Consider the following 72,089-nt stretch of genomic DNA (forward strand, 5'->3'; position numbering starts at 1 on the left):
CAGTGGGTGACTTCTCTTTCTCTCTCATGTTTCCCAGCTTTAATTCGATCATAATTTAGACTTACCTAATATCTTGTTAGAGTCTTCTCTTAAATGCTCCCATAGCACCCCATTCCAGCCCCTATCATAGCATCTACCACATTGTCCTATTAATTTATCTATCTTTCTTGATAGACTTAAAACTACCTCAAGGACTTGTTTTATTTACCATCATATTCTCAACTCCTAGCACAATAATGTTTGTTGAATGAATTAATGTTGTAGTCATCTGTGTGCTAGTTTTCTTTATCATCAATCCTCCAATTATACTTGCCCTAACTTGCAGGCAGGGAATGTGCTTTTATCATTATTAACAATAATAACCACCACTGTAACAAATGCATTGTATTTATCATCTCATTTAATCATTATAAAATTATATAAAAATAAGTACTATTATTATCCCCATTTTGTAGATGAGAAAATGGAGACCTAAAAAGGCTAAGTTGTCCAATATCAATATGACCCAGAATCCACTATGTATGCTTTTGATTACTATATTCTTTTGCATTCTTTTATTTATACCCACACCTCCCTCTTTATTGTGTTCTCTGCAATTTTTGAGACTGTAACTTAGGCCGAGTGGGAAAATGCTTGCTGCATTGAATTAGATGGTAAGATGGGCACCTGTTTTGTGGGAACTCTAAGTCATTGAGATACAGTTAATGATATGGACATTTGCTGGATCAAAAAGTCTGCAGTACATTTTGTTCTCATTTCTTCTTAAAAAAATCTTTCTCTTTCCTATATTGTGTGTTATTTACCCTTCCATCTTGGTCTTGATGTCGTCCAGCTCAAACAAGCGTTTTCCTTAAAGAGTCTTCGATAAAGCATTTGCCTACACTTCTTTTCTCCTGTAAATGTACATGTTGATGTCACAATTTGTTGCAATGTGCTTGGGATTACTCTGTGGGATTGTTACTAAACTGGATAATAATCTTGTAATACTTAGCATTTATTGAACATTTACTCTGAGCCAGGAGCTGGGCTAAGATCTGTCATGGATTGTCTCATTTCTTTTTTAAAACAATCCTATGAACTAAATACTGCGACAGTCAACCTTCCTTAGATGAGTAACCTGAGACATGCAGTGAATAGATCATTTAACCAATAATACAGAGCCAGTAAGTCACAGAGTCTGAATTAAACTGACAAAATCTGAGTTCTTCAGCACATTCTACTACCTCCCTTGTTATAACCAGTCCCTATTATCATTGGAAAAATTTGTGTTCTAGACGCAGTTATGGAAAATTTGGGATTCACACATTTTTGATGTGTTTCTCATATTATTTTATCCCTCTAAAATTTTGTACACCTATTCATAATAGCCTGAGGTGGCCAATATTGATAACTCCAGGGTTCATGCTTTCCAGCAGTGACAACACCTGTTTATTTCTTTCAAACCCTGCTGGCATGCAGCTTTCGTCTTTTAGATACTATTAAGTCAGCACTCTGTACCACACAAATTTCTTAAATTGACCTGGCCCTTCTGATAACCTGGCAGCTTGTTTGACATATATACTTGGAGTCAGAAAAAAATATTTCCCAACTTCATCTGGCAGAGAGTGAAAAGCTGCTTATCTTCTGTTTTCTCAATGGCACTCACCATCAACAATAAGCCCAGTAAGGCAGAAGAAACACAGGTCTGGTAAATGTTTCATGACATCTGAATACAGAGGGAGGAAATTACTTCATAGAGAGGAAAGCATTTGCCTTTAACTGTCAACAGAATCTCAGACTGGACAAAATTTCAGTGCTCTCCTGAGATATTTTGGCTTCTGTTCGGTATCTTTTAAGTGGTTTTCCAGTGGTGATTGTCCTCTCCACCATAGATGAATGATTTAATATTTTTCCATCTATGGAAATTTGGTCAACTTTCTTAGCCTTTCCAGGTATTGTACTGAATTTTTTTCTCTCCAGCCCTGAAGAAATTTGTGTGCTCCAATAATCAAGGATCTTATTTCCAAAGATGTTGGCCAACTAGGGTTTGTCATGGAATAAGTGAGCCAGTCAGTAAGTGTGCCAATGCCCTCCTGTTCTCCTCTTCTTGGAATGCTTTCTTCACCACCTGAGCCCCAAGTGATCATATCCTTTTATGGGCACTGTCATATTTATTTCCTCTCAGTGGTTCCCATATGTCCTTTTATGGACAGACTCTCTCAGAATCACCTTGGTCACTTATGAAAACTGTAGGTTGTCAAGTCAACATCCCAGATCTACAGAATCAGATTCTCTACGTTTGGCCCAAGAAGTTATATTTTTAATAGACTCTCCAGGTGAGTTATTTTGATATAAAGCATCCTGCTCTCTGACTGCTACCACTTAACCACTCTGCCCAGATGCTCTAGAATCCCGTCCCCAGACATCTCTCAAGCACCGGGACCTCCAGTCCATTGACACCACCACTTTTCCCCATATCTCTCTCCTCATGTCCTCACTTCATATCATGCCCTGTAAGACAACACAGCTTAGCAACATCAATTCCTGACATCTTTTGTCTCTCCCCTGTCTCTTTCTCCCTCCAAGTAGAAAATGGGAATATTTTTCTTGGAAAAATTCCAGTTCTGATTTTGAATAACTATCTTCCTACCCTGTACGTGCACCTGAGCAGCTAAATATTTCAGAAGAAAACCACAAAACCAGGCTGATTGGCCAAGCTTTAATTTATTATCATAAATTTCATAAATATATTCAATGCTGCCAGAAAATCCTAGCATCCCTTCCCCATCCAACTATTTCATACGTTTTTTTTTCTCTCTCTAAGTCTCTAAGCCTCTCTCAATTCTCAAAATAGAAGCACTCAAATGAGAATTCTGCATCTTGCCACCAAATAGTCCAGCAACCCACCAGCATCTGTGCCCTCATGCTTTGCTTTCATACCCACTGCACTGGAAGATGCATCCTGCTTCTATCTAAAGCCGACTCCTCCATTTGTACTTTGGATCCCATTTACCCTTCCATTCTCAAGAATTTTATGCTACAATTTATCCCACAGTCCGTCTTCTGCATTATTATGTCTTTCCTTTCTTCTTGATCATTTCTATTGGTAGATAAACATGCCTTCATATCTTCTATTTAAAAAAAAAAAGACTTCTTTGAATCCATGTGTTTCTCTACCTACTATCCATTTTTTCTGCTCATTTTACAGTAAAAGCTTCTGTGAGATTTGACTGTCAGCTATCTTATCTTTTCATAGCCCTGTCTCATTTCATTCCAATAGAGCTGTTGATCCCAATGACCACTTCATTGAAATTTCATTTAATGAGGTATCTAATAAGTTCCACCTTAACAGACTCCACTGTCAAATCTCTGTTCTTCCCTTTACTCTGTATCTAATTTGACTTGGCTAATATAGTCGATTACACTCGTCTTCTTTAAAATACCCTCTTCTTTAGGCTCCACAGTTTTCTGGTTTTCCTTCTGTCAGTTTTTTCACAGGAGGTTCTCTTTCTCCCTATTAGTCTCCTTCATCAAAAATCTAGGAGTTGGGGCTTCCCTGGTGGCGCAGTGGTTGAGAGTCCGCCTGCCGATGCAGGGGACACGGGTTCGTTCCCCAGTCCGGGAAGATCCCACATGCCGCGGAGCGGCTGGTGAGCCATGACCGCTGAGTCTGCCTGTCCGGAACCTGTGCCCCGCAGCGGGAGAGACCACAACAGTGAGTGGCCGCGTACCAAAAAAAAAAAAAAAAAAAAAAAAAAAAAAAAAATCTAGGAGTCATCTTTGATTCCATTCTTTTCTTCATGCCCAATGTCTGACCTATCAGCTAGTCTGGTGAGCATTACTTCAACAAGTAGCCTGAATCCAATAACTTCTCACCATTCATATTGCTACAATTCTAGGTCAAGTCACTATTCTCTCTCACCTGGCCTGCTGAAATAAGCCTGTTTCCTGCACTTCCTTCTAGTCTTCACCCCTTCAAATCAATCTCCACAAAGCAACAATTGTGACCTTGTTAAAACATAAATCTAATACTATCATTTCCTTATCTCATTAAAATCCTTCTTTGGCTTCCCATTTCAATTAGTTAAGAATATAAACACCTCCTCATGTTCTATAGGGTTCTATGTTTACTCATCATTCAACAAAATGCATCTATGAGCCAGATACTGTTTTAGGTATTGGAAGAACATTACTGAACAAAATTAAGGTCCTTCCCTTATGAGGCTTACATTCTAATGGGGAAGGCAGGTGATAAACAAATTGATAAATAAACTATATAGGCTATCAGATGGTGATAAATGCTCTGCAAATAAATAAAGCAGGGAGGTGGGAAGAGACTTCAGGCAGATATTGGTGGTGCAATTTAAAATACGGTAATAGACAAAGACCTCACTGAGAAGGTGGGATAATAACCTCTGCAGCATATCCAGAAGAGGAGAGGGGAGAGCCATGGACTGTCTGAGAGGAAGAGAACTCCAGACAGAGGAATATTCAATGCAAGAATCCTGCTGTGGAAGTAGGTGGGGTCAAGAAATGACCAGAAGGCCAGTGTCCTCTAGTAAGGAGAGTGAGCAAGGAGGCATTTGTAGGACAGCCAGAGCTGTAAACCAGAAGTGAGAGATAGAAAATGTGGGGCATTGTCAGTCATGCTGAGAACACTGGCTTTTAACCTGAGTGAGATGGAAAGATATTAGAAGATTCTGAGCAGAAATGACTAACATTTTAACAGGATCACTGTGGGGCCTCTATGTAAAGAACAGACTGAAGGATAGATTCTAGGAGATCAATTAGAAGATTGCTGCAATAATCCCCCTGAGAGATGCTGGTGTCTCAGATAAGGGTAGAAGCAGTGGAGGTGGTGAGAAGTGATCAGATACTGGGTACATTTTGAAGGTGGAGTCATCGGGATTTGGTTACAGATTGAATGAGGGGTATAAGAGAAAGCGAGGAGTCAAAGATAACTCCAACATTTGTGGTCTAATTGTAATCAACTGTAATGAGGAAGATGCAGAAAGAGCAGTTGATAAGGGAAGAGCAGTAGTTGAATTTCAGTTGTGTTATTTCAAGGATATATAACTGTCTAACTCTTTTATTAAACCATGGTCCCAGTGACACCTTAGTTGCAGCCTTTGTGGGACCCTGCAGCAGGAGACTCAACTAAGCTGTGCCTAGACCCATGACTCACAGGAATTGTGAAATTATAAATGATGTTGTTTTAAGCCACCAAATTTTGGTAATATTGTTACACAGCAGTAGATAACTAATACGGTGAGAGTGTGCTGTGATTGGTTAGGATGCCAAAGTATTCCATTGTTTTAAAGGGTGATATTTCTAGTACATTCAAAATATGATTTTATTTATCAAAATTAAATTTAAAATTTATTCAATAACATATACAGTATAAGGTGAGGTTACTTGTCTTAAGAGCTAAACCTTAGGATTTTAAGAGCTTTTTAAAATATTTTTCTTTGGAAATTTCTATTTTATCTGTGTTTCCAAAGTGCTTTTTGTAAGCACTGGTTCTTTAATCTGGCATATCTCATACTGATTCAGTCGAGGGTAGCTAAAAACAGAAGGATGAAAGTGGTATACAGTCCTGGAGAATTAATTTTATCTGACAATTTGGGGAAATGAAGATTTGAATTCTTATGACATTGAAATATTTTGTAAAATGAATGTGCAGGTAAATTCAGCATACTGCAAATTATATATGTTGGACAATTCAAGGGGAGCAAGTGAGTGGAAAATTTGGTTGTTTTGAAATCTCAGGAAATCTAGTGCTCTTAGCCCTGCTAGTAACAAAAGAGCTATGAGGACAAATGAAGTTTGGTTCATGCAGCATGCTGTGTATTGTCAGAGAGGAGGTGCTACAGTATCAGCATTCCCAGAGATACTGGAGGCTGGCAAGGTAGGTTTGAATTTTGCTTATTTGTTTGTCTTAATGCACTTTTCACCATACCAACAAATGACTTTTAAGCATACAGTTAGACCAAAAAGCCATTAGCTACCATAAATCAGTATGTTTTGCCTTGATTTCAATTAACTATTTAGTTAACAATTCACTGATTTTGCCAATACCATAAGGTCTCCATCCCCCAATATTTTATTTTTTCACAAATTTGTGGCAATATTTATCTTCTAAAAGAGAAATAACTTTCAAAATTATATTTTTTAATGGGAACATACAATTATGGCTAAAAGCAGGAAGTTAGAGGCCTTAGTTTGAATACAGAGGGAATGACCAAGATCATACTGGGTCAGGTATCATCAGAGGAGCTCCCCATTGCTCATCTGACAGTGCAAATGAGAAGCACCCCGAACCACTCCTGGAGAATCAATGGTCATGGTGGCAGTTGATACAAAGGTTTTTCATTTTTGTAAGGATGCAAAGAAGACTAAGCCATGTAAGAATCTATTGCATTGATGGCATCAAACCAATAATATTGGGTGAGCCAAAACGTGCTTTCTTTTTTTAAGTAAAAATAAAAAACACATTTTTCATTTTCACCAAGAACTTTATTGAACAATATATTCACCCTTTTGTTCCACTACCTTCTGCCATTTTTCTGGCAACTTCATAATTCCATCTTCCCAAAACTTTTTATCTTTTTTGAGCAAGGAACTGTTCCAGGTGCCTTTTACAGTCTTCCAGGGAATTGAAATTTTTTCCATTAAGAGAAATTTGTAAAGACCAAAACAAATGGAAATCCGAAGGTGCAATGTCTGATGAATATGGCAGGTGAATCAGAACTTCCCAGCCAAGCTGTAACAGTGTTTGGCTGGTTATCAAAGAAACATGCAGTCTTGCGTTATCCTGATGGAAGATAATGCATTTTCTGTCGACTAATTCTGGATGCTTTTTGTCGAGTGCTGCATTCAGTTGGTCTAATTGGGAGCAGTACTTGTTGGAATTAATTGTTTGGTTTTCCAGGGGAGTTCATAATAGAGGACTCCCTTCTGATCTCACCATACACACAACATCACCTTCTTTGAATGTAAACCAGCCTTTGGTGTGGTTGGTGGGGGCTCATTTCACTTGCCTCGCGATCTCTTCTGTTCCACATTATTGCACAGTATCCAATTTTCATTGCCCATCACAATTTGTCTTAAAAATGAAACGTTTTCATTACGTTTAAACAGAGAATCGCATGTGGAAATACGGTCAAGAAGGTTTTTCTCGCTTAACTTACGTGGAACCCAAACATCAAAGCGATTAACATAACCAAGCTGATGCAAATGATTTTCAACGTTTGATTGGGATATTTTGAGTATGTCAACTATCTCCCACGTGGTATAACATTGATTGTTCTCAGTTAATGTCTCAATTTGATCGCTATCAACTTCAACTGGTCTACTGGACTGTGGAGCATAGTCCAGCAAGAAATCTCCAGCACAAAACTTCGCCAACCACTTTTGACATGTTCAGTAAGTCATAGCACCTTCTCCATACACTGAACAAATCGTTTTTTGCGTTTGGTTGCGTTTTTACCTTTCTTGAAATAATAGAGCATGATATGCTGAAAATGTTGCTTTTTTTCTTCCATCTTCAATATTAAAATGGCTAAAGAAAAATTCACCAATTTTGATTAGTCTTTTTAAAAATGCATGCTGATATGACAGCTGTCACATACAATCTAACAAAATTATTCTGAATGAAGTTAAAGACAACTAAATGATACTAGACCATCTTATGGGAAAATCCGAACGAACCACTTGGACAACACAATATAAAAATTTATAATGTTAATTTAGAATAAAATACCTGCAACTGAATATGACAGATGTTGGTTAGACCATCCAATGAGAAGTAGCATTAAATAAACATTTTTTAGTGTTTTGAAGCTTCCAATAAAGTCAGTTGCAGCACTTATGTCTAGGTTCCACTTACCTAAAAGGAGACCATTGGATGAAACCTCGAATCTGTTTTGGGTCTAAAGTAGCTACCTAGCTTAAAGGAGACAATTATTAAGTGACACTTTCTATGATACACTTTAATGTGCTCAACAGACATACCGAAACAGCTGGCTGGAGATTGGAGTTGACCTTGTTCCTTCCATTATAGATAGCTGAAGGTGTGGGCATGAATAATATGCTTGTTCTATTGGTCATAGATACCATATTTATAGTTATGTTGTCCTTGAAGGTGTTAATTTGAAAAGAACTTTTGGCAAAATAACTGGTGAAGACATTCTCAACAAGATGTATGAGGTATTTAGCAGGCACTGTATCAATTACACCAAAAAATGCTTGGCCATGTGCACAGATGGAGTAAATCTGGAAAGGCAAAGCTGAGAAGAGGAATGCCTCACACCAAGACTGTTAGTACACCCAGGAAAAGACCAGCATCCACTGGATCTTTTACAAAGATACCTCACCTCAGAAGCTGCCACTTTCTCAGAGTGTTCAATGGGGGTGGAGGACATAAAATTGTGACTTTTCTAAAAAGTCATAAATTGCTTAAAATTCTCATCTTTTAAAAACAAATTTGTCAGAAAACCAGAAATGTCTCTGAAAGCTGGCTGTACTGCAAAGACGTAAGCTGGCTTAGCCAAGAGAAAGTGTTCGTCAGAATTTATTTTTCCCAAATGGACCTCAGGGCTGCAATATTGGTGAGTCATCAGCCTGTTTCACGTTAGATGGCTATCTTTAATTTACCCATAAACCACTTTTATGTTATTTATTTTAAAATACTTTAAATAATGTTATGGACACCTATGAACTCACCACCAGTTAAAAACTAGAACCTTATTAATGGCCTACATCTACCAATGAGCTTTTCTCTGTGCTATTGCCCTGCCTCCTTCCCAACATCCTGAATTTGGGGGTTATTGATTGCCTGCTTTAAAAAATACGTACACATGCATTGTTTCAGGTAGCTATAGTTCATTTTCACTATAATATTTCATTGTGTGAACATACCAGATAAGATAAACCCAATTTTTCGGGATGTAATATCTCCTTTTACACTACTGGATTAAGTTTGTTAATACATAGTCATGTGTTCAATGTGCCAGTGATTTTCTTTTTTAGGCTGTTCCTGTCCAATTTTGGTATCAAAGTTATATTGGCCTAATGGAAGCAGTTAGAAGTTTTTAATTAAACTTTTTGTTTTGAGAACATTGTAAATTCACATGTAGTTATTAGAAACAGAGAGCTCTCATATACTCTTTGTGCTTTCCCTAAATTGTAACATTTTGCAAAACTAAAGCACATTATCACACCAAGATATTCATATTGACACAGTAAAATACAGGATAGTTTCATCACCAAAGGGATTCCTTATTTTGTCCTTTTATAGCCACAGCTTTCCTACTACACCCTTCCCCCAACCTAAACCTCTGGCTATCACTAATCTCTTTTTCATTTTTATGATTTTATCATTTCAAGAGTGTAATATATGGAATTACATGGTATGTAGCCTTTTTTTTTTTTTTTTTTGTGGTGCTTGGGCCTCTCACTGTTGTGACCTCTCCTGTTGCGGAGCACAGGCTCTGGACGCGCAGGCTCAGCGGCCATGGCTCACGGGCCCAGTGCTCCGCGGCATGTGGGACCTTCCCAGACTGGGGTACGAACCCGTGCCCCCTGCATCGGCAGGCGGACTCTCAACCACTGCACCACCAGGGAAGCTCGGTATGTAGTCTTTTGAAATTGGATATTTTTTACTCATAATTCTCTGGAGATTCATCCAAGTTGCTGTGTATGTCAATGGTTCACTTCTTTTTACTGGTGAGTAATATTCCACAGTATGGATGTATCACAGTTTGTTTAACCATCACCCATTGAAAGACATCTGGGTTGTTTCCAGTTTTTCACTATTATGAATAAAGCCGCTATAAACTTGTGTGTACAGGTTTTTGTGTGAACATAGTTTTCCTTTCTCTGGGTTAAATACCCAGGAGCGCAATTGCTGGGTCATGTGGTAGTTGCATATTAAGTTTTTTAAAAACTGCTAAAATGTTTTCTGGAGTGGCTGTAACATTTTGCATTCTCATGAGCAGTAAGTGAATAATACAGCTTCTCTACATCCTTGATGGCATTTTGTGTTGTTATTATTCTGAATTTTAGTTGCTGTGATAGGTGTGTAGTGATATTTCATGGTGGTTTTAGTTTGCATTTTGCTAATGGTTACTAATATTGAATATCTTTTTATGTGATTATTTGCCATCTGTATATCCTCTTGAGTGAAATGTCTGTTCATGTCTTTTGCCCATTTCCTAATTGGATTGTTTCTATTTTTACTATTGCTTTGAGAGTTCTTTATATATTGTAAATATTAATCATTTGTTGGGTATGTGGTCTGGAAATATTTTCTCCCAGTGTGTAGTTGTTTTTTCATCATTTTAACAGGAACTTTTGCAGAACAAAGTTTTGCTAAAGTTTAGTTTTGATGAAGTGTAGTTAATCAATTTTTCCTTTCATGGATCATGCTTTTGGTATCAAGTTCAATACCTCTTTGCCTAGCCCTACGTCCTGAAGATTTCTCATGTTTTTTTTTCTAAAATTTTCACATTTTTAAAATTTACATTTAAGTCCATAATCCATTTTCAGTTACTTTTGTGGTAGTTGTGAGGTTTAAAGTTCTTTTTTTTTTTTTTTCTTATGGCTATCCAATTGCTCCAGCACTGTTTGTTGAAAAGGTTATCTTTCTTTCCATTGAATGACTTAATTTCTGGCCTCTGTTTTCAGTTTCATTGATATATGTGTGTATCCCTCTGCCAATATACAAAGTCTTAATTAATGTAGCTATATAACAAGTCTGGAAATGGGTTACATGCTTTTTCCCACTTATTTTTCAAAAGAAAAAGAACTAGCTATTCTAGTTCCTTTACTTTTCAATATAAATTTTAGAATAATCTTTTTATAACTACAGAACATCTTGCTCAGATTTTGATGGGTACTTATTTATCTATTTATTTATGCTACATTTGGGAAGTATACAGTCATTATTTCTTTGAGTACTTTTTCAGTGCTGCCCCATTTCTTCTCTCTTTCCTAGGTACTACTGATAAAATAGTTAGATATTTTTTTTATATTTCTGCAGATCTCTCATGCTCTGTTCATTTTTTCAGTTTATTTTCCCTCTTTCATTCAGATTAGGTAATATCTATCTTTCTGTCTTCAAGTTCACAGATTCTTTCTCTCTCCTCTCCATTCTGCTGCTGAAATCAACTGTTTGGGTTTTTTATATCAGTTATTGTATTCTTTAGTTTAAAATATTTATTTGATTCTTCTTTATATTCTATATTTCTTTGCTGACACTTTCTATTTTTTCATTTGTTTCAAGAATTTTGTATTTGCTTGCTAAAGCATTTTCATGATGGCTGCTTTAAAATCTTGTCAGATAATTCTAACATTTCTCCACTGACATCATGGTGGGGCGATTTTGTTACTGCCTTGAGATGATAAAAGTGTAACTCCATACTTGACCTTCTCTGACACTACCCTGAAGGCAGTTACAGCCTCATGAAAGTAGAAGTCTAGGCTCCTCCCTTGGCCTTTGATGATGTGGGTGAGGATGGGGCCACAGTTTTTTCTGTGGCTTTGGCTGGAATAGAACAGTTATTGTCTAAAGTTTTTGTTTTCATAGACCTCACCTTTCCTGATCTTTTAGCTAGAGAGGGCAAGCCTTTGTTTGGGTTATTTTGTCTGAGTCCATTGGCATTTCCAGGTTTTCAGCCCCAAATATGAGATGTTTGAGGCAAACAAACAAAAAATAAAAAACAACCCCAGGGAACTCATCACTATGTTATTCCTTGGATACTGAGATCCCTAGCAAGTCTGTCTTAGAATATTCTTATGTTTATTTTAAATATGCTGTCCAGGGCTTCTAGTTGTACTTAGCAGAAGGAATACAAAAAGGTACATCAATTCCATCTTCTTTTAAAAATTGATCTCTATTCTTCAAAAAAACTGGAAGAGAATACATCTCATTTCATTCTATGAGTATTATTTATTCATTATTATACATTCATTACTTAGAATGAATATTACTCATTGTAGTATTTTCCTGATACTGAAACCATACAAAGACATCACAAAGAAAACTAGAGAACTATATTCATCTCTCATGAATATAGATGCAGAAATCCTCAATAAAATACTATCAAACCAAATCCAGCAATATATAAAAATGATTATACACCATGACCAAGTGGATTTATCCTGGCAATACAAGGTTGTTTCAACATATGAAAATCAATCACTGTAATAGACCATATAAACCGAAAAAAAAGGTAAAGCCACATAATCATCTTAATAGACACAGAAAAAGCATTTGACAAAAGCAAACACCTTTTTATGAGAATACCCCTCAAAATATGAGAAATAGAAGGGGACTTTTCTCACCTGATATAGAACCTCTATGAAAATTCAGAGCTAGCATCTTACTTAATGGTAAAAGACTAAAAGCTTTCCATCTAACATCAGGAACAAGACAATTATTGCCACTTAAATCCATTATTGCCATTTCTAGTCAAAATTTTACTGGAGCCAGTAAATTTTGGCTATAAAATGAAATAAAAGACCTCCAGATTGGAAAGGAGAAAGTAAAACTCTCTTTATTTGTGGAAAACATGATCATATATGTAAAAAATCCTAATGAATCCCTAAAAGCAATTAGAGCAAATAAACAAGTTCATCAGGGTTGTGGGTATAAAATCAATATACAAAAGACAATTGTGTTTCTATAAACTAGAAAGGAACAATCCAAAAGTTAAATAAGAAAACAGTTCCACACACAATAATATCAAACTAATAAAATACATAGGAATAAATTCAAGAAAAGAAGTGAAATAGTTGAACACTGAAAAATGTAAAACATCATTGAAAGAAAATACCTAAATAAATGGAAGGACATTTATTTATTTATTGTGTTTATGTATTGGAAGATTTAATATTGTTAGGATGGCAATATTCCCCAAATTTTGACTATCAAAATCCTGTTTCTCTTTCTTTGCAGAAATCGACAAGCTCATCCTAAAAGTCATATGAAATGCAAGGGATCCAAAATAACCAAAGCAATCTTGGAAAACAAGAACAAAGCTGGAGGACTCACACTTCCTGATACCATAATTTATTACAAAACTACAGTTATCAAGGCTGTTGCTACTGGTATAAGGACAGACATGTAGCTCAGTGGAACCGAATTGAGAGTTCAGAAATAAACCCATATATCCATGGTTAATTGGTCTTCAGCAATGTACCAAGACAATTGGGGAAACAATAGTTTTTTCAACAAATGGTACTGGAACTATTGCATCTCCAAATATAAAAGAATGAATTTGGACTTCTTCACACTATATAAAAAGACTAACTCAAAATGAATCAAAAATCTAAATGTAAAAACTAAAACTGTATAAATCTTAGAAGAAAAGACGTGTGTAAATCTTTGATCCCTTGGATTGGGTGATTATTTCTTAGGCATGACAGCAAAGGCATAAGCAACCAAAGGAAAAAATAGATAAATTGGACTTCATCAAAATTTAAAACTTTTGTACTACAAAGGACACCACTGATAATGTGAAAAGACAATGGACAGAATGGGAGAAAATATTTGAAACTCAAACCTGATAAGGATTTAGTATCCAGAGTATATAAAGAGCACTTACAACTCAGTGGTAAAAAGACAAATAATCAAATTTTAAAAAGGACAAAGGGTTTGAATAGACATTTCTCCAAGGAAGATATATAAATAACCAGTAAGCACATAAAAAGTTTCAGCATTATTAATCTTTAGGGAAACACAAATAAAAACCACAATGAAGTACACCTCACAACCACTTTTATGGTATGTGAATTATAGTTCCTAATAATTGGATGAGGAAAAAAAATTGGTGTCTATATCTTCCACCTGTTAAATATTGGCATATTGTCACGTCCTTTGATTTCCATTCTTCTCCTTTGTTTAAATAGATTGTCTAGACTTTTAATTTGGAATTTTCTATGGACACAACTTTTTATTTTCTCAAGTCTTAGTCCAATCCCCCATATGTGTATTTCTTTAAGGGTAATGCATACTGGGGAAGGACACAAAGTCAAGCCTAATTTGTGAGTGTGTGTCATCTCTGGTTAGTTCAAGCAGAAGGCTCCCTAGGAGAACTATTAACACCAGAAGAACCCACAATTATCACCACCTTCCTCTCACACCACCATGCAACTCCTAAAGTCAGGGCTTCACCTTTAAAGTCCCAGAGAGATATGCACTGGAAGGAATAATCTCCTTAGCTTGAATCCATGAACTGTGGGGCTTTCAAGTAGAGTAGGTGAAAGAGTGGCTCGCGGCCAATTGGACCCAAACTGTTGTCATTACCTCTTCATTCCAGAGGGATTTTTAAAGGAGAAAATGAACTATTTGACCTTGATATTTATGTGATTGTGAATTCTCAAAATCTGTGATACTAAGTCAGAGATGTTTTAACCATTAGGCAGATTTAGGGCTCTTGAATGCAGCCCAATTTTGATAGATCCACTACCACAATATCTTTCATTATTTAACCAAGGAGCCTTGAAGAAATTTGTTTCTATTCCCTGATGGTAATTGAAAATGTTATTTTTATGTTGAACTACATGGATATATTATGAAATAGAATGCAAAAATTATGAATTTTGACAATAAAACACCTAATTTGCAGTCCATCACGTCAGTATAAACTGAGATCAGACCAATGGAAATCCTTTTCTCTCTGTCTAAAAGAATATTTTTAGTAAAAATATTTGAGCAACATGATTCCAGTTCAATAATCTACCATTCCTTACTTGACACTATAGATTAGGGTGAGTGGTATCATGTTTAAATAAGATTTTAAGCTCCTGTGCACTAACTCCTGAAAACCACATTGTAGTTTTGGAAACACACTGTAGTTTTGCTTAATGTAAACTTGATGTTCTTTCACAGTTTTACAGTTCATGTTTAAAAATGATCAAGTTTCCTCATTTACAGTGGCCACTTGATGTCATTCCCAATGCAATCTTTGGCACAAGGGCTTCCTTGAAGTATTCATTCTGGTTTCCAAATGTGGGAAAATTTCATAATGCAGTTGACAGTGTGATTTTTGAAAAGGTCCAATCCCTCTAACAGCACTTAGAAATATTAGTACTAATATTTGGCTTGATCACATAACATTGAGAAATGTTATTGTAGGAGGCAAATAGCATAGAAATTGAAATGGGGTTTTGACATATTTTTCAAGGAGGGGCTAAAGGGAGGAGGTTTGGTGGCAGGCATCTCTGGAGAACACCACTGACTAAAATGAAAAATGATTCTTCAACTTTCCCATCAGCTACACATTGTATTTCTCCCGCAAATACCAAGTTTAATAAAACATACCTCCTGAATCTAAAATACGTTGAAGGGGTAATAACAATCACCAACTTTTGCCTGTTTAAATGTTTACTCTAATAAAGGCATTGCCTGCACAGCTGTTCAGTTTTATAATTTCTCATGGTGACTAGTCCTCATTTTCATCTTTGAAATATTTTTTTAAAATCTTGGAAAGAACATTTAGTTTTTAAACTGAGCAGATTAGTGATAATCTTATTAGCAATCTGGATGGTAATTCTCCTTTAGTAGGTGGCTTCTCTGTGAATCTTTGGAAATTTTATTATTCATTGCTCCTAAAATTTCTGCTCAAAAATTTCTTACCTAAATAGAAAATCTCTGTCATGCATGCTATTGTAAATCTTGGCTCCTAAAGGAACTGGCAGCCTTGATTGGTACCCTGAGAGTGATGAGGTGGAATGTATAGGTCAGTTTTGGACACTAATACTTCATAACAAACCACTCCAAAATACAACAAAAAGTACCTATTTCTAGCTTATGAATATATGAATCAACTTGTCTGGGCTCAGCTGGGCTTGACTCAAGACCATGGGTTCAATTTAGATCTGCTCCAAGCATCTCATTTTTCTAGGACAGGTGTACTAACCCTTGAGGCCTGTTCTTCCGGTGGTGATGACAGAGGGCAAGAGCACAAGCCTAATCATGCTAGTACATCAGGTCATATCCCACTGCCCAAAACAGACATGCTGCCAAACCCAAGTCATGGGCAGGGAAGTACATTCTGCCCCTAGTGGGAGGAACTGTGAAAACATAGGGCAACAAGCATGGTTACAGAAAAGGCTGAAGTCTACCACAGGAAGCTTTTCTTAGAGTGTGTCAAATTATAATAAAATAAAATATAAAATTTCTTACCATGAAGTTATAGCATATGTGCACACTTTACTTTTCCTAAATACCCAGATAAACTTATCTGTTGGAGTGTAGTGATTTTCATCTATTCCCTCATTTAAATATTGTTGAAGCCTCAGAACCCCCTTTTAAAGCAATTTTATGTAGAAAATCAATTTATGAAATGGATAATGGTGGAGCTGCTCCAGTGGGAGGGCAGAGAGAAGGGGAAGTTAGGGATATGGGTGCCAGGTCAAATAAGGATGCCCAGCTAAATTTGAATTTCAGATAAATAATGAACAATTTTTTAGTATAAGTATGTCCAACAGTGTCCTTTTCTTTTTATTTCCTTTTTATTCTTTTCTTTTTCCTTCGTCTCCCCCTTCCTTCCTTCCTTCCTAACCTCCATGCTTTCTTTTTGCTAAATCTGGCAACGCTGGTTGAGAGCAACACGCAATTCCTCCCCCTCCGCCTCCTCCTTTACTACCTCTCCACTAAAATGCTCCTTGATGCCCCAGGCCTGTTTGAACAAGGCCATCCTTCTCTCCTGCTCTGTGCTGTAGGATCAGCAGGTTTCTAGGCCCAAATCTGTGTTCCCAGAGCTCCTCAATGGGAAACATGGTTCAAGAGTGCCTCCATCCCACAGTGCCTCCTAGTCTTTTCCTGAGTTCTTTAGGAAACAGTCATCGAGGAGTAAAACTAAAACTGGGCTGAAGAATGAGCATAGAAAAGCAAACCAGAGACAGATTGGAACTCTCTCAGTAGTCACCAATGCTAGAATGTGGATCAAGTGCTGAAAAAATAAGCTACATAAATTTTCTGGAAAAAGAGTTCCAGTGCTTAAAAAAAAAAAAGGAAGGAATGATTGACAATCCCAGGCCGTTATAGTTTCTGACCAGTGTAGTGACTGATTCCTCATTGAGCACCTGAAAGGTTCATTTTTACTCAAGGCAGAGGTACGACTGTCTCCCTCACCTCCCTCTGCCAACACCCAGTCCTCCCCACTGGAGCAATTCCACCATAACGCATCTCATATACTGATCTTCCTCAACCTATGATGTGGTTACAACCTGATAAACCCGTCCTAAGTTAAAAAATACCATGTCAAAAATACATTTAATACACCTAACCTACTGAACATCATGGCTTAGCCTAGCCATTCCTTAAATGTGCTCAGAACACTTACATTAGCCTCCAGTTGGGCAAAATCATCTAACACAGAGCCTATTTTATAGTAAAGTGTTGAGTATCTCATATAATTTATTGAATACTGTAGTGAAAGTGAAAAATAGAATGGTTGTGTGGATACAGAATGGTTTTAAGTGTATCAGTTGTTTACCCTGTGATCACATGGCTGACTGGGAGAGAGGATTACAGGACATAGCTCCCACCCAGGAAAAGATAAAAATTCAAAATTGGAAGTACGATTTCTACTGAATGTGTATCACTTTTGCACCAATGTAAAGTCAAAACATGGTAAGTCAAACCATCATAAGTCTGGGACCATCTGTGTTGAGGTTCTGAATAAACAATTTGAGAGGATCATGGATTCTTGGTGAACAAGGCAAGCACTCTTCTTGCTTTTCAGAAGCCTGGCCTCTTGACCCTCTGACCACGATGTTTTTTTCAGAACAATGAGCACCTTATGTTTAAACAAAGTCAGCACTCATAAAACTGATGTGATTGATTTTCTTCCTTAGTTAGGGATTTAAATTGTGGAGTCAGGGGAAAACTTCAGGCCACAGTGAAATGAAACTTGCTTTAGATCTGTGTGTCTGAAAATCATAAACAGATGGGCATAGAAGAGCCTAAAGACTCTTGTATTAAATATTGCTCCTTTAACAGTATGCCAGGCTTCCTGAAGATTTTAATGAGTAAGAAATGTCTAATCTACTTGCTGACATCAGCAGTGAGCTCAGAAGTTCTGAAAAAAGCTACCTAGGAGCAATTTAACAGCAAAGATTACTTTTGTTGGTGTAACTTTCCATATTCAAAAGAAGTCTGGAAGGTAGAAGTCTCTGGAAAACTTGGATGAAGGCCTTGCTGCAGTTAGTTCTGGTGCGTGTATGGTGGGGGACAAGAAGAGATGGGGGAGCTTCGGATTTCCTCCCTCATTTCCATTCTTTTCAGGGGCAGGCTGAAGCCACAGGCACCAGCATGCTCTTTGGCCCCCATCTATCCCTCCAGAAGATAAATAATGCATTGGTTTTATTCATTTACTTTAAAAAGTGACTGCAAAGAAAAGAAGCAAAAATCATTTTCATGTCTCAGAAGTGACAGAAAACTCTATATGCTTTGGAGATAAAAGCTTGCACAATAAATGGAAACATTTGAGCAGAGTAAGGAGATTGTAATGAGAAACCAGAACATTAAACTCAATAAGATGCAATCTGCAGTGATTGTAGGTTAAAGTGGTCACTGTCACTTTAAATGTGCATTGAAAGAAACCCAAGATGTTTGTTCTCCTCAGAGTCATGCCCTTTAAGACCAGAAGATTTTATTTTGTTTTATTTCTTTATTTTAAGAGCAGCAGCAATCTGGTGCTGTCATTAAGGCTGGCAGAAGTGGGTTCTCCTTCTGTTTTGCAGAGGACCATAAGACATCCAGAGCCATCGGCATGCAATTCATGTTTCCCTGCTAGATGGCCCTGATACCATTTTCTAGGAGAAAAGAAGTTAGGACCATGCCTGCCAAGGGACTTACCGTGAAGGAGATTCAGGAGCTCCCATTGCATACGAATTTAAGAATCATAGTCACAACATAAATGTTGTAAACCTTTCATTCTCTTGCAAAGTACACAACATATTTGATGCTTCTAATTATTATAAGAACAGCAAGACAGTAAGATAAATCAGTGCCATCAGCAAGATGAAAAACTCTCATAAATGTATGAAAAAGCCATGTGGAAGGAATGAGAGACCAGTTGGGCTTTTAATTTATTGTTTATAATAGCACAGCTCCTAGTATATTAAGGATGCTGTCCTGAATCTTTTTGTGTTTTGTCTAACATTTATTTTTTTCCAGTTCTACTGAGATATAATTGACATTCATCACTGCATAAATTTAAAGCATAAGCATAATGGTTTGACTTACATGTTTTGTAAAATGATGACCACAGAAAGTTTGGCTAGCATCCACCATCACACATAGATACATCAAAAAGAGAAAGCAAAAAAAGAAAATAAATCGTCCTTGTGATGAGAACTATCAGGATCTACTCTCTTAAAGTTCATACATATCATACAGTAGTGTTAATTATAGTCATCGTATTGCACATTACATTCCTGGTACTAATTTATCTTCTAACTAGAAATTTGTACCTCTTGACCACCTTTCTCCAATCCTCCCACCCCCACCTCTGCCTTTGGTAACCACAAATCTGATCTCTTTTTCTATGTTTTTTGTTTATTTGCTTTTTGTTTTTAAGATTCCACATATAAGTGAGCTCATACAGTATTTGTCTTTCTCTAACTTATTTTACTTAGCATCATGCCTTCGAGGTCCATTGATGTTGTCACAAATAGCAGGATTTCCTAGTTTTCTACGGCTGAATAATATTCCATTGTATATATACACCACAGCTTCTTTATCCATTCATTCACTGATGGACACTTAGGTTGTTTCCATGTCCTGGCTATTGTAAATAATGTTGCCATGAACACAGGGCTGCAGATATCTTTTTTAGTTAATGTTTTTATTTCCTTTGGATATATTCCCAGAAGTGGAATTGCTGGATCATATTGTAGTTCTATTTTGAATGTTTAAAGGATCCTCCATATTGTTTTCACATTGTCTGTACCAGTGCACAATCCCACAATCAGTTCACAAGTGTTCCTTTTTCTCCACATCCTCACCAGCATTTGTTATCTCTTATCTTTTTAATGATGGTGATCCTAACAGGTAGGAGATGATATCTCACTGTGGTTTTGATTTGCATTTCCCTAACAACTAGTGATGTTGAACATCTTTTCATGTACTTACTGGCTTTTTGTGCATCTTCTTTGGAAAAATGTCTATTCACTTCTTTTGCCCATTTTAACTGGATTATTTGGGGGTTTGCTGTTGAGTTATAGTTCTTTATATACTTTTGATATTAACCCTTATTAGATATATAGTTTGCAAATATTTTTTTCCCATTGAGTTTTCCCATTGACTTCATTCATTGATTGCTTTGTTGTGCAGAAGCTTTTCAGTTTGATGTAGTCCCACTTGCTTATTTTTGCTTTTGTTGTCTTGTGCTTTAGGTAGCATATCCAAAAAAAAAAAAAAGAAATCATTGTCAAGACCCATGTCAAGGATTGTGAAGGTTTTAAATGCAGAATAGATATGCTTTCACACTTGATCACTCATTGAAGATGCTAATGATGAGGTCAAAGTGAGGAAAACAGCAAATCTATATTGCTCACTTTCTGGGCATACATTATTTAATATAAATTTGCCCATAAGTACTTTTACACCACACCACCTTTTTCTAGAATATGTTTTGCTCCAAGGCCTCCAGCTATAAAATGGACAGGCTTGGACTTCAACCCAGTTTGTCTGAGTATAAGTTCCACTACATGGTCACAAAGATAAGAATGGCCTTAATCTCCATTTACATGACCAGTTTGTCAAAGACTCCCTAAAACATGGTAAGAAGCCTTACCTAGGCACAATTCCTTTTTCAAATCTTCAGTGCATGGCAGAATTAAGTGTTAATTGTGACCACATGTGTATTTTTTTCACATGTATATTTTTTAAGTTACACTTTACTCATTCTCTTTTGGCTCTGAAGAAAAGAAATAGTTCTTCCAAAATTAATAATTTTATAGAGTTTTACTAAATATGAAATATTCTGAAATCCACTGGGAAAAGCTCTATGCTAGGTATTGGGAGAACCAGGTTCTTAGCCCTGACTTGCAATTATCCAACATGCAGCTTTAACAAACAGTTCCTTTTCTATAATTCCCTCATCTGTAAAATGAGGACAATAAGTGGAATCCAGTGGAACCCCAGGTCAGTGTGTCCAGGTGCAGATGAGGAGGAAAGGTGAGGGGCAGGGGCAGTGTACATGGTGTGTGGGAGTCCCATGAGTTTGCTGGATGCAACCTGTTTTGGGGAGGTCCTTTGAAAGCTCATGGGCCTTCCCTGCTGACTTAAGTAAGACTGTCCTCTGAGCAAGCTTTGAGGGAACACTGCCAATTACAGTTATGGAAAATGTAATTAGAAGCAGCATTCTGTTCCTCCTGGCTCCTTGTGGGAAGTTACCCCTCTGTAACATATCTTCCTAATGATTATTCTTCCTAATATTTATTCTCTGAAAGTCCAGTTGATCAAGGTTGCCCTGAATTCTCATGGTAACCTGATTTTTTCTGTACTAATTGTTGGGGAAGGGAAGAGATGCCCAAATCCTACTAGATATGGCCTGGCTTATTACTAAATATGTTTTTCCCCCACAGGAAAAGGTTCTCAAGTTAAAAGATTGTTTTGTGTGTTTGTGCATATTTCTGTGTGTGTGTGTGAGAGAGAGAGAGAGAGGTTGAGAACAAGAGTGAGAGTAAAGCAGAACATCCTGGTTCTCCAAGGATGGTTCTATACTTACAGATTTGTCTCTGAATACAGAAGTAGTGAGATAAGAAGAATGATTTAACATATGACTGAATAAGACTCTCTAAAGCAGCATTGTCCAATAGAACGCTCTGTGGTGATGGAAATGTCCACTACAGTAACTGCCAGCCACATATGGTTACTGAGCTCTTGAAATGTGGCTTATGATTGAGGAGCTAAATTTGTCAAATTTAACTCATATTAACTTAAATTTAAATATAAAGGGCCACAAAGATCTTGTGAGTACTATATTGAACAGCACAAATTCAAAGGGACAAATTTAGGACAAAAATGCCCTCCTATATGATCCCTTCCTACGGTTACTTTGCCAGGTGAACTCTGCACAGTCAGTGTCCATCTGCCCTCAACTTTCTCCAGTGGATTCTGAGAGGAATCCTAGTCTGAAATTCATTCTATTTTAGGAGCTTAAGTAAGAGTAGAAGGTTGGGAAGAGAAACTTGACAAATTACCATTGTATCTTAGACTTTTAATTACTTTTTCTCTCCCCTACTATTAAAAACCACAATAAAAACCTACCACAGGGCTTCCCTGGTGGCGCAATGGTTGAGAGTCCGCCTGCTGATGCAAGGGACACGGGTTCATGCCCTGGTCCGGGAAGATCCCACATGCCGCGGAGCGGCTGAGCCCGTGAGCCACGGCCGCTGAGCCTGCGCGTCTGGAGCCTGTGCTCCGCAATGGGAGAGGCCACAACAGTGAGAGGCCCGCGTACCGCAGAAAAACAACAAAAACAAAAACAAAAACCTACCACAGAGTAAATTGTGAGCATTTTGGTCTGAAAGTATCTGCTCCAAATTGTTGTGGCCGTGGGACATATTTTGTTTTATACTCAGCACATAAAGAGATTTTCCTAAAACATAAACCTGATCTAGTTAAAAGCCTTTGCAGGTTCTCCCAAGGCTCTTAGGAAAAAGCTCTTCCCTCTCAGCATTCTATGTTCTACTTACACCCAACTGTCTGCCTTCTCACACAAGGCTAGCTTTCAGGACTTTGACTATTCCATTTGCTGCCACCTCAGCCAGCAAGACTTTTCCCTGTTCCTCCAATCATTCTCCTCTTTGATTTTCCAACTCCTTTCATCTGTAGCCATGGAAAAGTCACACCTGCTGTCACCTTCCTGGAGCCCCTGGGAGGTAGTGGAGCACAGTGGTTCAGAGCACAGATTCTGCAGTCCAGACTGCCATTAAGCATATTACTGGCATTTGCCTTCAGGCTACTACTTTTCCTTTGTGCTCCAGTGGTACCCCAGCTGTGACCTTATAATAACACCTCCAAAACTGCGTTATAATAATCTGTTTTCTTGTCTGTATCCTTCGCTAATCTAGGGGCTATTAAACTGCAGATCATAAGATCAACTTAGCGGGTTGTTACTGGTATTGAAAAATGAGTAGAATAGAATAGAAAATAACAGTATTCGTTTTATGGCTCGTTAGTTAGTATCATCTTGTGAAATTGTGATTATTTTCATAAACATACTTAAATACATATGTGTATGTGTATTGAGTAATGACATAAAATAGTATCTTTTTTGTTAATTGGGGTTATTAAAGGTTTTAAAAAACATTGCACTAGACTAAAACTTCTATGACATATGGTAAGAGCCTGATTCATGGTTATATCTGTAGTACCTATCACGAGGTTTGAACTACTGACCGCAATACATTCTTATTGAAGTAGTTGGGGGCACCAGAGGCCAGAGCAAGGAGTGGGCTGCCAGCAAGCATCAGAACCAGGAGCTTTGCCTGCTAGTCCAGCCCAGGTAAGCACTGCTATGAGACCAGGTGTGGAGACCGTGTTGGTGGCGTTCATGATGTGGGGTCAGTGGATACAGATGGACTGAACAGTGTTCAAAGTGAGCCCTGAGGGTGAAGTCAAGGTAATTCAGGCCAGGTTGGGGATAGAGATTCACATCTGGCAGAGACCTTGAAGAAGGTAAAAACCTACGATTTGAGTTTTGAAACTCACGGTCTGCCTTGTCATTTCTAACCATACCTGGTCCAAGAGACCACACGGCTCTCCCTCCTCCTTTCTCTCCCATCCTTCTGCTCTTTTCTGTACTCTCAGTGTCACTCTCTTTCTAAGTCAATCCTGAGTTAGTGCCAGTGGCTTGAAGGAGTCCTGAGTTATTTCCTGAACTCCATTCTTTGTCAATAACGCATAGGACTCATTTTCCAAAGCCCACTGTTGTTCTTTCCCCAGGTTAGTCTCTTCAAGTCCTGTCTTCATGTGCTGGCCCCATGCCAATTCCTCACTGCCTCCTTGTCTTTTATTGGCCAAGAGAGATCTTTCACTAGAACCTCAAAATATGGCAGTGAGGAGGCAAAGAAGGAGAGGGTTCAGCCTGGGAGTCTGGCAATATCATTTCCTAAGGTGATTGAGTGCAGCCACAGGAATGCACTAATGGCCATGGCTGCTGATTCCAGGAGAGGGTCTTTCTGCAGCAAATATGCACCCTTGACCTTTTCTTTGTTCTGGAAGCATTTATTCAGGAAAGCACTCCAGGAGTTTTCCCTTACTTAACCAGTGCTGGTTGAGTACACAGGTGGGCTCTTCCTGGGACACTGGCTAAGCTGGCTTTTGCTGTGGGGCCTGCAGACAAACTCCAGTTTCTCTGGTTGTTAATACAGAAAAAAACAAGTGGAAACAAAGATCAGGGCTAAGTTTCTAAAATCTTCTCAAGACATCACAAGTGCCCTCCTAGCTCCTACTATGCATAGGATTTGGGCTGTGTATGATCCCAAATGACAGGTAATCCTCACATAATGGGCATTGAAACCTAGAGTAAGCTAGTTTGCTGCTCTTTTGGATGTGGGTTTGTGGTTACCCTATGCATCCACAATGAAAGAGATGGGAACTGTTGTTTCCTGAGCACTTGCTATGTGCCAGGTGTTATACTTGGCAAGCAATATAACTTGGCTCTCTTTTTCTTTCTCCATGCTATCTACCTTTCCAGTCCCTTTATCTCTCCTAGACTGGGATGAACAACAACATCCACTAGACAGATGCAAAGCTGTAATATAAAGCACAAATGCTCAATCCCAGAAGAATGAAAGTGAAATGTTTCTTTTCTAACTACTGATGGTGATGAATTTCAAACTAAAAGTGTAGAACACACTTTTTTTTTCCCCGGATGAAATCTTACCTGTAATAGTAAAACAGTTAAAAAGAAAAACATTTTAACAAAGCAGAGATGCTATTTTGGTTGAAGGGATTTGTGAATGGAGCCTAAATCCCCAACCCCCAAGGCTTCCAGTCATGTCCCCATGGCTCTTGAGGGCTTTGGAGATATTCAGTGCAGCACAAAAGCAAGCAGTAGCATCTACCTCTACCAGGGAGATTCTCTCTGTACAGAATGTTTTTCACTTTTTACATGCATCATTCCTTTGCTATTCATGACACCATAAGATTTATTATTATTATTAGTTGCAGTATTAGTAGTATTATTATCATCCCTGTTCTGCAGAAGAGTTTCCTCTTCTGAGGCTTAAAATTGTTTAAACATCTTCCTCAGGTGATAGAGCCTGCATTTAACTTTGGATAGCCTGACTCTGAAGCCAACATTCTTAACCTTTATTCATTGATTCATTCACTGAACAAATATTTATTGAGCATCTTCTCTAGGTCAGGCATACTCTAAGTAAAGAAAACAAACAGAAATCTCTACCTGGTGGAGTTGACAGTTTAGTTGAGGGGAGTGGGTAAGAAGAATATAGAAAGTAAATAAAATAAGTACATAAGAAATAGCATGTTAGACAGTGATAAGTGTTCTGAAGGACAATAAAATGGAAATCATAAAGAATATTGGGGGGGTTGCTTAAAATTTTAAATAGGGTCAGCAGAGTTCTTCACCAAGCAAGTGACAACTATGATATTTTAGCTAAATTCGAAAAACCAAACTCTGAGCAGAATAAAGATAGATACTGTTAAACCAGAAGTTATTAAATTATATTATTTAAATGAGATAAATGGTAAAATGAATAAGAGCTTGAAAACAAGTCTTTCTAGTGGGTAAAACTTAAAAGCAGTAGGAGTTATCCATTCATGTGACTTAAGATACATTTAAAAATGGACTCCCTATCTTGGCATCTTTGTCTAGAGAATGGAAATTCTTTACTACAGATGAAAAATTGCTCATGGACATGTGTCCAGGGTGTTCTGCGGAAGCTTTGGGCGTGCAGAATTCCACTTGTCAGCAGCAACCAGTCAGGGTGTGCTCATTTTGACAGTGACTGCTGGCTTTGATTAGGAAGGATTTCCTTGCTCGTTTTAGCTGAACATTGACGCTTTCTGTTCCTTCACAGTTTGCTTGGCAGCTGTTCTATTGCAAATCCAGGCAAGATATGATAAATTTAGCACTGATTAAAAACTAAATCCTTGAGCTGTAGGATGGGTTAAGGTACAATTGCTTGGCACAACTGTTTCCTTCCCACTTAGGGAAATGGCTTACTAGGAAAGCCTGAAGCAAAACATACAACTGGATCTCAATTATAATTGAGATCTTAATTATACCCATGGACTTAGGCAATTATTTGCTCTCTAAAGAAAGTCTGGCTTCTTTGTGCCACCACCTTATGTTGCCTGTAAGTGACATGTAGCAAAACTTGCAATAACAGATCACAAAGTCATCAGCAAAAAGAGAAGCAAGACCTAAATTTGTGCCTGGCTGTCAGGCTGACTATGAGGTTACAGTTTTGTAAGCAAAAGGGGGAGCAGTAATCAATTAGAAAACTTCATGGAAGTTATGATTGAATTATTAGTCACAGAGCAGGCCTTCCATGTGGGTAAAATAGAGCCTCCCACGCAGCCAAGTTCAGCAGGCAGTTACAGAACAGCTCCCATGTGCCAGGCCCTACACAGGGTGCTGAGTTTACAGTGATGAATGGTGACTGCAGGGTAATTATAGGGTGGCTTGAGCATGTGCTTGAAAATGTCAACTTCATTGGATGGACAGAGATGTTGCAATATCTGCTATTGGTGCAATTCTTTGAACTAGAACATTTTCTACTGAAAGTCCTTATCAAATGTAAATGTATACTCTGGAAAAGAGTAAGGTATTAACAGGTATTAACCTATGTTAGCAAAGCTTAGCCTTCCGACAGAGTGAGAGAGCATTTGTTTATTCACGAGTGATTCCTTTGTCTGGATATCTATTGAACGTCTACTCTGTGCCAGGAACTGAACAAAAGAGACAAAAATGTTTTTTGGTGAGAAGAAAGAGAAACAAGTGACCAAATATTTAGATGATGTGTCAGATAGTGAAAAATAAGGCAGGGTAGAGGGATAGTGAGGGATAGAGTCAGGTATGACCTCTTTTACACAGGGCTATCAGGAAAGAGCTTTTTAATAAGCTGGCATAGGAACAAAGACTGAAAGTCAGTGAGGGAGAGAAACAGGCAGCAATCTGTGCAGAAGGACCAGGGAGAGTCAAGGCCCTGAGATTATGGCAAGGAGTTCGGTGTGGCTGGAGTGGAGAGGTCCAGGGAAGAGTAATAGCAGAGATTTGACAGGTGGGAGAAAGAAGATCATGAAGCAGATTTAGATGGGAGACTGGACCCTGATGCAAGTAGCCTATGGGCACTAGATAGAAGAGCGGAGAGACTTAACGGGAGGCTGAATTAAAAAGAAAAGCAGAAATGGAAAAGAGAAATCAAAGTTTCCAAAGAAAATCTCTCCTCTCATATTTTTCTATCCAGGTCTGGTCCCTGGCTACACATCATTATCTCCCGTAATGATACACACTATATCTTGTCCATGAGCTGAGGCACAGCTGGGCCCAAATCAGTCTGCTTTTGCTGCTCTCTCCCTCTGCCTCCCTTCTCCTGGACCAGCTCCTTGGAAAACCAACCCAACCAGTGTGAGAGTCAGAAGACATGGTTTCTAGTCCCAGCTCTGCCATTAGCAACCATTTAACTTTGGGTATTTCCTTAGTTTACAGGTGACGGACCTCAAGGTCAGAGAGATGAACTTCAGATATAACTTCCTAGAATGCATAAGCACTGGTCTGGATACAATTTCGCTTTTATTCATACATTTAGTTTTGCTCTAATTTTCATCATGCATTGATGTCTATGAACTCTCCTTTTAACACCCCACAGGTCCTAATGTTTACTAAACACCCAGTAGAGACTTCAACAGAAACTTAAGGAATCCTAGTTTATAGACAAGGTACCTGGGTTACATGGAAACCTATGTCCCCAGATTTAGTGATATTCCTATTCTAGCTCCCTACAAGTCACCTGGGAGCTTGGTTAAATGCAATTTTCCAGAGAATATTCACAGGTTTAAATTTTTTATTTTTTTATTAGAGTATAATTGCTTTATAATGTTGTGTTAGTTTCTGCTGTCCAGTGAAGTGAATCAGCTATATATATATATATATATATATATATATATATCCCCTCCCTCTTGGACTTCCCTCCCACCTCACCCCAATCCCATTCATCTAGGTCACCACAGAGCATCCAGTTGAGCTCCCTGTGCTATAGAGCAGGTTCTCCCAGTTCATCCCACCCTCCCCTTCCCCACCAGTGTCCACATGTCTGTTCTCTACATCTGCGTCCCTATTCCTGCCCTGCAAATAGGTTAATCTGTACCATTTTTCTAGATTCCACATATATGCATTAAGATATGATATTTGTTTTTCTCTTTCTGACCCACTTCACTCTGTATGACAGACTCTAAGTCCATCCATTTTTCTACAAATTACCCAATTTCATTCCTTTTTATGGCTGAGTAATATTCCATTGCATATATGTACCACATCTTCTTTATCCATTTATCTGTCTTTGGACATTTAGGTTGCTTCCATGTCCTGGCTATTGTAAATAGTGCTGTGATGAAAATTGGGGTACATGTATCTTTTTGAATTATGGTTTTCTCAGGGTATAAGCCCAGTAGTGGGATTGCTGGGTCATATGGTAGTTCTATTTTTAGTTTTTTAAGGAAACTCCATACTGTTCTCCACAGTGGCTGTATCAGTTTACATTCCCACCAGCAGTGCAAGAGGGTTCCCTTTTCTCCACACCCTCTCCAGCATTTATTGTTTGTAGTTTTTTGATGATGGCCATTCTGACCAGTGTGAGGTGATACCTCATTGCAGTTTTGATTTTAATTTCTCTAACAGTTACTGATGTTGAGCACCATTTCATATGCCTCTTGGACATCTGTATGTCTTCTTTGGAGAAATATCTATTTAGGTCTTCTGCCCATTTTTTGATTGGGTTGTTTGTTTTTTTGATATTGAACTGCATGTGCTGTTTGTATATCTTGGAGATTAATCTTGCATCAGTTGCTTTGTTTGCAAATATTGTCTCCCATTTTGAGCGTTGTCTTTTCATCTTGTTTATGGTTTCCTTTGCTGTACAGAAGATTTTAAGTTTAATTAGGCCTCATTTGTTTATTTTTGTTTTTATTTTCATTACTTTAGGAGGTGGGTCAAAAGTGATCTTGCTGTGATTTATGTCAAAGAATGTTTTTTCCTATGTCTTTCTCTAAGAGTTTTATAGCGTCTTTAATCCATTTTGAGTTTATTACATTTAGGTCTTTAATCCATTTTGAGTTTTTTTTTTTTTTTTTTTTGCGGTACGCGGACCTCTCATTATTGTGGCCTCTCTCATTGCGGAGCACAGGCACCGGACGCACAGGCTCAGTGGCCATGGCTCACAGGCCCAGCCACTCTGCAGCATGTGGGATCTTCCTGGACCGGGGCACGAACTCGTGTCCCCTGCATCGGCAGGCGGACTCTCAACCACTGCGCCACCAGGGAAGCCCTTGAGTTTATTTTTGTGTATGGTGTTAGGGAGTGTTCTAATTTCATTCTATTACATGTAGTTGTCCAGTTTTCCCAGCACCACTTATTGAAGAGACTGTCTTATCTCCGTTGTATATTCTTGCCTCCTTTGTCATAGGTTAGGTGGCCATAGGTGCATGGGTTTATCTCTGGGCTTTCTATCCTTTTCCATTGATCTATATTTCTGTTTTTGTGCCAGTACCATACTGTCTTGATTACTGTAGCTTTGTACTATTGTCTGAAGTCAGGGACCCTGATTCCTCCAGCTCCATTTTTCTTCTCTTGTGTTTCCTGCTGAGAGAAGTTCCTTTAGCATTTGTTGTAAAGCTGGTTTGGTGGTACTGAATCCTCTTAACTTATTATTGTCTGTAAAGCTTTTGATTTCTCTGTCAAATCTGAATGAGATCCTTGCTGGGTAGAGTAACCTTGGTTGTAGGTTTTTCTCTTTCATCACTTTAACTATATACTGTCACTCCCTTCTGGCCTGCAGAGTTTCTGCTGAAAAATTAGCTGACAACCTTATGGGGATTCCCTTATATGTTATTTGTTTCTTTTCCCTTGTTGCTTTTAATATTTTTTCTTTGAATTTAATTTTTGTTAGTTTGATTAATATCTGTCTTGGAGTGGTTCTCCTTGGGTTTATCCTGTGTGGGACTCTCTGTGCTTCCTGGACTTAGGTGACTATTTCCTTTCCCATTTTAGGGAAGTTTTTGACTATAATTTCTTCAAATAATTTCTCAGACCTTTCTCTTTCTCTTCCTCTTCTGGTACCCCAATAATTCGAATGCTGTTGTGTTTAATGTTGTCCCAGAGGTCTCTGAGGCTGTCCTCATTTCTTTTCATTCTTTTATTTTTATTCTGCTCCTTGACAGTTATTTCCACCATTCTATTTCCAACTCACTTATTCATTCTTCTTCTTCAGTTATTCTGCTATTGATTCCTTCTAGTATATTTTTCATTTCAGTTATTGTGATGTTCATCACTGTTTGTTCTTTAATTCTTCTAGGTCCTTGTTAAACATTTCTTGCATTTTCTCGATCTGTGTCTCCATTCTATTTCTGAAATTTTGGATCATCTTTACTATCATTACTCTGAATTCTTTTCCAGACAGGCTGTTTCCTCTTCATTTATTTGGTCTTTTTTTAGCAGCAATGTTTTTACCTTGCTGCTTCATCTGTAACATATTTTTTGCTGTCTCATTTTTTTGATGGGTGGAGCTGTGTTCTTGTCCTGCTGGTTGTTTTGCCTGAGGCGTCCAGCACTGGAGTCTGCAGGCAGTTGGGTGAAACTGGGTCTTGGTGACAAAATGAGGAACTCCAGGAGAGCTCACACTGATTAATATTCCCTGAGGTCTGAGGTTCTCTGTTGGCCCAGCAGTTTGTACATGGCACTACCACCGCAGGAGCTCAGGCCCAACCCCTAGTCTGGGAACCAATATGCCACAAGTTGCATGGTATAGCCAAAAAAAAAAAAAAAAAAAAAAGAGGAGCAGAACAATAACAAAGAATAAAAAATAAAATAAAATTAGAAACATAGAAAATATATTAAAAAAATTAAAATAACAATGAAACAAGAACAACAAAGCAAAACTAAACCACAACAGCAAACAAACAAGCAAACAAAAAGCTGGAAAATGTCTTGGCAGCAGGGGTGGGGAGGATGGCACTCAGGCCCTGGAACCTCGTGACTGGAAGAGGCCCTGGGGAGTGGCTTAGACTTAATACCCCCACAGCCAGAGGGGGCTCCAGAGGGCAGAGATTCAGGTCCAGGTCCCCAGCAGGTTTGCCAGGGCCTGAGCATGTGGGGGAGATGCTGGCCTTGTTCCCCTCTATCCTTGGATCCCCCAAAGCTCTCGCCGCATCCCTGCTGTTTCCCTCACCATGAGTGGTACCTTCCAAGTGTGGAAAACCCTCCCTTCTCCCAGCCTCCCCTCAGGGGTGCTGGTCTCATCCTGCCTCCACTTTTCCTCCCCCCCTTTTACCCCTGACATCCTACCTGGTCATGTGGGGATTCCTCCTGTCCCCTTAGGGGTCTGAGATTCCCCCACCAGTGCCTGGTATGCGCCCTATTTGTGAGGAGACATGAATTCTGCATCCTCCTACTCCACCATCTTGATTCCACCCCCCATGAACAGGTTTTAGATTTAATAAGTTTGGGGTGAGGCACAGTGTGTTATCATTCTAATAAGAATCCCAGGAGATTCTGAATCAGGTGGTGATGTGCCATTCTTTGAGAAACACTGGGATGTATATTAGCAATAAATGTAATGTCAGGAGTGGTGCAGGTGTTGATAATGATGGAGATTAGTGGAAATAGAAATATAACAGTAGTTGTGATGGTGATGATAGTAGCGATGGTGAAAATGATGACATTGGTGAAGGTGGTGGAGATGATGGCATTGGTTCAAGTTAGTAGAAGTATCAATAGTAATGGTAGTGTTTGGTGATGGTGATTGTGGCAGCAGAGGTGGTAATGATTAGTCTAAGGTGTGGTGCTATTGCTGCTGTTGCTTAGTTTCCCTGGAGGCTCATTAGACCTGATGGTGTGGAGTTCACTATATCCACTACAGTTCAACTTCTGTTTCTCTAAGTACATGAGCCTCCAATGGCTACACCTCTTCTTGAAATATATCTCTCTAAATCTGATATATAAATTGAACTCCAGGGTTCTTCTTTCAAATGACTATGGACATAATGTCTTACATTCAACTAAATAACTCACGTGTATCATGTGCTAGGCATTATACTGGATTTCTTCATTAAATATTTAACACACCACTATGAAACAGATGCCATCACTATGTCTGATTTGAAGATGAGAACATTGAGGGTTAGAGAATTCATTAACAGCTAGTAAGTCAGACTTAAACTGGAGAGCCTTTGGTAGATTCTGGAGTCTGTGAGGCATTAAGCCACTCAATCAGCTTCTATGTTCCCAGGACATGATGGAAACTTACAAAAATGTTTAAATGAATGAATAAAGCAATATGACAGTTTCAGTGAACCAGGTAAAATTGATTACTTATTTTAATTAAACTCCTTTCAGTCTACTAAAAAATGAAGTAACACTAAAATCTTTAAGTTACGGCAAGTATTAGTTTCCAGCATCTAGCCCAGTACCTGGCATACATTTAACATGCTTAGTAAATGCTTATTAAACAATGAATAAAACATTTTTCTTATAGAATTTGGTGAATAACTAATGGTCAAAATATTCACATATAATTATTCAAAGAATATTTGACTTCGTATATATTGCTTTAAACTGTAGTATTCTTTTATAAAGCAGTTTTATAGGCTTCAGTGAAAGACCTTGCTCTGTAAGACATATCAGGATACACCTCAGAAAGGATGAAGTTGTCTTTTGAACATGGTCTTTCATCAGAACTAGTGGAATGGAGAGCAGAAGCCAGAAGATCCACAATCCTGCAGCCTTCAGAACAAAAACCAAAATCAGAGAAAGATAGACAAAATGAAAAGGCAGAGGACTATGTCTCAGATGAAGAAACAAGATAAAACCCCAGAAAAACAACAAAATAAAGTGGAGGGCTTCCCTGGTGGCACAGTGGTTGAGAGTCTGCCTGCCGATGCAGGGGACATGGGTTCGTGTCCCGGTCCGGGAAGATCTCACATGCCGTGGAGAGGCTAGGCCTGTGAGCCATGGCCGCTGAGCCTGTGCATCCAGAACCTGTGCTCTGCAACGGGAGAGGCCACAACAGTGAGAGGCCCGCATATCGCAAAAAAAAAAAAAAAAAAAAAATGAAGTGGAGATAGGCAATCTTCCGGAAAAAGAATTCAGAATAATGATAGTGAAGATGATCCAGGACCTCAGAAAAAGAATGGAGGCAAGGATTGAGAAGATGCAAGAAACATTTAACAAAGACCTAGAAAAATTAAAGAACAAACAAACAGAGATGGACAATATAATAACTGAAATTAAAAATACACTGGAAGGAATCAATAGCAGAATAACTGAGGCAGAAGAATGGATAAGTTACCTGGAAGAAAGAATGGTGGAAATCACTGCAACAGAACAGAATAAAGAAAAAAGAATGAAAAGAAATGAAGACAGCCTAAGACACCTCTGGGACAACATTAAACACACCAACATTCATATTATAGGGGTCCCAAAAGGAGAAGAGTGAGAGAAAGGACCCAAGAAAATATTTGAAGAGACTATAGTCAAAAACTTCCTTAACATGGAAAAGGAAGTAGCCGAGACAAATAGTAATCAAATTGAAAAAAATTAAAGACAAAGAAAAATTGTTAAAAGCAACAAGGGAAAAATGACAAATAACATACAAGGGAACTCCCATAAGGTTAACAGCTGATTTCTCAGCAGAAAATCTGCAAGCCAGAAGGGAGTGCATTGATAAATTTAAAGTGATGAAAGGGAAGAACTTACAACCCAGAATACTCTACCTGGCTAGGATCTCATTCAGATTTAATGGAGAAATCAAAAGTTTTACAGACAGCAAAAGCTAAGAGAATTCAGCACCACCAAACCGGCTTTACAACAAATGCTAGAGAAACTTCTGTAAGTGGGAAACACAAGAGAAGGAAAGGCCCTACAAAAACAAACCCAAACAATTAAGAAAATGGTAATAGGAACATACATATTGATAGTTACCTTAAATGTGAGTGGATTAAATGCTCCAACCAAAAGACACAGACTGCTGAATGGATACAAAAACAAGACCTGTATATATGCTGTCTACAAGAGACCCACTTCAGACCTAGGGATACATACAGGCTGAAAATTAGGGGATGAAAAAGCTATTCCATGCAAATGGAAATCAAAATAAAGCTGGAGTAGCAGTACTTCTATCAGATAAAATAGCCTTCAAAATAAAGACTCTTACACGAGAAAAGGAAGGACACTACATAATGATCAAAGGATGAATCCAAGAAGAAGACATAACAAATATAAATGTATATGACCCCAAGATAAGTGCACCACAATACATAAGGCAAATGCTAACAGCTATAAAAGAGTAAATTGACAGTAACACAATAATAGTGGGGGACTTTTAACACCTCACTTACACCAATTGACATATCATCCAGACAGAAAATTAATAAGGAAACACAAACTTTAAATTACACAAGAGACTAGATAGATATGATTGATATTTATAAGACATTCCATTTGAACACAGCAGATTACACTTTCTTCTCAAGTGCATACGGAACATTCCCCAGGATAGATCACATCTTGGGTCACAGATCAAGCCTTGGTAAAGTTAAGAAAATTGAAATCATATCAAGCGTCTTTTCTGACCACAACACTATGAGATTAGAAATAAATTACAGGAAAAAAGCAATGCAAAAAACAAAAACACATAGAGGCTAAACCATACACTACTAAATAACCAAGAGATCATTGAAGAAATCAAAGAGGAAATTAAAAAATACCCAGAGACAAATGACAATGAAAACACGATGATCCAAAACCTATAGGATGCAGCAAAAGCAGTTCCAAGAGGGAAGTTTATAGCAATACAATGCTACCTCAAGAAACAAGAAAAATCTCAAATAAACAATCTAACCTTACACCTAAAGGAACTAGGAAAAGAAAAACAAACAAAACACAAAGTTAGTGGAAGGAAATAAATCATAAAGATCAGAGTAGAAATAAATGAAATAGAGACAAACAAAACAATAGCAAAGATCAATAAAACTAAAAGCTGTTTCTTTGAGAAGATAAACAAAATTGATAAACCTTTAGCCAGACTCATCAAGAAAAAGAGGGAGAGGACTCAGATCAATAAAATTAGAAATGAAAAAAATTAAAATGGACACCGCAGAAATATAAAGCATCCTAAGAGACTACTACAAGCAGCTCTATGCCAATATAATGGACAATCTGGAAGAAATGGACAAATGGTGTAACCCTGCAAGACTGAACCAGGAAGAAATAGAAAATATGAACATACCAATCACAAGTAATGAAATTGAAACTGTGATTAAAGATCATCCAAAAAACAAAAGTCCAGGACCAGATGGCTTCACAGGTGAATTCTATCAAACACTTAAAGAAGAGCTGACACTCATTCTTCTCAAAGTCTTCCAAAACATTTCAGCAGAAGGGACACTCCCAAACACATTCTACAAGGAGGCCACCAATCCTGATACCAAAACCAGACAGAGATACTACAAAAAAAAGACAATTACAGACCAATATCACTGATAAATATATATGCAAAAATCCTCAAGAACATACTAGGAAACACAGTCCAACCACATATTAAAAGTATCATACACCATGATTAAGTAGGATTTATTCCAGGAATGCAAGGATTCTTCAATACACACAAATCAATCCATGTGATACACCATAATAACAAATTTTTTGCATTTTATTTTCTTTTTTTATATATATAACAGATTCTTATTAGTTATCTATTTAATACATATTAGTGTAATTATATGTCAATCTCAATCTCCCAATTGAAGAATGAAAACCATATGATAATCTCAGTAGATACAGAAAAAGCTTTTGACAAGATTAAACACTGAGTTATGGTAAAACCTCTCCAGGAAGTGGGCATAGACGGAACCTACCTCAATGTGATAAAGGCCATATATGACAAATCCACAGCAAACATCATTATCAATGGTGAAAAACTGAAAACATTCCCTCTAAGATCAGGAACAAGACAAGAATGTCCATTCTTGCCCCTATTATTCAACATAGTTTTGGAAGTCCTAGCCACAGCAATCAGAGAAGAAAAAGAAATAAAAGGAATCCAAACTTGCAAAGAAGTAAAACAGTCACTGTTTGCAGATGACATGATACTATACATAGAGAATCCTAAAGATGTGACCAGAAAACTTCTAGACCTAATTAATGAATTTGGTAAAGTTGCAGGGTACAAAATTAATGCACAGAAATCTCCTGCATTCCTGTACACTAACAATGAAAGATCAGAAAGAGAAATTAAACAATCCCATTCACCATTGCAACAAAAAGAATAAAATACCTAGGAATAAACCTACCTAAGGAGGTAAAAGACCTGTATTCAGAAAACTAGAAGACACTGATGAAAGAAATCAAAGATGACACAAATAGTTGGAGAGATATACCATGTTCTTGGACTGGAAGAATCAATATTGTGAAAATGACTATACTACCCAAAGCAATCTACAGATGCAATGCAATCCCTATCAAATTACCAATGGCATTTTTTACAGAACTAGAAAAAAAATCTTAAAATTTGTATGTAGGCACAAAAGACCCTGAATATCCAAAGCAACCTACATTTAAAAAATCAAAACAAAACAAAGAAAATACAGAGCTGGAGGAATCAGACTCCCTGACTTCAGACAATACTACAAAGCTACAGTAATCAAGACAATATGGTACTGGCACAAAAACAGAAATAGATATCAATGGAACAGGATAGAAAGCCCAGAGATAAACCCATGAACCTATGGTCACCTAATCTATTACAAAGGAGGCAAGAATATGCAATGGAGAAAAGACAGTCTCTTCAATAAATGGTACTGGGAAAACTGGACAGCTACGTGTAAAAGAATGAAATTAGAACACTCCCTAACATCATACACAAAAATAAACTTAAAGTTGATTAAAGACCTAAATGTAAGACTGGACACTACACAACTCTTAGAGGAAAATATAGGAAGAACACCCTTTGACATAAATCACAGCAAGATCTCTTTTGACCCACCTCCTAGAGTAATGGAAATAAAAACAAAAATAAACAAATAGGACCTAATGAGACTTAAAATCTTTTGCACAGCAAAGGAAACTAAAAACAAGACAAAAAGACAACCCTCAGAATGGAAGAAAATATTTGCAAATGAATCAATGGACAAAGGATTAATCTCTAAAATATATAAACAGCTCATACAGCTCAATATCAAAAAAATAAACAACCCAATAAAAAAATGGGCAGAAGACCTAAATAGATATTTCTCCAACGAAGACATACAGATGGCCAAGAGACACTTGGGAAGGTGCTCAACATCACTAATTGTTAGAGAAATGCAAATCAAAATGGCAATGAGATATCACCTCACACCATTCAGAATGGCCATCATCAAAAAATCTAGAAACAATAAATGCTGGAGAGGGTGTGAAGAAAAGGGAACCCTCTTGCACTATTGGTGGGAATGTAAATTGATACAGCCAGTATGGAGAATCGTATGGAGGTTCCTTTAAAAACTAAGAATAGAGTTACCATATGACCCAGCAATCCCACTACTGGGCATATATCCAGAGAAAACCTTAGTTCAAAAACATACATGCACCCCAATGTTCATTGCAGCACTATTTACAATAGCCAGGTCATGGAAGCAACCTAAATGTCCATCGACAGATGAAAGAATAATGAAGATGTGGTACATATACGCAATGGAATATTACTCAGCCATAAAAAGGAACAAAACTGGGTCATTTGTAGATACGTGGATGGACCAGAGTGAAGTAAGTCAGAAAGAGAAAAACAAATGTCATGTATTAATGCGTATATGTGGATGCTAGAAAAATGGTACAGATGAACTGGTTTTCAAGGCAGAAATAAAGACACAGATTTAGAGAACAAATGTATGGACAGTAAGGTAGGAAAGGGGGGGATGAACTGGGAGATTGGGGTAGGCATATATACAGTAATATGTATAAAAAAGATAACTAATAAGAACCTGCTGTATAGCACAGGAAACTCTACCTCACTTCAGTGTACAGTAGAAACTGACACATCATTATAAAACAACTATACTTCAGTAAAATTTTATAAAAAGAAATACCAAATAAATTACAAATGGATCAGGAAAAAAAAAAAAAAAGGACTAGTGGAATGGGAATGAGCCATTACCTACCCTGGTATCTGGCGGTAATGGAGAAGGTGGCACCTTCTCCTTGACACTTTAAATGCCATTATGAAGAGGTCAGTCATAATTTGCAATCAGAATGAAGATTTGCAATGCAACTGCTCGAGAAAAGCCTTAGGCTTAAGTTTGCCCTGAGAGGAAAGTGGCTAGAAAATGTCCCTTCTGAGAGCAGGTTGGAGATTGGCGGGGATGAGGTAGGGGTGTGTGTAGAGAAAGGAACATTATAGGAACAAGGGCATGGTTGTGGTAGTGTCCTGACGTCCTTTCCCCTCTCACACTTTTTACTACTCCTCTTTAGGCTTCATTTTTGCTCCAAGAGAAGCCTATTTGCTCAAGAATAAACAGCTTCCTTGTTGGGATGAATGGACCAGTGTTGGTTCCACTGAACTTCATCTGAATGAATGATCCATGCCATAGACTGAGGGCTCTACCTCTTGCTGTGTGATGCTCTTAGAATTATACCCTTTTAGTTTTACAGTCTTAATGTTGTCCAGAGTCCTCAGCTTTCCCTACTCATTTCCTCATAGCTTCCCCTTGAGTCCAAAAACTTTGCTTTTTAACTAGAAATTTTAAAAAGCAAGCAAGAAAGAAAGCTTCCCTGTAGAAAGAGGTGCCTCAGAGAAAAGCAATCACAGTCTTTGATTGTAAAAGAGCACTCTTAAAGGAATTATGTTTAAATATTTCAACCCCGTCTCCTTTTGTCTTTTCTACGAGAAGGTTTTTTGATCAATAACAGAAGTATGAGAGGCCTAGCTAGCTGAGACGCTTGTCTCCACTTCAGGTCCATGGCTCAGAGAGGCAAACAGCTGCTTTACTTTCAGCTCTGCTTTAGTCTGTTATAACATTTCAAGGAAATTTTCCACTAACTCCAAAGTGTTTAGGTCTGCAAGCCAGTTAAGAAAATGTAATCTGGACTTAATACATAGTTGTCACCTTGCTCTGGAGATATATTCTTGAGGGGTTTCACAGTGCCAGTCACACAGTAAATTTCCCAGGGACCTGGCTGGGATGTACCGTAAAGAGCTGGGCAGGGAACTTTGTACAAATTTGAAAACTCTTTGTACAGGAAAAGACATTGTGACATTCATGAATAGCTAGTGATCTCTATTTTGTGTTCTCTGCAGGGAAAGTGATGATAATGAGCTTGATTCTCTCTTAGTGTCTGTGGCTCGACTATCATTTCCTACCTATGTGTTCATTTGCCAAGCATTTACTGTGTGTCTTCTCTGTTCCAGCTTTCTATTGGGTTGACAGTGTAAAAGTGTGAATAAGACAAAGTCCCTGCTTTTTAGGAGTATTACTTATGATCAGGGAAGTCCTGCTATACCATTTAAGTACAATAATAGAGCTATGGTCTGGTGTTAGCTAACCCTGACTGTTGGTTATCTAGGGAATATTGGCTTCACCACTCTTCCTCTTTCTCCAGTTTTATACATGTGGACCCCCAAAGACGTCCTCCCCTCTTCAGAGTCTCAAACAAATTCTCCTCCTGGGTTTATGCTAAGGAGCCCTACTATGCTCTCTGTATTTTGGGAGCCAGTTGACACCCCGGGCTTCAGAAATTCTGGGCCTTGGATTCAAAAGTACATATGAGTCAAGGGAAGGGTGTGATTAACTCCTCTTGCAGGTCATGAAAGGCTTCACACAGAACAATGACTGATCTGGGTCTTGAAGAATCAGTAAGAGCTTTGCAGATGTCAAGTGATGTGCCTGAGAAGCACAGATCCCAGTCTCCACAGAAGCAGTGGTATATCACCACCTTTTCCTCAGACCCTGGTGTTAAGACCAATTCCCAATGCTTTTGGTTTCTCTGCCACAAACAAAGCTTTCTCTTCTCTGAGCACGTCATTACTGTTTAATTTCATAGCAGGCATTTCTTGAGTGGTATTAGGGGAATGAAGATGTAATGAAAGAGAAAGTGTGTGTATATTAAAGAGACAGAGTTCTGTATTATATGGTGACAGGTGTAAGTAAATTAATGCGAGTATTCTGCTTTCCAGCGTACAATGTAAACAAATAAACTTGATGATCTGTTACCTTTATAACAAAACAAAATAAAACAAAACAAAGGAGAGGAAAAGTATCAAGAAGAGTCTTGCAGGGCTCCTAAACATCAGGCTAACTCAGCCAGCTGGGTAGACATACCATAGGAGACCACAGTGGTTGAAGCACCAATTATAAATCAGGCGGTTCTGGCTCACATATTAAAAACATGATTTCAGCCAGTCACTTCCTAATGTGCATTTAAATTCATACAGTTAGTAAACAAGAAGGGCTATGAACATTTAACATCTTGATAATAATGACCTTTGATATTTTAATAGTGAGATGATCTTTCTGGAGGGCAATTTGGCAATATGTATTTGGTGTGTTTTAAATGTTTGGATTCTTTGACTCAGCACTTCTACTTCCAGTAACATATGTTTAGAAAATAGTCAAAGATTTGAATTAGAAAAGTAAGACAAGATATTTATAAAATAAAAAGCTAAGTATTTTTCATAACAGCAAAAATAACAAACATCTAAAATGAACAATCAGAGTGGGTTAAACAAACAATGGATATCCATATGGTCAACTACTATATAGTCCTGAAAAACTGTTTTTAAGTAAAATTATAAAAATAAAAATATAACATTCATGAAGAAAGGTGCACAAACCATAAGTGCATCCACAAAGTTTTACAAAATGAGTACAATCATGTAACCCCACACAGATCAAGAAATAGAACATTATCAGCACCCCAGAAGTCTCCCATGCCCCCTCTTGATCATTACACCTACAAAGGCAATCATTATCCTGACTCCTATACATCATAGATTAGTTTTGTATACTTTTAAAATTTATATGTGTATAATTATTCAGTATATACTCTATTGTGTGTCTTCTTTTGCTCAAATAAACTATTTATGAGTTTTCCCCCATATTGTAACGTGTCATTGTTGCATTTTATTCTATTATGTAAATATACCACACTATATTTATGTATTCTATTTTTGATGGACATTTGGGTTGTTTCTGGTTTTTAAATTACTACAAATAATGCTGCTATGAATATTCATTCTCAAATATGTTTGTGGTGCCCATGTGTATTTATTTCTGTTGGTGTGTACCTAGGAGTAAAATTGCTGGGGTATGGCATGTGTTTGTTAAGCTTTAGTTGACAGTGCCGAATTATCTAATATTAGACTTTCTCAAGCAGTGTCTGCGAATTCTAATTATATTACATCCTTGTCAATACATATTGCCAGACTTTTTAATTATAGCAATTCTGGTGTGGTTATGGTGGTGTTGAAAAGGTGCAGGACACTCTGTGGGGCTCCTGGGCAAGGAAGCCATTTGAACAGTTGCTAATATGGGAAAGGAGGAGTAGTCAAGAAACAATAGTGCAGCCTTGAGGCAGGTCCTCATTCTTCCTCAAGAGATACACATAACAATATCTTTGATCTCTTTACAGAATTAAAACCACCAACTAATGGAAGATGTTAGCATTCTTCATTCCAGAGAAGCTCATCAAGAGACCACCTGAGGCCAGATTAAAGGAGTGTGGGCCCTGCACACACCCTAATCCTTATCAGTAACCCCACCCTTGAACCATTGCTATAAAACTCCTCACAAAATCCTCCTGGGTTGGGACACACAGTTTTGAGAGGCACGAGACTGCTGTGTTCCTTTTTCCCTGGCAAAGCAATAAAGCTATTCTTTTCTACTTCACCCAAAACTCTTTCTCTGAGACACATTTCAGCACTGGTACACAGAGGCCGAGTTTTCAGCATCAGTGGCTCATGTGGTTTTATTTTGTATTTCTTAATGACTAAAAAGGTTAAGATATTTTCTTATATCTATTGAACATTGTATCCTTTTGGGGGGGATACATTTGGCATCAAGTTTTGCACCTAACGTGGGGTTAACTCAAAGAAGGCCCCACAGGGTCCCCTGGCTTGACTGGATGCTCTGAGGTTTTCTCCCCACCAGCCTCTTTCAAGAGAGTGGAGGGTTGGAGAATTCCTTTAGAGGCCAGATCGCCTGAGACCCTTGCCTGGAAAGGCTGAACCCCAGTCATACCCCATTCACTATCCCGGCAGTTGGAACTCCGGGGCAAGAGTAGATGGTGGAAAAGGGACCACCATAGCAGCTGCTGAGGCCGTCTTTGCCTTGAGGACATTCCTGTCTTCCTCCTGCTTGGACCACCGTGGACTTCCTACTCTGAGGAATTATTTTGGGGAAGGAGAAAAGTAGTGTCTGGGACATCACTACTCCTCAGCCAGCATGTGGTAAGTCCCCCATGATGCATTCCAAGGCCCCTTTGGCCCTGTCCATTTGGGGGAATCTTGGTTTCCATTTGGGGAATTTTTCATTCTGGGAAATCCCATTTGGAAGGCTCACTGCTTGGATAGAGGTCATGGGCTAAGTTGGGACTTGAAGACCTATTTGAGCCTTGTGATATTGGTTTCTGGTTTCTGTTTGGTTTTTGGTTCCTTCAGTTTGAGGCTTCCATTGCTGATAGAACATGTGGGTGTTCTATCAGTCAAACATGGGAAGAACTTCTTCTTCAATTCCATCTGATAACACCCTGGGGGAAATTCCTGGCAGACTGGTTGACATATAGTTTTAAACCTATGACTAAAAAAAAGAAGAAATTCTATTGTAAATCTGTTTGGCCAATATAATATATATTCTTAAAAATGAGGAGAGGTGGCCTTTGTATGGTAGCCTAAATTATTATCTTCAGCTAGAATTTTATTGTCACAGGAATAGAAATGTTGGGAATTCTTTCCACTCCATCTGAGCTAGCCATTCTGGGCTCCCTGAGAGAACAACTCTGGGTTTGTTCTTTTTCAATATCTGAGCCAATCTGTTTGGAAGCCTCAGTCTGGGGGTGGAAGTGGAATTTTTAGACTATACCACCGCTGATTTTCTCTCTGTGTGACCATAGCTTATCTGTCATTTGTGTTTTTGTGTGTATTGTTTGAGGGTAAGCCACTCTGACTTAGGTCAGGATGGGAAAATTCTAGCTGCTCATTGTGAGCCACTTTGAGTTCTCTGTCTGGGAGTAGAATTGGAATCTTTGCACTATACCTTGTCTGATATTTTATTGTGGGACTATGTTTGTTGTTTGTATGTAAGTGTGTCAGTACTTGTATTGACTGGCTGAGAAGTCTTTGGTGAATAACAGGGTTCATGTGTAATGACACCAGAGTATCCTTCCCTATTACATTGGGCTTCACCTGCGGTGGAGCATTGGTTGGGATTTTCCCTTTTGGACTAGCCTTGTTATGGGTTACCAGAGCTCTGTTCCATCTCATAGCTGCCCCTAGGTTATTTTTACAAAATTGGGAGATCTTCAGCTATGCTCCCATGTAAACGAATTGGTATTTCTCTCCCCCTGTGCCTGGGCCCTCAGGAACACTTATCTTATCTAGACCATCTCTTGTTCCTGAGACTGAATGAAAAAGGGAAGAAAGAAGGCCTTTTTAAACTCAAGCAGAAAAATTGAGATCTCTGGTTCTCTCTTTATGTAAAAGTTAGCTTGTAAATGAGCTCTATTTAATTGACTTAAAAGTAAGTTCTTGAAAATTAAATCTAAATATTTAGAAAATTGGCCAGGATGAATTTCAGACCTGGGACATATTCAGTATTGAATAAATATCTGATATTGAAGCTAGCTTTGATTAATATACACATGTCTTTAGAGTCATCAATGTTAAGTACAATACTTCTATGGTACCTAGGTTTATTAGAGATCAAATAAGACCTTATGTCTGTTGCAAATTTGTCAACCAGGAAACTAATTCATGTGAAAAAAAACTCTTAAAGAAAGTAAATGTAAATGACAAGAGCTTTCAGGTAAATGCTACAGGATTAATTATGTTTTAGGAATTTCTACTTGAGGATGATCTCTCCAGATATTTGGTAACATGAAATTTTAGAGTTATGTTAAATTAAGTTAAATGATGGAACTTTGTTGAATAGCTAGGTTATTTCCAAATAAAATAAGATACTGAGACATCAAAAAGAGAAACCTAAGGTATTTAGGACTATTAACAAATACATTTGGTGCCACCCTGAGATATTCTCTATAAGAAAGCACATGTTTTTAGAAGTTGTTGGTATTTAGGTTTACGAATATATAGAATGCTAATGTAGAAGACAGTTCATGGTTGCTTGAGGAAAGTAGGATATGTGTTTTCAGTAAAGAAGGTACATTTTGTTAAAGGGAAAAAGAAAGTCATTTTGCCTACAGCTGTTTTTTTCTGAATGAGAAAAGAAAATAAGGGACAAAATAATACAGATAGAGGTAATGGAAGGTTTGTGAAAAGGGGATACTGAGAAAGTGCTGTGCATGATCAGGATTTTCTAAGATTGGATTAAATTTAGTTGGGTAAATGGATTTTGTTGGTAGTGGGCTAGGGCAAGGCTGGATTTGGTTTCTCCCTCTAAAATTTTCTTGGAATACTACTTTTGATAATTTGTGAGTTCCTTTGCCTTTAAGTGATCTGTATTTGCCTTTGAAATCTTTTCACTTTGATTAAATAAATAAGTATTTTTGGCAGATTCTAAAAGTTCTTCTGATCTCCAGCCAACTTTGAGATGCTTCAGAGGAACCTTGAGGCATCTTAGAGAAATACTAAATTAACATGTTAAATTACTTGGGAAACATTGTCAAGTGAGTAATTCCTAAAAATCTAGTATGTCTTGGTAAAAAATATTGTCAGTCATATTTCTAGTTATTTTAAAATGTTGCATGTTGCAGGAGTAACTGTTTATTTTGTCAAAAACATGACAATTAGATCTTTGAGACTTTTTAAGTCTTTCTATCATTTATAGACAGTTATTGTTGAAGTCACTCTGGCTTATAAATGGTTTAACTTAAATTTTACTGAACAAAGAGGCCTGTTCTGTGGCCTTTCAGACATGCATTAGTACATCTGCTTTGGCTGTTGAAGAGGGGAATGCATTCAAAAGTCAAAATTTGAGTAATTATGGTTCAGACATCCAAGGTAAAACTAAATGACCATTGTGGATGTGATTCAGACACAGTCCAGTATTGTTGAGAGCTTGAATTTTCTGAGCTATGTCAGACTCAGAATGCCACTAGCCATTCTCAAAACAATATCTGCTGGTAGCTGCAAGCTTACGTTTTCAAGGTCTCCTCTCATAACTTTATTTTTATTTTTTTTTTTTTGCGGTATGTGGGCCTCTCACTGTTGTGGCCTCTCCCGTTGTGGAGCACAGGCTCCGGATGCGCAGGCTCAGCGGCCATGGCTCACGGACCCAGCCACTCTGCGGCATGTGGGATCCTCCCAGACGGGGACACGAACCTGCGTCCCCTGCATCGGCAGGCGGACTCTCAACCACTGCGCCACCAGGGAAGCCCCTTTAAAATTTTTAGGCAATGAAATTAGATCAGATATTAACAGAAAGATAAGACATATGTGTAGTAGCCAATAGCTCCTGTTATGTATTGAGTTGGCCAAAGTTCATTCCGGTTTTTCCATAACATCAGAAAAACCCAAACAAACTTTTTGGCCAGCCCAATATATGTTAAGGCTACATCAAAAGTTAAAATCTACTTAGGTAAAATTAGACAACTGGCTACAGCAAGTCTCCCTGAAGTCCCAGTTCCAGATTGGGTTTCAGGCTTGTTCTTCTGAGCTCCTCAGGGAATGAGATCTATTTTATCTATTAAAGTTACAGTTTTCACTCCTCCTACTTCTAGCTGGATCTGTTGCACCAAAATGGTGGACCAAGTGATTGAGATCTTAATCATACAAGACTAGGACCCAGGACTTGGAATTCAAATATTTCTAATTCTGTATCCATTCCCCAAAATTTAGGCAGGACTATGCCCCATTCCAGCAAGAAGTAGCCAGAGCGGTCGTCGGCCTGTTCCCTGAAAGATTTGGGGAATAATAAAACAGAAGCGGGCATTAAAACCAAGTCCCCCTAAAACTGAGTTCCTCTGTCAAGTTTATGATTAACATCTCTATCCAAAATGATCATTCCCTTTCTTGTCCAACATGTGCTCTCCTCAAGATTGAGGAGTACCAGAGAAAAGTGGGAAGTGAAATGGAGCAGGACACTCTGGGGCTCCTACGCATGGAGGCCTTTCGAACAGTTGCTAATCAGGGAAGGGGGGGGATGCAGAGACAAGGAAAGAGCAGTCAAGAAACAATCATGTGGCCTTGGGGCAGGTCCTTGTTCTGCCTCAAGGGATACACATAACAATATCTTTGAGCTCTTTACAGAATTAAAACCCCCAACTAATGGAAGATATTAGCATTCTTCATTCCAGAGAAGCTCATCAAGAGACCACCTGAGGCCAGATTAAAGGAGTGCAGGCCCTGTACACACCATAATGCTCATCAACAGCCCCACTCTTGAACCATTGCTATAAAACTCCTCACAAAATCCTCCTGGGTTGGGACACACAGTTTTGAGAGAAACGAGACTGCTGTGACCCTTTCTGCCTGGCAAAGCAATAAAGCTATTCTTTTCTACTTCACCCAAAACTCTGTCTTTGAGACTCATTTCAGCACTGGTGCACAGAGGCCGAGTTTTCATCATCAGTGGCTCAGGTGGTTTTATTTTGTATTTCTTAATGACTAAAGAGGTTAAGATATTTTCTTATATTTATTGACCATTTTATCCTTTTGTGGGGTTTAAAGTTTCTGTCAGTTGTTTCCCCCATTCTTATTAGGTTGACACTTACTCTTATTGAAATTTAAGAGTTCCATGTATATTCTGGAAATGACTATGTTACTCTGTGAGTGTGTGTGTGTGTGTGTGTGTGTTGCAAATGTCTCCTCCAATTGTGTGGCTTGCCTTTTCACTGTCTTAATTGTATCACTTGATAAACAGAAGTTCTCAATTTTAATAAAGTTCAATTTCTCCATATTTTATGGTGAATATAATTTTCCTGTCTAATATTTGTCCACCCCAAGGTCAAGACGATATATATAATTTTCTAGAAGTTTTGTTTTATCTTATATTGTTATATATACAACCTTCCTATAAATGATATTTGTACATAGTGTGAGGTAGAGACCAATAACCAGTTTTTTTTAAAAAAACTATATGTCCAATTGACCAAGCACCAATTATTGAAAATATTATTCATTCCCCACTACATCAGTGACACCTTGTCATATGTCAGGTACACTTATATGTGTGGGCTGGTTTCTGGACTCTCATCTCTACCATGGTCCATTGTCTAGCATTGTGGTCCATGTTACACTGTGCTCCTTTCTACATTCTTGGGGTTTATTTTGTTTACTTTTTCTAGTTTCTTGAGAGAGGTATTTAGAAGATTAATTTTTCCTTTTTTCTAATGTATGAGTCGGAGGCTATAAATGTCTTTTTAAGCACAACATTATCTATATCTATACTTCACAAGTGTTATTCTTTTTTAAAAAAAGTTATACATAAAAATTCACCCTTCTTGTGTGCAATTTGATGAGTTTTAACACATATATAATCACTCTATATATGTATAGATCACTCTAACCACCACCAAAACCACCATACAGAGTATTTCCATCACCTCAAAAGGTTTCTTTATGCCTTTTGTAGTCAGCTCCCATTTCCCACTCCAGGCCCTCTCAACCACTTATCTACTTCATGTCCCTCTGGCTCTGCCTTTCCAGAATGTCATATAAATGGAATCACACAATGTATAGCCTTTTGTGTGTGGCTGTTTTTCATTTAGCATTTAGGATTGATTCTTGTTACTCCATGTTTAAACAATTTGTTTCTTTTTATTGTATGGACTTGTTTGTCCACATATGGATAAACACACTCTTCCTAGGCAGCTTTTAGTATCTCATTGTGGATTTAGTTTCCTTGTCTCTCATAACTAATTAATACTGAGTGTCTTAACACATGCTTATTTTCCACGTGCATATCTTCATTATTGATATGTCTGTTCAATATTTTGACCTTATTTTTGCTGGGTTCTTTGACTTCCTAAGAAGATTTCTTCATATGTTTTCAATACATATTTTAATTAGAGATATGTATTGCAAATATCTTCCCCCAATTTATGGCTTCTTTTTTTATTAAATAGTATCTTTCAAAGATACTTTTCTTTCATGAACGATGCTCTTTGTGTCTTACCTAAAAAAATCTTTGCTAAACACAAGGTCACAAAGATTTTATCCTGTGATTTCTAGTAAACGTTTTATAGTTGTAGGTTTTATTCTTAAGTCTACAATCCATTTTATTTTTATATATGGTGTGAAGAGACTGTAGAGATCTGTATATTTCTGTATTCTGTTTTCTATTCCACTGGTATCTATGTCTATCCTCAGGCCAATACCTATTGTCTTGATTATTTAGATATATAAAATCTTTAATTCAGCTCATGAAATTTTTTCTTAATTTTTCCAAAGCTGTTTCGGGTATTCTAGGTCTTTTGTTTTTCCATACACATTTTAGAATCACTTGTCAATTTCTATCCAAAAAGCCTACTGGGATTTTGACTGGGACTGTATTGAATCTATAGATCAACGTAGAAAAACTGACATCTCAATATTATTGAGTCTTCTGACCCATTAACAAGATATATCACTCCATTATTTTGGTCTTCTTTAAATTCTCTCATCAATGTGTTGTAGTTTCAGAATGCAAAGCTTTGTGCATATATATTTTGTTGTATATATCCCTAAGCATTTCATGCTTTTATGGTATTGTAAATAGTACTTTTTATTTCAATCTCCAGTTGTTCATTGCTAGTATATAGAAATAAAATTGATTGATGTGTAGCACTCTTATATCATGCAACTTTGCTAAATTTGCCTACTGGTTCCAGTAGATTTTTTGTAGAGTTTTGTGGAATTATCTACAAATCATATCATCTACTAATACTTTATTTCTTTTCCAAACTGTATTCCTTTTACGTCTTGCATCACTGCACATGTTAGGACCTCCAGTAAAATACTGAAGTGTTGAGATTAGACAAATTTGTCTTATTCTTGATATTATGGGGAAGATATGTATTCAGTTTTCACCATTAAGTATAAGGTTAGCTTTAGGTTTTTGCACATGCCTTCTTGACAACATTCCCTTCTAATCTTAATTTTCTCTTAGATTTTCTAATGAATGGATGTTGAATCTTGGCAAATGCTTTTTCTACATTGAGATGATTATATGTTTTTATTTTATTTGTTTATTTTATTTTGTAGATATAATGAATTACACTGATTGGTTTTTGAACATTGAACCAGTCCTGAATTCCTGGGATAAACCAAAGAAAGTTTTTCTCTCCTTTTACATTCTTAGCTTTGACTTGCTAATATTGTGTTAATGACTTTTGCATACATGGTGATAAAGAACATTGATGTGTATTATTATTATTTTTTTGTAATGTCTTTGTATGGTTTTCGCATTAGGGTAATACTGGTTTCATAAAAAGTTTAGGAAAGTCTTCCTTCCTCTACTATTTTCTGAGCTCTTCCAAAGGTGAAGTAAGTGATGTGTCCTGTCTCCTTCTGGAAGGGCTCACCTTCTCTGGAAGTCAGAATACTCTATAGCCTTAAGACCTTAGCTCTCTGAAAGATTTTTTTAAAGTTATATCTTTGTACATTAGCTGGATTTTTTAATTGTTAATATGGGAGCTATGTGCCCTTGTTACTTTCTAGATGTTAAGCAGAAGCAGAATTCTCCCATCCCAGGGTTTGTGTGTTGTACTTTCTTTATCATTTAGTTCAAATGTGCTATGGTTTTCATTACAACTTCTGCATTAATCTGATTATTGGTCACATTATTAATCTAATAGATTATTAATTTCCAAGTATTTTATTTGAAGATTTTCTATTATCTGATTATTACTGATTTCCAGTTTAAGTATACTATGGTCATAGGACTTTGCTGTATAGAACAACGTGATCTATTTTGGTAAATACTTCCTGTAATGCTTCCTTTGATAATATGCTACAAAAAACATATTCTTTAGTTGTTGGGTGCAGTCTTTTATGTGTGTGTACATGTGTGTGAATTATGCCAATAAAAAGATAATTTTGTTCAGATCCTCTGTATACTTATTGATGTTTTGTCTTCTTGCCTTAGAAGTAACAGAAAGGGGTGCATTATAATCTCTATCATTGTGAATTTGTTTCTCATTTTACTTATGTGAGGTTTCATTTATGTATTCTGAGGCAATGTTATTAGGTACATAAAATATAGAATCATTATATATTACTATTATGTTAACTTTTTATCATTATGAGATGCCCCTGTTACTTCTAGTAATACTCTTAAAGTCTTCTTTGCTTGATATTAATATAGCCACGCTTGTTTTCTTGTGGTTAGTGTTTGTATGGTAAATCTTTCTCCATCCTTTTACTTTTAACTTCTCTCTGTCTTGAATTTAAGATGTATCTCTTATAAGCAATGTAGACTTTTATTATTCAGTCTGATAGTCTTCCACTTAGCATAGGTAGTCCATTTATATTTTATGTAATTACTTACAGAGCTGTATTTATATCTAACAAATCACTATTTGTTTTCTATTTGACTGATTTGTTTTTCTTTCCCTTTTTATTCTTTTCTTTTAAAGCTGCTTTGTGTTAATAGTTTTTAAAATTATCATTCCATTTTCTTTTAGTGGTTACCCTAAAGATTTAAACATGCATCCTTTGTTAATTTAATCTACTATAAATTAGCACTTTTACCACTTCTCAAACAGTGCAAAAACTGTTTGAGATAGTTTAATTTTATTTATCCTCTTTTTTAAAACTATTTTTGTCATCATTTTAATTCTAAATATATTTAGAATTCTACAAAATATTACTATTATTCCCCTTTACAGTCAGTATTAAATTATACTTATCTCCATTTTTACCACATCTGTGATCTTTATTTCTTTCTGAATTTCTGTATTTCAATATAAGATCATTTTTTTACTTCTGCCTGAAAACTTTCCTCTAGTATTTATTTAAATATATGTTCACTCACAACACAGTTTCTCAGTTTTTGTTAGTCTAAAACTGTCTTTATTTCACCTTAAGTTATCCAGAATATTTCTCTGGATACCAAATTTTACAAAGGCAGTGTGTTTCCTTCATTACTTTAAAGATATTCTTCCATTCTCTTCTTGATTCCACAATTTTTTTGAGAATTCAGTTTCAATATTATTATTGTCCTCTGTAAAAATATAGGCTTTTTTCTGACTGATTTAAAATTTTCTTATTTTCCTTAGTTTCAGCAGTATTATTATAAAATGCTCTGACCTTGTTTACTCTTATTTATGCTACTCAGTGTTTGTAATGCTACCTAATTCTGTGGTTTGGTGTATTTCATCCATTTTTAAGACTTCTCAGCAATTATCTCTTGGATTTTTCTTCACTCATTCTATTTCTACCCACATTCTAGGAATCCACTTATGTGCATATTTTCTTTTCACACTGTCTCATATTTCTTGTATTTTTTTTCTGTATTTTCCATCTTTTCTCTGTGTGCTTCAGGTTTCATATTTTATACCGTCCTATCTTTCAGAAGACTAATCCCTCCTCCTACTATGTCCAATCACTGTTAAACGTATTTATTGTATTCTGATGTATTTATTGTATTCTTATTTTTTTCTATTATAGAATTTTCACTGAATTCTTTTTTTATAGTTTCCAGTTATTTTCTGAAGCTCCATATCTTGTCATCTAATTTGCCGAGCATATTCATCAAAATTATTTTAAAATCTATCCTGATGACTTCATGTGTTTTCTTCATAGTTTTTATTTACTTGGTCCAATCTTCTGACACATGGTAATGTTTTAATGTTGCAACATTGCATATGAACAATTATAGAGATTCTGGCTACTTTATTTATTTATATATTTTTATTTTTTTGTGTGGTAAGCGGGTCTCTCACTGTTGTGGCCTCTCCCATTGCGGAGCACAGACTCCAGACACACAGGCTCAGCAGCCATGGCTCACGGGCCTAGCCACTCCGCGGCATGTGGGATCTTCCCGGACCGGGGCACAAACCTGTGTCCCCTGCACCGGCAGGCAGACTCTCAACCACTGCACCACCAGGGAAGCCCTCTGGCTACTTTATCTTTGAAATAGAAATTAATTTTCTTCTGGCAGGCAGAGTCAGGCCACATTACTTTGACTATTTGGGTAGTCTGAGACTGGCTCATAATCTTTGTGATGGCTGGTCTTTTACTTGTTTGCCTTTTCTCCTAAGATCTGACTCTTCCTTGGTCTCAACTAAAGGCCTATGTTGTTTACTGGGACCTCCTCTTCCTGGGATTTCTGAACTCCAATTTTTATTTCACCAGCACCATGAGAATATACTTAGTCCTTGATGTTTATATTAGCCACTTCCTGGTTGGTTTTTTGGAAAACCTCACTCTCATGACTTACAACTTAAGAAATGACATATGCTTTGAGAGGGAAAGCAGTGCAGAGTGCTGGAATTATTTCAGTGTAGTTTTCTTTTTTCATCTTTCTTTTATTTTGACCCCTGAAGCTCTGGAACATAGTAAATTTTTGCTTCCCAGCTTTCTATTTGGCTTATATGCCCTGAAGTGCTTACAAATAACAAATGCCTCAAGGGGCAAATCAGGGGAAATATTGATCTTACAACATTTCATTTCCCCTCTCTCTGGAATACTGGCCCCTCCAGGCCTGTCTGACTTGGTAGTTCTCCAAAACCTTTATACTGTTGTGTTTCTGATATTTTATCCAGCTTTTATAATTGCTTTCTTCAAAAGATTAATTTGATATAACCTACTCCATTACAGCCTGAAGAAATTCCTAAAAATCCATGATTTAAAATGTTTCGTCATATAAGACTCTGTTCCCAGTATATTAAATTTAAAAGATATTATATTAAATGAGTCACAATTTTGTTTTTTAAATATAAGAAATGAATGATATATACATGGTACCTATATACTAAATATAAAATTAAGATTATACATATATACATGCATATGAACGAAATATATCATAGTGTTGATTCCAGTTTCATTATACATGCTTTTCAATATTTTCTAGGTTTTCTGCAATACTTTACTTTAGCACTAAGAAAAAGACCTTTTATTTTTAAAATAAATACTTTAGCAAAGTATATTTAATAACCTAACATAAAGTTAAGCTACTAGACATTTTTATTCTCAGAAGATGATCTGGGACCAGGAAAGGTTTTATTTGGACTAGGCTAAAGACAATTGGCTGACTCCTAGGGGAGAGGTCAGCTTTCATTATCTTATGCCACTGGCATGGAAGCAGACTGTATATGTAAGCAGTGTGGAAGGAGAACAAAGGTCATATTGGTCTTTTCAGCAACTTTGGTTTGAGCTTAAGTCAGACAAAATGGAACTTCCTTTAATTGTTCTTTATTTAGCTATGCCATTACCTTGGCCTCTCCTGTCTGGGAGCAGACGCTGGCATTGTTTTCCATCCTGTAAATTTACTACCTCTCAGGGATGGGTCAGTGTACTGGGGGAAATAACTGTAGTTTAATCTACGTATTTTTTCCCTTTTATAGGGGAAAGGCGGAACATTACTGTACCACAATATCTGAAACATGGGAACATTTTGGAATTGTCTAACCTCTCAGAAGTATTTAACCCATGAAAATTATTCTCATTCTAAAGTATTTCTCCAGTAGAATAGTTCCCCATGCCTTAGTTAGTGTGGTGCTCTCTGCTTCCATTATTCTAAATTAAGTTGGTACTAACCCCATAGAATTACTCCATCTCTTCTCCATAGCTAACTTTAACTTATCTTTCTTTGGTGGTAAATGCAGCACAGCATAGCACAATAGTTAAGCTCCCAGGTGTGGGTCAGATATACTGGGTTCAAACACCAGCTCATGTATTATTCATCAAAAAATATATTTTTTAGTTTCTAATTTGAGCTGGACTCTGTTTGGGAAAGTGAAGAAATACCATGCACTAGCAGTGTTATCTTAGAAAATTCCCTAACCCTTATGTGGCTCAGTTAGAAAAGTAAGAGGGACTTACATTTGACTAACAGTATATAGTTTGCAATTTCTCATACATTATATCCTTTGACTCTGTTGTCAAGGCAGGTCTTATTATCTCAATTCTTCTTAAAAAAAAAAAAAAGATATAGGCCAATTTTAGAAGTTTTAACTATATCTAGTTATCCCTACAAATTTTACAGAAAATAGAAGTGAATCTATATTCCCTCATAAAGTTAACAATAATGATGGGAATAGATCCAGATCTTAACTGCGTTAGATAAAATGCACACTAATCCTCTCTCTCTTCTTTTTAGCATTACAAATAGAGAGATGCTAAAGCAGAAATAATCACATTCCTTTTGATTTTGAATCAAAAGGAATTTTGGATTTGAATAATCAAATTAAAATTTATTTTGAATTTGAATAATCAAATTCCTTTTAACCTGATTTAGATTTAGGGGAAAACTGTCTAGGAGGTCAAACATTTAGCCTTTCCCCTCCACTCTCCCTACCTTAATTTCATCTGAATCAGAAGTTCTGGTTTCTAGTTCAGTACCCTTTTTACCGTATAGCTCAGTTTATAGGAATATTTCATCTGAAGACTTTCACTGACCAAGGTAAGGAACCCCAGGGAAAGGTGAAAGTGAGAAGAATTCCAGCTCTTTTCTGAAACAGCCGTACTTTTTCACCCCACTTTTACCAGTTTAAAATTGAGCTAAGTATCATGTCCTAAATAGTTCTCTTTACCTTTCATTCATCAGTTACTTGCAGATGCTTATAATTTAAGGGAATATTTACTCATCTGTGTATCTCTGACAGAATCCAGGGAAGATTATGTTGTTTTCACAGAAGTAAATGTTAGAACATTGAACTTGAAGTTTAATTTCATGTTGGCAGATTCCTATGAGGAGAGCTTTCTTATGGTCATGTCACCTTTGAGAGGATCTTATATCTCAAGCTTTGCTTCCACCCTAAATCTATTCATTTCCTGTCTGGACTGCAGTGCAAGACATATGAATAAGAGTTTGCATGTATTTATGTGTATGTGTATGTGTGAGCATGTATTTCTAATATTTTAGCCTGTTAAATACATAACATTGTATCATGTTAGGAGAATTTGTCACAGATGTTCTGAAAAGGAGTGAAATATGAGTTCAAGAAAAATGAGGATTTGGGGGCAAGTAAAATGACTAGGAGCAGCCAAAGTTGTCAGAAAGGATTCACATATGAATGTCTAAGCAGAGGGTTAACATGGGATTAAAGGAGGAAAGAAATAGAAGGGAAGGTGAAAATATTGGGCCTTCTAAACACTTTTTCATTAATTCAAAATCAGGTTAAACAAAAAAAAATTATTTCTATTTTAACTTATTTCTACTTGCAATGCTGACAAAAGAACATAAATGCATATTATATTATAAAGTAATTAAGATTTAAATCTCATATATACCTTAGAGATATTTCAGGACCATCTTCAGTGATTTTCTACTTATCTCCAGGACTATCACAAAAGCCTCAAAAGAGGGCCAAAAGCCAAAAAGAAAAAGTATATTTATCATATAGCAACTGTGATAAAGTAGAAAAAGACCTATATTTGGAGTCTGAAGACCTTAGTTCAGTGACTAGATATACTTGTGTGACTAGAACATTCCCTCGAATTCCTTACAGGATTGAAACCTCCAATGGCATCACTTTGCCTACTGCTTTCTCAACTGGAGACTGTTTTCCTATCTTTTTTTTAAATTTAGAACTTTAGATTGTTTTAGTTGAAGTATAGTAGATTTACAATGTTGTTAGTTTTAAATGTATGGCAGTGATTCAGTTATACATACATATATATTTTTTCAGATTCTTTTCCCTTATAGGTTATTACAAAATACTGAGTATAGTCTCTTGTGCTATATAGTAGGTCCTTTTTGGTTATCTATTTTATATATAGTAGTGTGTATATGTCATTTCCAAACTCCTAATTTATCCCTCCCCCTAACCTTTACTCTTTGGTAACCACAAGTTTGTTTTCTATGTCTGTGGGTCTATTTCTGTTTTGTATATAAGTTCACTTGTCTCATTTTTTTTAACATTCCACAGATAAGCAATATGATATGATATTTGTCTTTTTCTGTCTGACTTACTTCATTAGTATGATAATCTCTAGGTCCATCCATGTTGCTGCATATGGCATTATTTCATTCTTTGCTATGGCTTAGTACTACTCCATTGTATAAATATAACACATCTTCTTTATTCTTTCATTTGTTGATGGACATTTAGGTTGCTCACATGTCTTGGCTACTGTAAATAGTGTTGCAATGAACATTGCAGTACATGTACCTTTTCAAATTATAGTTTTCTTTGCGTATATGCCCAGGAGTTGGATTGGAGAACCATATGGTAGCTCTATTTTTAGTTTTTTAAAGGAACCTCCATACAGTCCTCCATAATGGCTGTACAAATTTACTTTCCCACCAACAGTGTAAGAGGGTTCCTTTTCCCCCACACCCTCTCCAGCATTTATTATTTGTAGACTTTTTGATGAAAGGCAGTCTGACCAGTGTGAGGTGATACCTCATTGTGGTTTGATTTGCATTTCCCTAATAATTAGTGATGTTGAGCATTTTTCATGTGCCTGTATGTTTTCTTTGGAGAAATGTCTGTTTAGTTCTTCTGCCCATCTTTTGATTGAGTTGTTTGGTTTTTTAAATATCGAGTTATATGAGCTGATTGTATATTTTGGAGATTAATCCCTTGTTGGTCACTTGATTTGCAAATATTTTCTCTCATTCTGTAGGCTGTTTTTCATTTTGTTTATGGTTTCCTTTGCTGTGCAAAAGCTTTTAAGTTTAATTAGGTCCCAACTGTTTATTTTTGTTTTTATTTCCATTACTCTAGGAGAGAGATCCAAAAAGATATAACAGCCATTTCTGTCAATGAGTGTTCTGTCTATGTTTTCCTCTAGGGGTTTTAAATTATCTGAACTTATATTTAGGTCTTTAATTCATTTTGAGTTTCTTTTTGTATATGGTTTTAGAGAATGTTCTAGTTGCATTCTTTTACATGTAGCTTTACAGTTTTCCCAGCCCCACTAATTGAAGGGACTGTCTTTTCTCCATTGTATATTCTTGCCTCCTTTTTCATAGATAAATTGCCCATAGGTGCGAGTGTTTATTGCTGGGCTTTCTCTCCTTTTCCATTGATCTATATTTCTGTTTTTGTGCCAGTACCGTACTGTTTTGGTGACTGTAGCTTTGTAGTGTAGTCTGAAGTCAGGAAGCCTGATTCCTCCAGCTCTGTTTTTCTTTCTCAAGATTGCTTTGGCTATTCAGGGTCTTTTGTGTTTCCATACAAATTGTGAAATTTTTTATTCTAGTTCTGTAAAAAGTGCCATTGGTAGTTTGATAGGGATTGCATTGAATCTATAGTTTGCTTTGGGTAGTATAATCATTTTCACAAAGTTGATTCTCCCAATCCAAGAACATGGTATATCTATCCATCTGTTTGTATCATCTTTAATTTCTTTTATCAGTGTCTTATAGTTTTCTGCATACAGGTCTTTTGTCTCCACTCATTCTACGAGGCCGCCATCACCCTGATACCAAAACCAGACAAAGATGTCACAAAGAAAGAAAACTACAGGCCAATACCACTGTTGAACATAGATGCAAAAATCCTCAACAAAATACTAGCAAACAGAATCCTACAGTACATTAAAAGGATCATACACCATGATCAAGTGGGGGTTTTTCACCTGTTTCTCCTATTATGAAAAAAATGGAGTAAAGAGCTAACAAGGCTGGTAAATAAGAGAAAAGGACCATATCACAATGGTTTAGTTTTAGTCTTAAGTATTGTGGTGTGAACTGTCATTCCAGGGCCTCTACTCTAGATAACTAATCTGAGATTCAGAGCAGTTAATTAATTTCCTTAGGTCACAGAACTCCTTAGTGGTGCTACCCGGACTAAACTGAGGTTTTCTGATTTAGACCACAATGCTGACATGTAGACTCATTCATGTGTACTGAACTGCAGAACCAAGTGTGTGTCTTTTTTCAGACGCATATAATCAGGTGGATTTGTACACAGTGTGTTACTCTGTTGTTCTTTTTAAATGACTATTGATTCTCAAAATCTATTCCTAAAGGAAGAATCAATCTACACACGAGGTAGCATACACATGTTAATGAACTTGCCTCTTGGTAGGCAAAGTTTCAGTAGAGGAAGTTTCCAGGTTAACTACGTGCTTCAGGGACTTGCTAAGGATTAATAAGCACATGACTGAGCTGTGGGAGTGTCTGGAGATACAGGCATTGGCTGACTGTTAGACATTTCCTTCTTGGGTTTGTTTCTAAGGGGAGTGAACTGTAAGTGTGGTCTTGATTAATTCGTTTGAATTCACTGTGTATTTATATCCAAATTTTATTCAAAGATTGAATTTTAGAAAATATGAATATATTTGAAAAAACAAGAGATTCTATGTTGGGGTTCAATTCCAAATTTATGAATCTGGAAACAAGATCTAAAGATTCTGGTGATTTCTCTTGTCCTTTGAACATGAGTCCCTGGAGTAAGAGGACTTGCTGAAAGGTTTTTTGTTGGAAGGAATCCAAGAGCTGATTGATTCGGTTTCACTCTTCATGTATCAGAACCATAGGAAGCAAATAAATGGAGGTATAGCCAGAGCTTTTGTCTTAATAAACATAGACAGAAGCAAAAATACATGATTTTAAAACATGCTGAGTGAAGAGAAAGGTAGTTTTATAGCTAAACTATAGCTATTTAATGTAACAAACTGACACCAGATAATTAAAGGTGCTAGTTTACTAGGATTTCCTAGCAGTAATCTATCATTTATATAGAAAAGTTTTGACTCCATGGAGATGGCTGGGCTAAGGAAGGGAAGAAATGAACATAAAAAAAGGTGCTTGTTTCATGGGAATCAGAGAGTCCACAGCGGGTCCAGACCACCTATCAAGTCACTGTGGAGAAATTCTCTTCCTCTGGATAATCCACATTTCTGCATCAATTTCACCTTTCCTGGAAAAAAAGTTTCTGATCCTTTTAGATTAGATCCTTTTAGAAACTTGTTTCCCACAGAAATTTGTCTTTACCTCTTCAGATTATTTATCATACTGTGTTGAAATTAGATATTTCCTTTCTGACTCTCCTCTAGAGGCCAAATACTGATTCTTATTTTCTATCATGTCTTTAGCATTGCACATAACAGATATTCAAAAATTATTTTTGGATGCAATAAATGCATGAATAAGAAATACATACATACACACACACATCAAGAACACATAACACTGGGAGGGGAATCAAATGTATGATTAAGAACAGTGGACACCATGGGTGTTCAGATGATGTTGGTAATGCTTAAGGTTGGGTGTTCTGAGAAGCCTGGGAAAAGGAATCAGAGTCATTGCTGGACCTTGAAAGATTAGCTGTAAAAGATTTGATACTGATTAAGCAAGAGGAGGAAAGCCTCAGGTCAGAGTGGGAACTGGGGATAAATCAATCCCGAACCTCTGTCCTTGGTTGAACCTATTGGTTCCATTCCTTGGAGTGTTAACTTTTACTCTAAGCTTCTTTCTCATCCCACACAGACAGCATAGGCTCTTTTGAATTTTCCTATAAGCATTTGCTAGGCACAATCACATTCTTCCACCGTGTGTTTGTGGTTCTAACTGCAACTTTTGTCCCAAAGAGGATTTTATTCATCTCACCACTTCAGTGACTTTATATCATTTTGAAACAATGTTTCAAATGTTTTTAAATTAAATGTTTCAATGTTTAAAATGTTTTCTCCATCTATACTACTTAGATTTTCTTTGCTCAATTATCCCCATTTAGTAACTGTATTGCTCATGGAAGATGTATTGCTGATAGCATAGAAGAATGCTGTAAATAAAACTTAATTATCAGTGCATTCTTTTTGCCTCTCCATTGTTATTGAGTAGAGAGAGAAGAAATCTTAAAATAAATGATGAAGATGATGTTTGTTAATAAGTAACTGTTCCAGTAGCTTAAATGTCCCTCTGGAGGCTGTGAAAGAAGCAGAATGCCTCTGCCTGTTCTCTATGCACACACCAGGTGTGTACCTGGCTCACCAGCAGGAGGTGGAAAATAAAAACTTATTTCTACCCCAAAAAGGGATTTGATTTTGAATGAAAGGCATTCTTGTACACAGCCCTGAGATAAAGCTGGAGATGTGGGTGCAGGGAAGCTGCAGAGTGGTAATATGGACTCTACCCCCTGCACTAAGAGAAACTCTTTGAGGGAATGAATCAGTATAATAAACAAATCAGGGCAGAATCCTAGGCAATTAGTTGCTAGGGATATACCATAGAGTGTATTAATTAGTATGTGCTTTTATTTCTTTTCCCTTTCTATTGGCTAAGCTTAATATAGTAACACATATGATTATGTAAAACAATTAATGACCATATTCTGGCTAATTTTTAAGCATCAGCAAGTGGAGGGAGAAATGAAAAGATGAAGATCTGAACATGTTCCATTTGTGCTCCTGGGTCACAACTAGGGGCCCAGAAGGAGCTGAGAATGGGAAGAGTTTTGGAATGAACTAAAATCAGCTCTCCCTGAACAACATGAAAGACAAGGATCGAGGAGAATCCATGTCTAGGTCCTGGGACTAGGATTACTTGGGACTGGGATCCTGAGTAGTAAACTGGACTTGACTTCTCTACGGCTTTTGTCTATAACTATCTCCTGGCTTCAAAGAGGTGTAGTAAACATAATATTCAGCAAAACTTTAGGAACTAAGGTATATGAAAATCAGGTGGAGTTGTTACTAATATTGCATCCACTCAAGAGCTAACCATTTAAGGTTTGAAATAAGTTCAGTTGAGGCAAAATCCAGTTTTTGTATGAAAGCCAACAAATCTTGGCAATTAAGTTCAGAAGAAGCAAATACTTTTTTTTCAAATGTGATAGCTCATTTATTAATGTATTGATTTAAGTCAAAATGTAAATAATTCTAAGTGTGTGTCTCTTGAGGTAAAGGAAACTTTTTATTTTAAAATTTTCATTCATTCCATAACATCTTCTTTGTATTGCTCATTTGGAGCTTACCTTTTATCCACAAGTGTTTTATTTATTTACTTTTTTAAGTAAACAGAGCAGAAAAGATTTCCCATGAGGGAGAAAAGCAGGCCCACAACATTAAGCAGGCATGTTTGGGAGATGACCTCTGTCGCACTTGCTTTGAATCCACTGACTTGACCTTGAGCTCTGACTGCAACCCAGGACCTTATCTGCTTTCACTTTGCCCCTTGCAGGTAACCACCAGATTCATGCCAGACAATGTCATTATATGCCCTGGTAAGACTTAATAACAGATGGACCATTTCTCATTATGTACTATTGCTGTGATCCAATGAGTATAAAGTAATGAGTTGATGCTGCTCAAAGGTGCACCTGGAACCCCTCCTTCCTGATGAACTCCTGAGCTCAGCAATTTTCTCTGAGGTGGAGCATATCCAGATGGCAGCTTCTAAAGAACCAAGCCCAGCACCTGAATCAGCCCTGTTTTATGCTCCAAATGCTTGATGCCAGGACATCTCTGTCAGACACTGTGGTGAGAGCACTCAGCAGCTGTTGGCCTGGGCCTTCTGAGATTTGACCTGCTGGGTTTTGGACAAGGAGAGAATTTGGCTTTGTGTAACTCAAGGGAAAAAATTCTGCTTACCTCAGACTTGGAAGAAGTTTAGAGGCTATTTTAAGGGGTTCAACTGAGCCTAGACAGTATAAATTAAATAACTGGGCCCACAGCTGTTATTCCCAAATAAGCTTTCACTCACATAATCACCTCATACCGGTCTCTGAAGACCTCCTAGATTTGGCTTGAAAAGATTGAAATGCTTTAGCTACCACAGGAGTGAGATGCCTAAGCCTATTGGCAATACGAGTGAATGGATCCAACTCAGCAAAGACACGGAGCTCCATGCCTGGCTCTGTGTTCTGGGAATCTCTCATGCTGTGCTGAGGACGAAGATGTGGTAGATTATGAAACAAGGTGACCAGTGCTGTGACTGGGTCAGCAAAGGGACTAGCCTACCTCAAGGAGTTCAGAAGGAGATTGTAATCCAAGCTGGCTTTGAAAAAAAAAGCTTCCAAAAAGATGTGACCTGTGAACCGGGGCTGGAAGAAGAGAGACAATTGAAGGAAAGGCAAGTAGGCAGAGGGATGAGGCTGTGCACATGCATAGGGGTGAGAAGGCTTAGGCTTGCACAACAAACCAAGCTCACCAGATGTTAAGAGTATGCTAAGACCACTTCCTCTCTGATCCCATTGCCTCTGGAGGCTGATGGCTTGAGAGGCTGACAGCATGGAAGGTGTGTACTGGGCTGGTTTTAGAACACACTTTCTCTCTTGGACATAAATACCAAGCCATATGTGTTCCATGCAAGGTAAATCTGGGGGTCCATGGTAATTTAGAATAAAGCTTTGGGCTATTTGATATGTTTGGTCTGGGTAGAAGTATAGAGAAAAGAGTGTTTCAGGAGGTGTCAGAAGATTAGAATTTAAATCCTGGCTCTGACAATTGCCAGCATTTAATTTTTCCAGTGTGCTTAACATCTGTAAAATGGACTTAATAATATCCAGTCTCTCTTTCTCATAGATAATAATGAACTCAAAATAAAATGATCTATCTCAAAGTGTTTGAGATGAGGTAAAGAAAATAAAGTATTTTAAAATTTTATTTATTATTAGTTTTATTTATTATTAATTACACTTTTAAGGAGAACAATGTGGATTTTGATTCACTATAAAATCTTGTTTTAAAAATTTGTTATATAGCAATCTGAAGATGTTATCATTAGTTTGCTTTATTTCATTGGTCAGTATTAAATGTTGGAAAAGATATCCCACAGATTCCTAGATTCAAATGAAAGCTGGGCATTGTTAGATTAATGTACTAAATCATGATATTTATTTTCAATAAAGTTCTCTAATTATGTCCATGTTTTTCTTGAAATTCACTTAACAAATTTCCATTTTTCTGGAATCACCATTCAAGCAAACTAATTGGAAGGTACTGCATTATGATATTTCCTACAAATAAATTTAAAACTCACTTGGAAGATTGTTTTTAACAAGTTGGAAAATTTGGATTCCAAGTTTAAGTGAGCAGAAATGAGAGGCCTAGTAAATGACATGCATTGTTTTAGGTAACAACATTTTGAAACAATGGATATATTTCCAAACATCAGTTTTACAAATGTTCTTACCATCTCACAAGGTTTTTCTCTTGAAATTTAGTTCTCACTCATTTCTCTAAAGTCATCTTTATAATGAAGGGACAAATTAACTGCATTTGTATTGTTGGGAGTTTTTGTTAGGAAACATGCGGCTAACTTTTCATCACAAAGCAGTTAAACATTTTAAATACTTGTGTTTGATAGAAAGAATGTGCAACTCATTATTGCTAGTGTCAATTCATATATAAAATGGTAGCAAGGCTTAACTTCATATAATTTGGGATATTATCTATATATACAACTTTCATCATTTTTTCCTGTGCCCTAATGAATCATAAGTGTTGTGCATATCCTACTTTAGAACCACTGTCCTAATAGTTGAGAAAGTGCAACTTTCCCTACCTATTGGGAAGCCAGGAAATTGCTACTGATAAGAGGGCACGCAGTGGAAAGTTTGGATCCTGTCTTCTTCCTTTGTTGAGTAAAGTATGTCACAGAAGATGATGGGTACTCAACCTCCCCTCTCCAACCTGTGTTTATCTCACCCGTCACTGAGCCACCCAAACTCTAGTCTCCAGTGAGGTCACTTCCTTCTTACCTGTTTACCACTCTTACTTTTATGCTGCCTCCACACATTCCCCAGTGCTCTATGAAGTTTCTCGAGATCTCAATGGTTTTCAAAAGCCATCAGGCTCATGAGGCTACTCTTAAAATTCAGTGTTAATTAGGAGCAGAAGACATACAATTTTGTGAGTCTGAGTTTCTACATCTGTAAAGAGGATTCAACTATATTCCAAAGGTCTCTTCTATCTTTAAGAATCTTTCTCTGTTTTCTAACTCTCCCTGAACAAAGACATATGACTTATAGTTAACTTGAATGCTTGTACTAGCTCCTCTATATTCTCAATATAAATAATTTTTACTGCACTGTAAGTTAATTCATGTTTAAACTGTTTGCTGGAAATATGTATTAAAGACTATAGGAAACCCATGATCTTTCATTAAATATTCTCAACTACCTTCTCAGATTTGAAAGGGAGTTAATCTATGCGTTTCTTGTGCTGCATGGCATTTAAATAAATTCAAACCCATTGTTATTGATCTTGCTTATCATTTATATAACATTTAATATTTACAAACTGGCATTGCAATTATATGAATGCACAGAATTATAACAGCTATTAATATGAATTCCTCCTTATGTTTTGGCAGAAAAATAGTTTAATAACAATAATAAAGTATGATAATAACAATGGCAATAATAACAGATTACTTTGGCTTTGAATCATATTCTTTGGGGTGGAAGTGGATGCATTCATTACAGCTACTGTTTGTTGTATTGACAGAAAAGAAACTGTGCTTCTAGGAAACATAAAAAATAAATAACAAATATTTATTGGGTTTCTGCTGCAAGGCATCATACCAGGTACATGTAAATGTTTGCTCAAATAGTAGGTTAGGGAGTTGGAATATTCAGGCCAGTAGGAGGTATCAGTTATCCACGGTATGAGTTTCAGTACTGACCTGAGGACTTGGGCCTCTGTATACAGACTTGAACCTCTCCGGATGAAGTTTTGAATCTAACCTTCTGAATGGTCTTCCAAGATTATGATAATTCAGGATTAGGTGAGAGAACCCCTGCTGCTTTGGCTGAAATTATAGAAAGTAGAAGATGACTTAGGTCCTTGAAAGTACATGAATGAATGTGATCAGAATTTACTCCTTCTTTTAGTACTGATATCCCTGCATCCAGGGAAACATTTCAATCCCAGGCAAACTGAGATGGTTAAATCACTCCGGGTCTAGTTGAGTTTTTGAGAATAAGAGGTAGGGGTGAATTTTATTAAACAGCTAGCAGCTTCTAGTAAACCAGCTTAGATTTCACCACGTCCAGCAGAAATTATAAGTGTCTTGCAAATACTTTCACTTCCCTTCTTGCCCACCATCATGTTCACCCGGCAAAACCTCAACCCTTGTTGAGCACAACAACCACAAACTTGTACCTGAGTTGGTTGCTGGAGGTTGCTGGAGACGATCACATAAACTTTCTCACTCTTCTTACTGTAAATCTCAAATGGATATCTATATTTCCATTTGATTTTTGTAATTCTTTACTTTCTCACTCTTTCAGAAGCCTGAAGCACACCTTCCTCTCTATCTCCCCCCATCAACACCCACTGTCACCCCACTGTCAATTGATGATTGATTAATAATCCACTGAAGAAAAATGGATGCAATTTTATGTCAATAATCTCATCTTCTCCCTGTCCAATCTAACAGTCTACCTGGCTCTATGTGCAACTCTGTCTTCTCTATTGTTATAATGTAAAATGCATCTCTGCTCCTAGGTTCAACCCTTACACTTTTGTTCTGATCCCGTGCTTTCTTTCCAACTCAAGAAATTTCCTCTTGCAATTTATTTCTCTATTATTTCATCATTTTCTCCCTTTTGACTGGCTTGTTCACATCAGCATTCAAAGACTAATAAACAACTAACTCTACAAACTTTTATTTTCCCAGCTCTCAACTCACCCCTTTGGTATCAGTCCCCCCAAGTCTCTTGAAATAGCTCTTACTAAGATTACTAGTGATTTCCCTGTTGCCAAATCCAATAATCAATTTTTCTCCGATTTTATTTGACCTCTCAATAATATTTGACACAGTTGTACCTCCTGTCTTCTTGAAACATTTTTTGTAGATTTTGTAAACAGCACAATTTTTTATATTTCTTCCTACCATGGTGATGCCCCTTCTCAGTTTCCTTTGCTGGCTTTCCTTTGGGGTGATTTCTAAACATTGCAATGCTCTAACGTTCAGTGTTGGGCCCTCTTCTTTATGTATACTCTCTCCCTATGTGATCGAACCTTGACCTATGTCTTTGTATACCTCCCATAGGCAAGTGCTCCCACATATGTATCTGTTGACCTTGATCTTCAACTAATTCAAAAAAAAAAAAGAATTTCCAATTGAATGTCTAATAAAAACCTCAAAACTAACAGTTAAACAAATAGGTTTTTGATGTTTCCCTGCAAAGTAAATCCTCTCAGTAAATGGCAATGTCATCTATCTAGTAGCTAGAGCTAAAAAACCTAGGAATAAACCATAATCCCATTCATTCTTTTACCCTACCATCATCTAATTCATAAACAAGTCAGTTCTGTCTCAAAATATAGCCTGACCTCAAGTGCTGACCATCTTAATATCTCAGCCCAGGTTCAAACCACCATCATCTTTTGCCTGAATGATCATAACAGCCCCAGCTCAATTTTCTATTCTCACTCTTGGCCCTGTTATAGTACATTCTCCATAAAGCTTCCTGAATTATATATAGATAGCTAGTTAGATAGGTAGATAGATAGATATACATAGATTGATTTATATTTATATATCTATATTTTATCTAATTCATATTATTTCCCCTGCTTAAAAATCCTCAATGTTTCCAATAGTGAAATGAACAAAATCCAGACTTCTTTCCACAAGAAGGAAAACACGTCTATGATTTATCTCTTCCCTTTTTTCTGTTCACTCCACTCAAACCACACCTTCTTTCTTTTTGAATTTTGAACACATCATACTTATATCTATCTCAGAGCTTTTGTGGTCCTTCCATATAAAATTCTCTATTCCCAAATTGGAGTGTGTTACTTTTTTCGTATTATGTAGATCTCTGCTCAAGTATTGCCACTTGAAAGAGGACTTTTTGGACCACCTCAGTTTTCATTGTGATTTTAATATGCATTTCTTTGATGGGCACTGATATTGAGCATCTCTTCATGTGCTTATTAGTCAATTAGTCATTTGTATATTTTTAGTGAAGGGTCTGTTCAATATTTTCCCAATTTTATTGGCTTAATTATATTATTGAGTTGTAGAGCTTCCTTATATAGTCTTGTAACAATTTTTTGTTTGTTACGTGTATGCAAATATTTTCTCACGGTCTGTGGCTTGTTTTTCTCATTTTATTAATGTGATTTTCAAAGAGGGGAAGATTCTTATTTTGGTGAGGTCCAATCAATATTTTTTAAAGGATCATATATTTTGGGTTTTATTTCACTGAGATATAATTGACAAATAACTTCTATGTTATGAGGACATTAACATAGTATAACTTTAAAGTGTACAACATGTTGATTCGATACACTGATACATTGAAAAATGATTAGCTAACACCTGCATCACATCAAGAATTAACATTTCTTTCTGTAGTGAGAACAATTAAGATCTCTCTTACAAACTTTCAGGTATATAATACAGTATCATTAACGATAAATACTATGCTGTACCTTAGATCCCCAGAACTTATTCATACTATAACTGGAAGTTTGTACTCTTTGACCAACATCTCTCCTATTCTCTTACCTCCCATTCCCTGGTGGCCATAATTTCTCTTTCTGTAGGTTTGGCTTTGTAGGTTCCACATATAAGTGATATCATACAGTATTTATCTTTCTCTAACATTGTTCATCTAGCTTAATGCCCTCAAAGTCCATCCATGTGATTACAAATGGAAGAATTTCCTTCTTTCTCATGGCTGAATAATATTCCATGGGATATATATACCACATCTTTTTTATCCATTCATCCATTGAAGGACACTTAGGTTGTTCCCATATCTTTGATATTGTGAATTATAAGGCAATGAACATAAGATTGAACGTATCTCTTTGATATTCTATTTTCATTTCCTGTGGATATATACACAGATGTGGGACTATTGGATCATAAGATACTATGATTTTTGATTTTCTTGGAACCTCCATACTGTTTTCCATAGTGGCTGCACCAATTTACATTCCCACCAACAGTCCACCAGGGTTCCTTTTACTCCACATCTGTACCAACATTTGTTATTTCTTGTCTTTGTGATAATAGCCATTCTAACAGGTTTGAGGTGACATTTCATTGTGGTCTTGATTTGTATTTCCCTGATGATTAGTGATGTTGAACATCTTTTCATGTGTCTGTTGGTCATCTGTATGTCTTCTTTTAAGAAAAACTACTCAGTTTCTCTGCCCATTTTTTTTTAATGACTAGTTGGTTTTTTAAACATCTTTATTGGAGTATAATTGCTTTACATTGTTGTGTTAGTTGCTGCTGTATAACAAAGTGAATCAGCTATATATATACACATATCCCCATAACCCCTCCCACCCTCCCTATCCCACCCCTCTAGGTGGTCACAAATCACCAAGCTGATCTACCTGTGCTGTGCAGCTGCATCCCACTAGCTATTTAATTTATGTTTGGTAGTATATATAGGTCAATGCTATTCTCTCACTTCGTCCCAGCTTACCCTTCGTCTTCCCGGTGTCCTCAAATCCATTCTCTATGTCTGTGTCTTTATTCCTGTCCTGCCCCTAGGTTGATCAAAACCGCGGTTTTTTTTTTTTTTTAGATTCCATATATATCTGTTAGCATACGGTATTTGTTTTTCTCTTTCTGACTTACTTCACTATGTATGACAGACTCTAAGTCCATCCACCTCACTACAAATAACTCAGTTTCATTTCTTTTTATGGCTAATATTCCATTGTATATATATGCCACATCTTTATCCATTCATCTGTTGATGGACACTTAGGTTCCTTTCATGTCCTGGCTATTGTAAATAGTGTTGCAATGAACATTGTGATACATGACTCTTTATGAATTATGGTTTTCTCAGAGTATATGCCCAGTAGTAGGATTGCTGGGTCATATGGTAGTTCTATTTTTAGTTTTTAAAGGAACATCCATACTTTTCTCCATAGAAGCTATCATTTTACATTGCCACCAATAGTGCAAGAGGGTTCCCTTTTCTCCACACCCTCTCCAGCATTTACTGTTTGTAGATTTTTTGATGATGGCCATTCTGACCACTGTGAGGTGATACCTCATTGCAGTTTTGATTTTCATTGCTCTAATGATTAGTGATGTTGAGCATCTTTTCATGTGTTTGTTGGCCATCTGTATGTCCTCTTTGGAGAAATGTCAATTTAGAAATTCTTCCCATTATTGGATTGGGTTGTTTGTTTTTTCGATATTGAGCTGCATGTGTTACTTGTAAATTTTGAAGATTAATCCTTTGTCAGTTGCTTTGTTTGCAAATATTTTCTCCCATTCTGAGAGTTGTCTTTTCATCTTGTTTATGGTTTCCTTTGCTGTGCAAAAGCTTTTAAGTTTCATTAGGTCCCATTTGTTTAGTTTTGTTTTTATATCCATTTCTCTAGAAGGTGGGTCAAAAAGGATCTTGCTGTGATTTATGTCATAGAGTGTTCTACCTATGTTTTCCTCTAAGAGTTTTATGGTGTCTGGCCTTACATTTAGGTCTCTAATCCACTTTGAGTTTATTGTTGTGTATAGTGTTAGGGAGTGTTCTAATTTCACTCTTTTACATGTAGCAGTCCAATTTTCCCACCACCACTTATTCAAGAGGCTGTCTTTTGTCCATTGTATACTCTTGCCTGCTTTATCAAAGATAAGGTGACCATATGTGCATGAGTTTATCACTGGGCTTTCTATCCTGTTCCATTGATCTATATTTCTGTTTTTGTGCCAGTACCATACTTTTTTGATGACTGTAGCTTTGTAGTAGAGTCTGAAGCCTGATTCCTCCAGCTCCATTTTTCTTTCTCAAGATTTCTTTGGCTATTTGGAGTCTTTTGTGTTTCCATACAAATTGTGAATTTTTTTGTTCTAGTTCTGTGAAAAATGCCATTGGTAGTTTGATAGGGATTGCATTGAATCTATAGATTGCTTTGGGTAGTAGAGTCATTTTCACAATGTTGATTCTTCCAATCCAAGAACATGGTATATCTCTCAATCTGTTTGTATCATCTTTAATTTCTTTCATCAGTGTCATAGTTTTCTGCATACAGGTATTTTGTCTCCTTAGGTAGGTTTATTGCTAGGTATTTTATTCTTTTTGTTGCAGTGGTAAATGGGAGTGCTTCCTTAATTTCACTTTCAGATTTTTCATCATAAGTGTATAGGAATGCAAGAGATTTCTGTGCATTAATTTTGTATCTCACTACTTTATGAAATACATTGATTAGCTCTAGTAGTTTTCTGGTAGCATCTTTAGGATTCTCTATGTATAGTATCATGCCATCTGCAAACAGTGACAGTTTTGCTTCTTTTCTGATTTGGATTCCTTTTATTTATTTTTCTTCTCTGATTGCTGTGGTTACAACTTCCAAAACTATGTTGAAAAATAGTGGTGAGAGTGGGCAACCTTATCTTGTTCCTGATCTTTGTGGAAATGGTTTTAGTTTTTCACCATTAAGAATGATGTTGGCTGTAAGGTTGTCATATATGGTCCTTATTATGTTGAGGTAACTTCCCTCTATGCCTACTTTCTGGAGGGTTTTATCATAAATGGGTGTTGAATTTTGCCAAAAGGTTTTTCTGCATTTATTGGGATTATCATATGGTTTTTAGTCTTCAATTTGTTATTATGGTGTATCACATTCATTGATTTGAGTATATTGAAGAATTCTTGCATTTCTAGGATAAAAGTCACTTGATCATGCTGTATGATCCATTTAATGTGCTGTTGGATTCTGTTTGCTAGTATTTTGTTGAGGATTTTTGCATCTATGTTCATCGGTGAAATTGGCCTGTAGTTTTCTTTTTTGTGACATCTTTGTCTGGTTTTGGTATCACAGTGATGGTGACCTCGTAGAATGAGTTTCAGAGTGTTCCTCTCTCTGCTATATTTTGGAAGAGTTTGAGAAAGATAGGTGTTAGCTCTTCTCTGAATGTTTCATAGAATTTGCCTGTGAAGCCATCTGGTCTTAGGCTTTTGTTCTTTGGAAGATTTTAAATTACAGTTTCAATTTCATTACTTATGTTAGGTCTGTTTATATTTTCTCATTACCTGGTTCATTCTTGGAAAATTGTACCTTTCCAAGAATTTTTCCATTTCTTTGAGGTTGTCCATTTTATTCACATACTGTTGTTTGTAGTAATCTCTTACAATCCTTGTATTTCTACAGTGTCAGATGTAATTTCTCCTTTTTCATTTCTACTTTTATTGATTTGCAGCCTCTCATTTTTTTCCTAATGAGTCTAACCAACGGTTTATCAATTTTGTTTATCTTCTCAAAAAACTGGTCCCCCACCAGCATCCAGCAGGTGCCCTAGTTGTGGGGAGATGTGAACTCCATGTCCTCCCACCTGCAAGGAAGTTAACAGTATCCCATATACATTTTAGAAGTAACTTATCTTTCTCCAATAATAGCCTGTTAAGATTTCAGTCTTAGTGGTGGGATTATACTAGAACTATACACGTATTTTAGATCTGTCATTCTTTTCCATGAAATGGTATATCCCTACCATTTATTTAGTTCTTCTTTAATTTCTTCTAGCAATACCTTATGGTTTTCTGTGTGTATGTCTTAAACATATTTTATTAAATTTAACCGTAATGGGTTTTTTTGTTTCTTTTTTTTGTTGTTGTTTTTTGTTTTTTGTGGTACGCAGGCCTCTCACTGTTGTGGCTTCTCCTGTTGCAGAGCACAGTCTCTGGATGTGTAGGCTCAGTGGCCATGGCTCACTGGCCCAGCCGCTCTGC

The sequence above is a fragment of the Globicephala melas genome, chromosome 1 (assembly GCF_963455315.2).
Source record: "Globicephala melas chromosome 1, mGloMel1.2, whole genome shotgun sequence".
Taxonomy (NCBI): domain Eukaryota; kingdom Metazoa; phylum Chordata; class Mammalia; order Artiodactyla; family Delphinidae; genus Globicephala; species Globicephala melas.